Here is a 72,089-nt window from a genome sequence, read left to right as displayed (position 1 = left end):
TGTCAACATCGCTGATGATCTACCCTGGGCCCAACATATTCATGCAGTTACAAAGAAGACATGACAGCAGCTGTATTTCATTAGGAAATTGGTACCAGAAGTAAGTGGAGTGAGCAGTTTGTACAGGTTTCCCTTGTGGCCATCGTGGACAGAGCAGCAGCAACCAGGCCTGTGGCAATGTGGCTGGCTCTGAGGCTCAGCTGGGAAGGATGAAGTCAGGTAGCGTGACCGTGATAGGAGACTTGATAGCTAGGAGAAAGGACTGGAGATTCTGTGGCCCCAAAAAAGATGCCAAGATGGTGTGTTGCCTTCCAGGTTCAAGGTCAAGGATGGCTCAGAGCAGCTGCAAAATATTCTCAAGAGGAATGGTGATCAGCCAGAGGTCATGGTGTACATTGGCACCAATGACATCAGTAGAGAAAGCGAAGAGGTCCTGCACAGTGAGTATAGAAAGTTAAGGAAGAGGCTGAAGAGCTGGACCTCTGAGGTAATAATCTTTGGAGTACTCCCAGAGCTACATGCTAGTCAGGGCAGGGAAAGGATGATAGTACAGATGAATGAGTTGTGCAGGAGGCAGTGCTTCAGATGTGTGGATAATTGGGACTTCTTCTGGGAAAGTATGACCTGTATAAAAAGGACAGGTTACATTTTAATTTGAGGGGGATCAATATCCTTCTGGGCAGGTTTGCTAGAGCTGTTGGTACAATTCAAACTCATTTCACAGGAGATGGGAACCAGGGTGATAGGGCTGAGGATGGGGAAGCTGATATACAAGTTGATGCATGGTGTAAGAGACTGTGAGGAAGGATCAGCTGATAATAAGGCAAAATTGCAGTCAGTGGGATGAGTTAAAGTGTAACATGGGGACAATATCGAAAAGAGTGCTGAATACAACACAACAGATGCTATATATGAATGCTCGCAGTGTATGGAATAAGGTAGATGATCTTGTGGTAGAGTTAGAGATTGGCAGGTATGAGTCTGTGGGGATCATTGAGCCATGGCTGAAAGAAGATGACCAACGATCAGTCTGCACATCGGAAGTTTGAGAGGATATGATTTCACACAGGATCACTACCCAATCAGAAAAGCCAACAATGGGAACTGTGGCAAAAAAGAGCTTTGAGTAGCGACCAATCTGACATAGGAAATTTGAGGGGAGTGGATTTCACTCAGGTCCACTGCCCAAGTAGTTCATTGAGGCTTCAGCGAAGAGAGGCTTCACACAAAGAAAACAAAAGAAAAGAAATACTCCAAGTTAAGTTTTTATTTCTTTCCTTTCTTTATATCTGCTCAGCTAGGACAGTAGAGATGTCAGGCAGGATAATGCAATGCTTCTGTTATGGGATGTGGGAATGCAGAAAGACCTCCAGCATCCTTGGTCACCATAACTGTGAGAAGTGCATCCAGCTGCAGTGTCAAACAATCTCCATCAAGGAGCTGGAACCAGAACTGGATGAACTCCGAGTCATTGGAATGGCTGAGGCAAAGATTGACCTGTAGAAAGGTAGTTACATCCAAAGTGCAGGACACAGGAGACTGAGTGACAGTCAGGAAGGGGGAAAAGGTTAAGGAGCCAGTGGAGAATACTCCTGTGGCCCCCTCAACAACAGATATATCACTTTTCACTGCAGAGAGTGGGGGTTGACCTAAGAGAGCTAACTCACAGTGGTCAGGCCTCTGGCACTGTCTGGCTCTGTTACTCAGAAGGAAAAGGGGGAGAAGAGGCATGTTGTGGTGATAGGGGATTCATTAGTCAGGAGGTTCTGTGGACGAGAACGAGATTCCTGGATGGTATGTTGCTTCCCGGATGCCTGGATATCTCAGATCGAGACCTCAGCATTCTTAAGTGTGAGGGTGAACAGCCAGTAGTCGTGCTCCATATAGGAGCAAGTACATGGGTAGGACAAGTAATGAAGTTCTGCAAAGGGAGTTAAGTGCTAAATTAAAGGTCAGGACCTCCAGGGCTATAACCTCTGGATTACCACTCATTCCATGAGCTAGTGAACCCAGAACTAGGAAGATTATGCAGCTTAATACGTGGCTAAGGAGTTAGCATAGGAGGGAGGGCATAAGAATTTTGAATCATTGGATTGGGCTGTCTACCAGAGAAGGTGGGACCTGTACAGATGGAATGGTTTGCAGCTGAACTGGAAGGAGACTAATATCCTAGCAGGAAGGTTTGTTAATGCTGCAAAGTGATGTTTAAACTAGATTCGCAGGGGAATGGGAATCAGAGTGCCAGAACAATTAGTAGAGTGCTTGGTAAGACCTCAGACAATGTCAGGAATCTAAAGGCTGATGCACCATCAATAACTCACTCTGAGACGTCTAGGCGAGATATCAGCTGGAAGAAGGAACAAGCAGTGAGTGACCACCATACTACATCCTGGAGACTGAGAGGCCGGGCTCAGACCTCAGTCGCCTTTATACAGGGGTCTGTGGGAGGAGCCACAGGAGCAGTCAGCACGGTGTCCAGACAGGTATATGTAGTTCACCACATTGGCTGAGCTTGGTTTGACTAGTGTCTAGAGCTGCATATTTTTTAATGCAATAAGTATTTTAGGAAAGGCAGATGATAGTGCTGACTATGAGGCAGCTGATTTATAAACAGAGGCAATGTGTAGTGAGCGGAGGCTGTTAATAGGGCAAAGTTGCAGTCAACAGGATGAGTTGCAATGTAAAAGGTGGACAAAATCGAAAAAGGTGAATACAGGACTGAAGGTGTTATGCTTGAATGTGCACAGTCAACGAGATAAAGGAGATGGACTTGCATCATAGTTGCAGTTTGGCTTGCATGATGTTGTAGACATCGCTGAATCATAGTTGAAAGATGATTATAGCTGGGAGCTTAATGTCCAAGGATACACATTATATGAAAAGGACAGGTAGAAAGGAAGAGGGGCAGTGTTGCTATGTTAGTAAAATATGAAATCAAATCATTAGAAAGAGGTGACATAAGGATGGAAGATGTTGAATCATTGTGGGTAAAGCAAAGGAACTGCAAGGGTAAAAAGACCCAAATGGGAGTTATATACAGACCCCAAATAGTAGTAAGGATGTGGCCTAGAAATTACAATGTGAAACAGAAAATGTATGCCAAAAGGGCAATGTTACAATAGTCATGGGGGATTTCAATACACAGGTAGATTTGGAAAATTAGGACGGTGCACGATTCCAAAGGTGGGAATTTCTAGAATGCCTATGAGATGGCTTTTTAGAGCAGCTTGTGGTTGAGCCCAATAGGGTATCAGCTCTTTTGGATTGGGTGTTGTGCAATTAACCAGAATTCATTAGAGAACCTCAGGCAAAAGAACCTTTAGGGACAAGTGATCATAATATAATCGAATTCACCATGAAATATGAGAAGGAGAAGCTAAAGTCAGGGGTATCAGTATTACAGTGAAGTGAGGGGTACTACAGAGGCATGAGAGAGGAGGTGGTCAGAAAACTGGCAGAGATGACAGCAGAACAGCAAAGGCTGGAATTTCTGGAAGCAATTTGGAAGGCTCAGGATATAAACATTCCAAAGAGGAAGAAGTATTCAAAAGGAAAAATGACACAGGGTGGCTAACAAGAGAAGTCAAAGCCAATATACAAGCCATAGAGAGGGCATATAATAGAGCAAAAAATATTGGGAAGTTGGAGGATTGGGAAGCTTTTAAAAACCAACAGAAGTAACTAAAAAAGTCATTAAGAAGGTAAAGATGTAATACAAAAGTAAGCTAGCCAATAATATTAAAGAGGATACAAAACATGTCTTCAGATATATAAAGTGTAAAAGAGCTGTGAGAGTGGCTATCGGAAGAAACAATGCTGGAGCCATAGTACTGGGGACAGGGAAATAGTGGATGAATGGAATAAGTATTTTACATTGGTCCTCAGTGTGAATAACACTAGCAATATGGTGCTAGTTCCAGATGTCAGAGATCATGAGGCCTCTTCTTGCTAGGAGTCTCACTACACATTATCTCTCTGTGTAAACTAACTACCTCATCCTCGGCATTATCAGGCTGTTTCTGATTCCCCTGCCAAATTAGTTTAAACTTCTCCTGAACATCTCTAGCTAAATTGCCTGCAATGATATTGGACCCCCTCGGATTCAGGTGTAAACCTTCCCTCCTGTACAGGTCATACCATCCCCAGAAGAGATCCCAATGATCAATAATTCTGAATTTATGCCCCCTGCTTCAGTTCCTCAGCCACATATTCATCATTCTTTTCTTGCCCTCACTGGCATGTGACACAGACAGCAATCCAGAGATTACCACCCTGGAGTTCCTGCTTTTCAGCTTTCTATCAAACTCCCTAAATTCTCTCTAATTTCCTACCAATGTCATTGGTGTCAATACATACCAAGAATTCTGTGGACCTGATATGAGACATATCTGACCCTGGCACCTGGGAGACAACATACCATCCAGGTATCCCTCTTGTGCCCACAGAATCTCATCTCTGTTCCTCCAACTATGGAATCTCCAATCAACACTGCAGTCCTCTTCACCTCTCTGCTCTTATGATCACTCCTGTTTTTAGTCACAACATTTTTTCTTTTCACACGAACCTCATCCACCTTCTTCATTGGTGGGGTGGGGGGGGGAATTACTTCCAACAGTATAAAGTGTGCCAGGAATGTCAGTCAGAATCAGCTGCTCTTCCTCTACAATACCAGAAAATCGCAATGTAGGATCAGAAGTTCATAACTGCCCTTGTGGCAAAAGACAACCTCAAGATCTAACCCCCTTGTATGGAAAATGTATAGCAGCAACTATCTTGCTCTCTTGGCTACACTTATACACATGACTTCATGTAGAAGATTTTTAAAAACTCCTTTAGATTCATCATCCTTACTTACAAATCCCATCTGCTTGCCCTCGTCCAATTTTAGGGTAGTATAACAAAGGAGGATCCATTTGCGGAGCTTATGTTGTTTTCTCTCCAAGCTTCAAGTAAGACTGATGTATAAATCAAAGCCACAAGTTCTACAATATCTGATTAGGTCACATGTACATTGTATTTATGACATCCTGTCACTGAGGTAATGCTTTTTTCCTATCTTTCCGGATTTCGTAGTTGAGTGAACCATAATAAAGTGTTGGAGTCATGAAGATGTTGAAACAAGGGCAAAGTTTATAGCTCTGTCCTCTATAATAAAGGAAAACCCATCCACTCATTGACTACTAATTTGGCACGGTGTACCAACATGGGCAATTCTCCTTGCAAAATAAAGGAACTTCCACAAATAATAAAACACGTGGTCTGAAAAATATGATTGTCATACTGAACACATGCAGAAGTCAGTGTTGTAAATTTTCTTTTCCTCATTTAAAGTATTTGTGCTAGATGTTCTTTGTGGCCATGTACATCTGCACCATCCATATAGTTGTTAACAGTCTAGCTTGGAGGCAAGTGTTTGGGCCTTTTGCTGAGCCAATACAATGCAAATGCAAATTGACTGCTGACACAAATGTGATAATCTCATGATTAATTGTTGCACATTACAGGAAAAGGGGACACATTTTTCCACAGATAACACATACTCTAAAAGAACTATGTAACACCAGTATAATCTATGGAAATTGACTTGAAATATCAACTGAAGACAAAAAAAAATCCTATATAGAGAAAAATAAGATTTTTAGATTTTTTTTCAACATGCTGGCTTAAATTGGATTTTGCTGCCTGCTAGGCAATTGAAATAACTTTTCCAAAATGGAGCATACTCCACAAGTCACCATTCTGCCAACTCTCAGTCCCCAACCTGCCGCACAACCAGTGTTGAATCTACTAGAAGCAGATTATGATCTTCTTTTATTTGTCTAAGAACCACTCCATCACCAATGTAAAACCAACAATAGTTACCCTTTAAACAGTTGCCCAGTTTATTAGTGTCTTGATATCCAGCAGATTCAAGCTGGTTTAACATTGCATCTCTGTTTTGTATTAATGGAAAAGGAACAATTTCTCTTAGTGAGAGCAGTCTGAAGAAGAAAGAAGGCTTTCTTTTGGGTACAAAAAATATTATATTTTATATGTACTATGAATCAAATTTTTCTTGAGGAGAATACTTTTGCACAAAATATGGAAAATATTTCACACTAGACTGCCTTTACGAAAAAGACAAGAGTGGCATAAAGATGAAGATGACATTGTCGAGAAGATTCATGCCAAACATTCATTATTATGTGCAACACGTACCTTGACCTGCAATTTCAAATTCAAAATTGCAGGCTTTAGGATCAAATAAGCTTGAAAATAAAGAAGAAATGCCACATGTTTCTTCTATTTTTGAATATTTTAGTGCCGGCTACCCATACTTTTCAGGACACTAAAGAAATAACAATTGATCAAAACCACCCAAACTAACATAGAGCCTGGAAGCAAAAGGCTAGACAACATTTTTCCAAACTCTGATTAATTATTGTCCACCTGACCTAATGACATATTTACTGATCTCTCAATTTTGGTTCTATAAGTGACCGACAGCTTTATCAAACAATAAGACTGAGCATCCCTTTTGTTTCTGTACTATTCACGCAGTGGTTCTACAATAAGTTGAGAGTATCAATAATGCAGCATCGAGAGCAACACCTTCAGAATAGCTTCATGAGGCACATGGTGCTTTGGTTGAAAAAGGGAGTTGCAGATTTTACTCAAAATTTTGTTTCACAAAATTTATTCACATAAACAAAAGTTATAATAATGATTTTCACTTCAGACTGCCATATCTCTCTCAGTGATCAGAAAAGACACAGATGACCCATTTTTACAAAAATATATCTTACAATTCACCAACATAGACACCAATCTTTGCCTGCGGAGACAAATACGGAAAATGTCTCTTCAGGCAGATCTACTTCCCACTGAAAACAAAATTATTATTCATTTGCTCTAAAGAATCATCATTGACCCCAGCCTCTGTGTCATAAACAGTTGCGTAATCAACATTCTGGCAAATTTCTTTGCTTACTATCCCAAGGTTTAATTGAGACGTTTGGAGTCTTTAAGAACACTATCATGTATTTTTTCTGGAAGAATGTTTTTCACAATCACTCAATAACAGAGAACATAGTTTGACAAAGCATGGAACAAATAGTACATGTAGCCATTCAATGAACAAGTAAAGAAAATAGACCTTTTTAATTCTTTGTCATTTCATGTTATCAAGGTAGTGTAATGTTGCTCAGAAGAAGCAAATATACAATTAAATAAAATAATAGGAAAAGCATGAAGTAATTCCGTGAGTCTACAAAATTCCAGTAAAGATAAGAAGAACTACTTTACTTCTTAGTGTGAATCTGATTGTGATCACTATGATACAAGCACAGTTCTAGCTGAATTATTTACTAATGTATCACTGGATTCCTATGTGAGTCACATACAAATGGGCATGTTGTAAATAGTATACAGCTCTGATGTGCAACTCAGATATTAGTTTCGGAAAAAAGGATTTTAATTCATGGGGCCCCCAGGAAAGTGGGTGTCATTCATCAGAGGTAGCTTCCTGTTTTTTTTATGAGTATTTGTGATTTTTTTTTATTGAAGTTCATCATCAAACAAACATTTCCATAAGATGTATTTCAGACATTGTACATATATATCATATAATCATATATATCACAAATCTCCACAAAGTATTTATCTGAGGTATACACTTATAGAAAAGATAAGAAAGAAAAAACAAGCAAAAGGAAAGAACTATATACAAGTAGGGAGTGATCTTTTTTTTACAACATACTAGGTCTAGTCAGTATTATTCAATTATACAATTAAAGTGATGGATAAAGTTTTAAACTAAGTACAGGGTAGAGATTGTGCTCAGGCAAAATTTAGAAAGTTAAAATAAAAAGACAAAGTCATAGTGTGAGGTATCGAAATGAGAAATGGTGGCCATAGTCTGTCAGTTGGGAACAGTTTTCAAAACTATCCCCGCAACTGGACTACAGGACCTATTTCCATGCTCTTTGGCTACTTATAAAAATGATATACACCAGTTTGAGTCAGAGCTGTAAGAAAAAAAAGGCACAATATTAAACCCCAAAACTCTTTTTCGGATTGCATGTTGCATTTATAATAAGATAAAGGAATTAATGGCTATAAGGAAATAATGGATGCAGTCTAAAAGCCAATATTTGTAGCTGCAAAGTTGTTAAGTCTGAAATCTAAATATTCCAGAAAAGTTAACTTAGGAAAGAGATAAGTAAAAGTAGTGTAGCCTAGATAATAAAGAATCAGTAAAAGCAATCAGATATTGGTTCAAAAATCCATTAGTATTCTCAATAAGTAGAGCTAGGAGAAGGCAAGGGGAAGCAAACATTGGGATGAATATTGCATGTAAGACATGGTATGCATTAGATGACCAAATGAGTAGCAAAATTGTGGAGGATGATTATGTGCTAGAGCCAGGCTCTTGTTCTTGCTGAGCTCCTCCAGCAGCTTGTATGTTGTTCCAGATTCCAGCTTCTGTGGTCTGTTGTATCTCCATTCTGGTTCAGTGTGCTGAACAATCAAAGAGGAAGAGGATATTTGAAATTGGATATTTCTAATGAGAGAAAGTTAATTGGCAATCTGGTAATTCAGTGAGATTTAGGAAACATAAAATATTATCACCCTAATGTGATAATATTTTACATAAAAACATAAAGTGATTTTGTTCAACCCGAATTTAGCCGGTAAAATCTGAATGAAATAAATTATGTTGGCATGGACCTGATTTAGCTTTGATTGTTCAGGAAACTACATTAAAATGATTAACATTGAGCATGCAATGGTGATCACTTGAATGTTTTATATATGAACTTTACAAATAATAAATATCTCATTAAAGCAAAACAAAATAACAGGAAAAGTAGTCTATCTGTGTCTTTGAAGGTCAGTTAAAGGCAGAATTAGACCCGAGGTATAAGCTTATAACATTGCTGAAAGTATCAGTAAGAGTTCATACAATTTCAGAATTCAACCCAGGAGGATTATGGCATTCATAAAAAGGGGAAATTGGAATACAAGAACAGGTCTGTGAGGAATATCAAAAGAGGTTCTGCAGATGCACAAAAATGAAAAGATTATCCAAAGTTATAATGGGTCCTTTTCAAGATGAGTAAGCAAAACGTAGAGTAAGAAAACGGCACAGAAATTAAAGTAACATTTTGTATTTCGAGTGATGTAAATGACACAACATTTCAGAAAAGGTAGAAGGCTGAAGGTCTAGAGTAAATGAGGATCTTTAAGAAATTGTTTTGTGCCGGACACTCCCTGTGGCCTTGTACATCTGTCCCATCTGTATAGTGGTTGGCAGTCTAGCTTAGAGCTAAGTGTTTGGTTCTTTTGTTAAGCAATTTAACACCATACAATGCAAACAGACTGCTGACACAAATGTGATGTTTTGAATGTTTCCTAATGTTTAGAAGGGAGTGACTACTGAAAACAGTAAATGCTGTCGTTCTTAATAGATTCACATGGATTTGAAAATGGGTTCCTAAAATCTAGGGAAAGAGAGAGAGGGGGAGAGTGATAGGGAAAGGAAGAGGTGGAGAAGGAACAGGAGAGGGAGGGAGAGAGAGAGAAAGAAAGAGAGAGAGAGGGAGAGATAGAGAGAGAAGGAGAGGGAGAGATTGAATTTTCATAATCAGAATAGGTACGAACCATCAAGTCAATAGTCAAAGTGGTGTAATTGGAATTTCAGATGCCCTTTAATAAAGAACCATAGAATGGACTATTAATCAAAGTTAGAGTCTATGGTATTAATGTAATGGCCTACCATGAATTGAGTATTTATTTATGAACTGAAGATAGAGTAGGAATAAATAGGTCATTTCTGGATGGAGAGGCTGCAACTAATGGGTTGTCATAGGGATTTGGTACTCACTTCTTCGTCTTTTCTTTGAGCTTTTACGGCAGTTGGCACCCACACTGTTGCATTACTGCCAATTTGGTACTCACATTCACACTATTCATATCCTACAAGGACAGTAAATTTAAAAATATTCAAGTTTGCCAAGCTACAGTTTGGGTTGTGAACTGAATGCAGAAAGGCTGCAGAGACTATGCATAAATTAAATAAATAGGCAAGGGCATGGCAGGTGAAATATAACATGGAGAAACATGAGTTCATCCACTTTGATATAGGAATATAGGATATACTGTTTTTTTTAACATCATGAGAGATTGTAAAGTTGAATAAATACACAGAACACCAACAGCTAACATCTGGATCAGTAATCAGTTAGCGGTGAAAATAGTATGTGGTCTTTCTGGCAAGTGGATTTAGGGTAAAACTAAAGAGATCTCTTGCTTCAACTACTGTAAATAGGATCTTGGTGAAACCACATGTGGAACATTGTGTATGTGTCTGATCTCCCTATCTAGAAATACACTTATTATAGAATGGCAGTTTGTTGTTTTGGATAAAGATTAAATACTTGGCCTATTTACTCTTCAGCTTAACAAAAGGAGAACGATTTTCATTGGAATAAACATATTTCTTAAGGAGGATTTCAGGGTAAAAATGACTTTGCACTCTTCCTGCCTGGTTCAGGGTCACAATCTCAAAATAAGCAGAATATATTGTGAATAAATTTCTTCAGGTTTTGTTCTTTACTTTGATATCATTTTACTTTCAGTAAATACATTTGATTTCTATTTTTATGACTTAATATTGGAATATCAAATATTATTATAAATGTAAATCTACTCAAAAACTACTTAGCACATCTATTACTTAATGAGTCAATTGATAGCTTAACAGAGCAGTGAATATTCTATTGCCACTGATGTAGTATATATTTGATTTATGCTGTGCAATATTTTCCATCAAGTGAAAAATATTGAAGCCTGATTAGCCATGTGATTACGATAGTTTGACACTTTACTACAACTGCACTTAATACAATTCACAATAATTGTTGTCTTTAATACTACGTATCTATTTGAGCACTTACAAAATACTTGTCAATGTATTAATATGTAACAGGAATAAGGTCCTCAATGTTGTTTAAGTTGTTCATTTATTTATTTGATAAGATGTGTGCACCATTGGGAAAACCAGCATGAATCATCCATTCATGATTATTCTTGGCAAAGTGATGATGAGCTACCTGCGTAAGCTGCGTTAAGTGCACCGTTTTGCAATGAATTCCAACATTCATGCTCAGCAACAACGAGGGAATGATGAATTATTTCCAAGTGAGGATAGTGGGCAATTTGAATGGGACCCCATAGGTGGCTCCATTGCTTATCTTTTTCAGTCACAGAGTTCAAGAGTTTGGGACTCTTGGCACTTCAGCATGGAACGGGTGAATAAACTCAGTGCATCTTGTAGGTGCTGCCCACTGCAGCTACAACGTGCTGGTTGCAGGGATGTGAACATTTATAGTGCTATTGATTTAGGCACATATGTAGGCTGATGAGTTTTGGATACAGTGCAGCTTTTTTAGTCTTGTTGTAGCAGTTCTCACCCAGACAATTGGAGGGCAATTCATTACAGTCCTGATATCCTTTTTAGACAATGGAGAAGCTTTGGACTGTCAAGATGTGAGTCATTCACTGCAGGGTAGTCAGCCTCTGATCTGATCTGCTTTAGTAAAGTTATAATATTTACAAGTGGCCCTGGGTTATAGCAGTTCAGGTAATAAAAGTCAACCTCTTATGGAATTCACATATTGATATCAAAATATCTAAAATACAGTTTAAATAATTACCCTCAGAGAATTTATGCATAACTTTTTTTTTATCTTCAGCATGGGAATTTTTGTCACATGTGCAATTACCCGCATTTACATGACTGGCCAGCGTTGATCTGTGGATGTGAAGCATTTGATGATGGTGATGTCAATGAATGTCAAAGCTATGTGGTCACACTCTCGTTTGTTGATAATGATTATTATCTGATAATTTTAATATGAAGTTACTTGAAACTTCTTAGCATATGTCTAAGTGTTAAAGCTGGGATCGAAGATTGTTATCTGAGTTTTGTAGCAAGGAAGCATGGGCAGTTGCACCATTCTACATGTTACATCTCTTTTGGAGTTCCTTCAATAACAGAAGTTATCACAGCAGGTACTGAATTGATCTCAGGCTAGGCCCTGTTCAAATTAATATCTCCTCAGTAAAAATAGCTGCTCTGGATTTTTATTGCCAGCATTGGGAGAGGGAAAGAAATTGGAATGGCTACTAAGCTCTTTGTCTTTCAAAATAATGGTGAAGAAAATCAATGTCCTGCCTCTCTAGTGCAGAAATATCTTCACTGTACGTGCATGAAGATGTGCAAGGTCATCAGATCATAGGCATTCTTGGTGATACCCATATTGATGAATCTACTTACTGATAGGCTTCAAGTATAGTGATATTTCGAATAATCACATGGGTTATATGGATGTGATCAAGAGTCATTGGAACAGAAAATGCTATTAATCTAGCATTTTATCTCATATCTCTCTGAAGTTTACAAAAACATAGGTAGTCAATATTTCTAGCTGCTAAGAGATTATAAAAGTTTGCATGTTATCCTTGCTGACTTAGTCTCCTGATTTTTTATTCAAGTATTGAGTATATCAAAATCTTAGGGGACTCTGAATGTTTTCCAGCTGTACCATATATTTTTATCTGTAACTGGATACAAAAGGATTAGTATCTGTATAGAGCAATTCATAATCTTTTTGTAGATTTTTGTCAAGATTAACATAAATGCTATTCTCTTATAACATGGGAAATATTGTTAGAAGAATACACATTGATTCCAACTTTCTCCTCTGCTACTCAGATTATCATATTTCTTATTGTGTTGTTTCAAGTATTTATTACAGAGAAAAAGACCATTCTCTACTATCTGCAAAGCAGAAGAAAATAACATTGAACATATATCAAAGTCTTGGTTCCTTCAACATTGGTATTTACTCCCCAGTCAGCACTGACATTGATATACTATAGGTTTTCTTTACTGCCCTCTTTTATTTGTTATAGGTTCAATTTAAAACTGCAAAAAAAAATCTGCATTATATTCAATGAATATATATAAATTGAATTTTATACTGTTATTGGGATTCAAAATTATGATCCAGCTTTATCATCTGGTCCTTAAAGCCAAGCAGGTCATAACAATGACATTCCTAAATACTAGTATGGTGTCCTTCAGAGCACTTCATCTCCTTGGTAACTTGATTCCTACAAACCAGTCCTAAACCTTTACCTTCATGATGTTCATTGATAAAATCAGCATATTGTTAAGATTATTCAACTTATACAAACATTCTATGTTATAGGAAATAGGTTAAGAGAACAGAGGCAGAATGAAGGAAGAAGTTGAGAAACAATTCATTGTAAAATCCATTTCCAACATTTCCTGTATGTTTCTGTATAAAATACATCAATGAAGTGCCAAGGGAGTAAAAGACAAAAAAGACAACAACCCCCAGTTCAAAACCATTATGAAAAATTCATTCATAAGGTTTTCAGGCTAAATAATGCATAAATAGAAGAAAATGATGACATTAGAATTAGGGAGATCATAAACATGAGAAACTCTGCAGATGCTGGAAATCCAAAGCAACACATGCAAAATGCTGGAGGAACTCAGCAGGTCAGGTCAGGCAATGGAAAAGAGTAAACAGTCAACGTTTCCGGCCAAGACCCTTCTTCACGACTGAGAAGGAAAGAGAAAGATGCCAGAGTAAAAAGGTGGGGGAGGGAGAATGGGAAAGAGGCTAGTTGGAAGGTGATAAGTGAAGCCAGGTGGGTGGGAATGATCAGGGACTTGAGAAGAAGGAATCTGATTGGACAGGAGTCTAGATATAGGAGAACAGGAAGGAGGAGGGGACCCAAGGGGAAATAAAAGGCAGGTGAGAAGTGAAAGTTCAGAGTGGGGAATAGAGGAAGTGGGGGGAGGACATTGGCTTACTGAAAAGAGATAAAAGAGCCAGGGGAATGTTGGAGGTGACTCATGAAATCAGAATAGATTCACACATTCAAATATTCATTATTTTTTTGTACTTTAAACTGTTTCATTGTAAAGATTTCCATTCAATTTGAAAACTCCATGCTTTAATAAAATTATACTTATCAACAATATGGGCATGAAAAGATATCGCTGGTCCATTCAGCTTACTCTATATCTAAGTGTCACTGTACGAGTCTTCTCATAATCAACCCTGAATCAGATGGCCGTGTTGGAGAGAAGAGCCAAGTTAAATATGAGACCATTTTTTAAAAAAAAATCTAGCAGAAAGTAGTTGCAGGACATAGAACATAAAATATTACATCCCAGTACAGGTTCTTCAGCCTGCAATGTTGTAACTTACACTTACATCAAATTTACACTTCCCTCCTACATAGCCTTCCATTCTTCCATCATCCATGTACCTATCTAGGATTTTCTTAAATGTTGCTAATGTGCAGTTTATGCCTGTATCACTACCCATGGCAGGGAGTTCCATTAACCCACCTCTCTCTGTGTGAAAAACCTACTACTTCTGACAGCTCTCCTATACTTTCCACTAATCACTTTAAAATTATGCCCTCTTTTATTAACCATTTATTAACCATGGGAAAAAGTTTCTGGCTGTCCACTTGATCTATACCTCTTATTATCACGTATACCTCTACCAAGTCACCTCTCATCCTCTTTAACTCCAAAGCTAAAAGCCCTAACTGGCTCAACCTGTCCTCATGAGACATGCCCTCTAATCCAGACAGCATCCTGGTAAATCTCCCCTGGAATCTTTCTAAAGCTTCTATATTCTTCCTATAATTTGATGACCAAAAATTAACACAGTTTTCCAATTATGGTCGAACTAGGGTTTTTATAGAGCTGCAACATGTGCAATAAATAAAAACAAAGATTCTGCATCTTAAGGGAGCTCAGAGATGAGTTGACTGTAGCTTGGAGGTGGGAGCTAAAATGTGGACTTGTATTATGGTGTTTAGATCCAAAAAGCTCAAATGTCAGTAACATAGAAAATCAGTTCAGTCAAAAGATGCAAATCAGTTCAATGAAGGAATTCGGCATTGATTTGCAATTTTATCAGGCGTAGCTTAATATACTTTGTTGTGATGTCCATGAAATCACACATTTGTGCACTTCAGATCTGAACTTGTTTCTGCAAGTATTTAATTGATCTGCAAAAATGTTATTGCTATCAGGCTTCAAGCAAATTGAATCTTTACACTTCTACACTATCAGTATAGAATTAAAGGATTCCCCTGGAACATAAGAAGTTTGATGCACATTGTTGTATCAAAGTGGCTAAGGTAGACCTAAAATGTACCACTTTTACTTAACATTTATGAACTATGTACAAATCAGTACTACATATGTAATGTACTGTAATGTTTCATTGCTAAGGCTAATGAAATGGCTTCTCTTTAATGTTCACTGCCGAAGTAACGGTTTCTCTGTAGCAGCAATGTTTGGGCTATGGCTGGAGATAACAGGACTGTGGATGCATGTTAGCCAGTGAGGATTTTGTTGCCCTGTCTTGTGAATCTGGAAGCAGTTGATTTTGCGGGCTTTTGCCAGAGAGGGAGAGTGATGATGCAACTGAAGACATTTGGTAGAGTGCCGGACGGGATGGACTTGCAGTGAGGCTCCAAAGGGCAGCGACAATCGGAGGAGGTTGATGGTGAACGATCGGCCTCTGAGTGAGCTCCAACTTTGTGCACAGACTGTTTAATAAGACTGGTCCCTTTTTTTTCTCTTATTTCATTTCTCTACTAACCATATAGTCAAAGTAAGAGTTATAAAGTTTAATTGTTTAGTGACATATTGTATACTGTTTGTTATTTCAGGATACTGATTTTAACAAGTGATACATCATGCAGCATCCACCCAAGTGAGCTTTCTTCAGTTTGGCCGAGCCAGGGTTTATCACCCCCTCTATCAAGCCACTAGGCAAAGCGAGAGTTACAATTGTGGGGGATTGATTCCATTGGATGCTGTGTGATTACCCTGAGCAATGAACCAGTGGGGCAGATATTTGTACTCCAGATGACTTGTTAATACCACTGGTAAAGTTATGATTGTGAGCAGAGATTTGATAAAAAGTCAGGCGCAGCTCTGGTTTTAATGCAGACCAGTGCTGAGTTAGCTGGGGCCAGAGATTTCAAAGACAGGGTTCTATCATTTCTGAGGAGTGAGTGGCAGAATTTGGATTGTCTAATTAGTCCATGTCCCCCAGTGAAGAATGAGAATTCTGAGGTAGTATCCTCACTTCTCTGGCAAATAAGTGGAAAAATCAGATTCAAAGTCCCAGATATGGCAGGCTGTGCCTATTCTCTGGAGTAACGCCCACCCCTAAAGGGGAGGAGGAGTATGAGACGTGGGCGGAGCGGACCTTTCAGTTGTTAGATGAGTGGCAGTGCTTGGATGATGAAAAACGACAGAGATTAGTTGAAAGTTTGAATGGGCAGGCCGTTGACGTTGTGAGAGCCGTCAGGTTAAAGTATCCCATAGCAACTGCTGTCAATTACATGCAAGCACTGGACAATGCTTTTGGTCTGTCTGGAAGCCCAATGGAGCTCATGGTAGGGTTTCAAAACATGCATCGGAAGGGGAGAAGCTTTCTGCTTTTATTTTTCTGCTGGAGATACAGTTAAATTGCTTGCAGCGCAAAGGGGTCATTCAGGTGGCTAAGGTGGATCAGTTAAGAGTGGACCAGATAGCCAGGGGCACCCAGTCCCATGACCTGATCGCTTGGGGTCTCCGACAGTCTCATAAGACATGCCCCCTTCCATCTTTTGTTAAGCTGATCAGAGAGGTACGGGAAGAGGAGAACGCGGGAGGACTTGGTCAGCAGGGTACAGTCCTTGGCAGTAGTCCCCTGTGGTGAAGTGACCACAGATAGCCTACCCCAGAGAGCGGTAGAGGAGATCGTGGCAGAGATGAGAACGGAGATACGTCGGCTGTTATCAGCGGGTGTGACCTCCCCTCCCCATATGCTGAAGCTGATGGGGGGGCGTATTCCACAAGGGGATGAACAACCCGGAGGGCTGCTGGCAGCAGGTGTCACACCAGAAGGAGAGTGAGCCCCCGTGTATCTCAGCAGGGAGAGTCGTTGGGAAAACCCTGTGAGGGAACTGCCTAGTGTCTTTGGGGGAACACGTTCACAGCAATGTACCAAAGTACTCCTAAAAGCAAAAGACTCTATTCCTGAAGGCTTAGTGGGACCACACTCCAGTGTATTGCTACGGATAGAGGGGATTTACGCTAAAGCCATACTCGACACCGGGTTGCAGGTCTCGTTACTGTACCACTCATTTTACAACCAGTATCTGAAGCATTTACTCTTGACACCATTCAGTGCTCTGGAGGTTTGGGGTCTCAGTGCCAGTGATTATCCACAAGTTGGTTATTTATCAGCTGTGCGAAGTGAGAGTTACACATATACAGTGCATTTCAGTTAATTGGGGTACATTGGGACCAATATATTTTTCTCCAATTAGCCAAGGTCATGGAAATATGTTAAAAAGTTTTTAAAAAGATGAACTGAGTACCAAGTTATTTATTTAAATGAATACAGAACAAATTAGAACATGACTAAAGCTACATAGGTACTATAAAACTGTGTATTAGTACCTAACAATTATCAGCAGAGAAATTAATCCCCTGTACACTGCAATGTTATTTTGATTGACTGTAAATGAACAGAATTAATACAGACACAGTGCAGATAGTGGATTGCCTTCAAACAATATTTTTGATGATTGAGTCCTTTAAATTTTCATTTCCATTGTAACATATAAGATTATTGTTGAAGCCTTCAAGTCCTTCATAAGTTCTAACCTGTCAAAGTAGTGAAATCGTTTCATTTTCACACAGCCATTTCCAGCATCTCCAAGTCTGAATGCTTGAAACCGCAGTGAGATAAAGAGTTCTGAATTGTCTTACTACTTATTTCTCATCAAATATCACTTATTTTTCACCAACTATCATTTATTTCTCACCAAAAATTACTGCTGTTTGAACACAAACACACACAAGTGATGTTATTTTCAAACTGTTCTCACTAAGCATTGGATAGTCTAATGGCCATACAACGTGCATGTGACTGATGCTAGTTAAAAACTGTTCAGCAACAGTTCCCTTCACAAGTAAACAGCACAGTGTCTCAAATAAACAGAAGGAATCCCAGCTATTTTCTTGATTTGTTTTTGTTCTTTAATAGATGTCCTAAATAAGCGGCTGCCCTGACTGATCGATGGTGCAATTAACTGGAATCCACTGAATTTAATAAATTGAAGTCCCAAGTTTAACTTAAACTTCTTTTTACCCACAAGTGGATGATACTTGAGTACTTGTGGTTTTGATATATATCAAGTGTTAGTTTATTGTGACCAAATATATTCACAGGGATGGTCACCTCATAGAAATCTGATAAATAATAATCTATTAATAATATATATTTTGCCAGCATTGCAGTTCTGAGCAGCATGTAGTATTCACAGAACTTTACTTTTGGGTTACTGAACAGTAGCTCCAATGAAAGGTCTAAGAACTAAATAACTGGGTCAATGTGAATAGAAATATTAAATAAGCATACAATGTCAGGTGCAGCTGAGTTTCTGAATTTCCAGGCGTCACACACAGTGATCCAGATTTCATTTTCAAAAGCCAGGAAAGACTTCCATCGAGTTGTTTTTAGCTAATCGCAAAAAAGCATGGAATAGTCACAATATAATAACAACCATAAAAATATTAATTTACATTTCTGTGAAATTATATTTTAACTAATTTGCATTCGCAATGTGAATGGAAAAAGTATTATCTGAAGTATTTATTTCTCCCTTCTCTCTACAGATGCTTTCTGACCAGCTGAGTATCTCCAGTATTTTCAGTTTTACTTTAGATGGTTATCTTTGTTATCCTGTAGTGACCATATGATGGGCTAACATGCCAGAGCTATTCTCAGAGAATTTAACAGTATTGAAGATAATATCCATTGTTACAATGTTAATTAAATACCTAAATAACATGCTGAATTCCACAAATGAACCAAAGAGTTCAGATTACAAATCATTGTAGACCTGATCTCCTATAATCAGCAGGATGGCATTGAAAGTAAGCCAAGGGTCAGGACTTCCACATCTCCAGAGAAGGATAGTTTTAGAGATCAGGGGCAGGTGCATCTTGCTTTCCTTCTAACATATGTTCTCATTGGTGAATGTTTTAAATCAAAGAACTACTCTGAGGGAATAATCATTTTTATTTTAACTTTTCAGAGCCCTCTATAAATTTTGAGGGTCTCCATTGAAACTCTTTGGCATGTTTGGAATGCTTGGCATGAATCCCCAAATCCTAAGGACTTTCTACAGGGGCACAATTGAGAGCATCTTGACTGGCTGCATCACTGCCTGGTATGGGAACTATAAGTACCTCAGTCACAGGACTCTGCAGAGAGTGATGCAGACAGCACAGCGCATCTATGGGTATAAACTTCACACTATTCAGGACATTTATAGAGACAGGTGTATAAAAAGGACCCAAAGAATCATTGGGAACCCAAGTCACCCCAACCACAAACTGTTTCAGCTGCTACCATCCGGAAAGTGGTACCGCAACATAAAGGCCAGGACCAGCAGGCTCCAGGCCAGCTTCTTCCACCAGGCCATCAGACTGATTAATTCACACTGATACAGTTGTATTCCTGTGCTACATTGACTGTCCTGTTATACATACTATTTCAGAATCAGAATCAGACTTTAATCGCCAAGTACCTGTGCACATACAAGGAATTTACTTCCGGCAGATGTTGTCTCTCTGCTCTTAACAATAATAATGATAAATATAAATGAAAATATAGATTATAAATACAAGTAGTGCAATCCAAGTAATAGTTAGCCGACAGTTAACTGGCAGTTAACTGTTCAGCAAAGTGACCGCGGTAGGGAAAAAACTTCTCCAGTGCCTATTAGTCTTAGTCTGGAGGGATCTGAAGCGCCTACCAGACGGAAGCAGTTCAAACAGTCCGTGCGCAGGATGGAAGGAGTCCTTTATGATGTTCCCCGCCCTCTTCTTCAACCTGGAGGAGTACAGGTCCACAATAGAGGGCAGGGAGGCTCCAATGATGCACTCAGCAGTCCTCACTGTGCGCTGTAGTCTGGCTCTATCCTGCTTGGTGGCGGCTCCAAACCACACAGTGATGGAGGTGCGCAGTACAGACTCAATGACTGCAGTATAGAACTGCAGCAGCAATTCCTGAGGCAAACCATATTTCCTCAAGAGCCACAGGAAGTACATCCGCTGCTGGGCCTTCTTCAGGATGGAGCTGATGTTCTGCTCCCACTTCAGATCCTGAGAGATGGTGGTTCCCAGGAACCTGAAGTTCTCCACGGTGGACACAGGGCTGCCGAGGACTGTGAGGGGGGACATAACGGGGGGATGTCTCCTGAAATCCACTATCATCTCCTTTGTCTTGAGCATATTCAATTATTTATTATAAACTATTATAAATTGTGCATTGCTCATTTAGACAGAGGCATATTTTTATTTCTCAAGTATGTAAGAAATGAAGTCAATTCAATTCCTCTTAATTTTCATTATTCAAGTGAGATAAATCCTATTGGTGTTTGAAGAATACAACTGCATTAACATGAGTGGCTGCCTGTGCCTCTGTAACAATATCATTTTAGTTCTGTTGAAGGACCTAGGCCTGGAATGTTGACTGTTCACTCTTTTCCATAAAAGCTGCCTAGCCGGCTGAGTTCCTCCAGTATTTTGTATGTACCGCTCTGGATTTCCAGCATTTGCATATTTTCTTGTGTTTGTCATTTCAAATACATTTATTCTTACACTCACATCCTCATGCAGTCCAAAATGGGAGGTCAATTTCCCCTACAAAATAAAATTTGCCCTTATGTAACTCCAAACATATGAATAAAATCTGTGTCAGGTTTAACAGCTCCTCATGACTGACTGTGGAAGCATCTAAAACAGCGGTTCATAGACCCCTTGGTTAATGGTAAGGCTCTACGGCATTAAAAAGGTTGGGAACCCCTGATCTAAAATATTTTGCAATTGCAAGATCAGTTAAGCAGCTGGAAGTATTTTTTGCTGTGCAAGAAATATCAAAAGTTTTGCTTTGTTCAGAGAATGAAAAAGGAATCACATCAGGCCAGTTGACACAATGGTGATGCTCTGTCGAGCTGAGATGGTGAATGCCTCCAAGACCTAGTCAAAACCCAGCCTAGTCCCTGCAAAACACAAGGCATGGTTCATTGCAGCCAAGCTCGCCACTGCACTACAAAGATGTTTTCTTTAACATTACAGTGTTCATAATATGCAAACTTTCACAATGCTCTGCTCAGCTATAATGATCAAGTAGCAGATGGAGAAAGTTGGAGCAGGCATCCTACACCCTGATCATACTTTGATCAAGTCACTGAGAAAGATCCAAATATTCACACAATGAGGACATCTGATATCTCCTGCTTGCCGAGCACTTTTGTACCATCTGCCATGGGCACCTGGTGGTCGCATGGGTTTAAAAATCTTGGACCCCAATTCTCTCCAGCTCCCTGCACAAGCTTGAAGAGCTCATAACACACCGTTCTAGCTTTCGGTCCAGGTGAAGGATCAACCTTATCCATGATGCCTGATCTGCTGAGTTTCTCCAGTACTTAGTACTTTTCTCTAGATTCCATCACATGCATCACTATGTTTCCATCTGATCATCCCCTTAGCACCAAGATCACATTGATAAAATTTGTAATGTGTTGTTGGAGCAGCTCATGTATTCTTTTCTTCCTCAGCTGCACAAAATACTACTGTTCCTTTAAAGAAAATATAACTTCTTGACAATTCATTACTTTTGGCTGGTCACAAGTATTGTTCGACTTATTTTCTGAGGGAAATCCCCACAGGAACATCTTCAGCTTTGAAAGTTAATTAATTTCATATTCTTACATATGGCAGATGTAGATGTGGAGTAGCAATTATAACTTGCCTTTTAGTTGATGAACCAGACAATTGTGATAGCATTTTCATATGAGTTGATCAAACAAAGAATTATTGTTAACCGAAGACACAAGAAATTGTAGATGTTGGAACCTCGAGATACACAGGAGATGTTGGAGGACGTCTTGATTCAGGCAGTAGCTATTGAGGAAAATGGGCCTTCAAAGTTTTGGGTCCATACAGTATACTTCAATGGACTGCAAGACTTGATACATTGACTGCTTATTTTTTTTCCATTGTTTCTGCCTGACTTCATGATTTCTTTTTACAGCTCCTGTGTTGGACTACTTCCAGCATCAGTAGTCTCTTCTGTCTCCAGTTTGCTATTCCACTGTGAATACTTTTCAAAGTATGCTGACTTTGAAGAATTTGTTGTCTTCTCTTCTGTGGGAGTTTTGTGAGACTATCTCTCATTGCTCCCCCTCTGTGATCACTGATGCTCACCAGCTTTTCACCTATGTGCTCATCCAGGCTCACTATCACAACCACATGTTTTGTCTCCACTGCCATCTTGTTTCAAATCGCTTCCAGCTCCATTTCCAGCTCTCCAATTTTGAGCCCAGTCAGGATCCCAGGTAGTAATGCTTCAAAACAATTATTGCTTGTTTCGTCACAAAAATGGATAGATTTTTGTGTTTTTTTCATCCTTCCATTAAATACTTGCATCTAATACAAACATTATTGCTTGTGACAGTATAACTTGGAGCTGCCAGTGAGCATGCTGAGAATCAGAGCCAGTGTCAATCAGCACTGAAACAACAGAAGAAGATTGAATGGAACACCTGTTCCCATTCATCACATTTTTAAATGCATATTAGGAAAGGTGTAGGAAAGTGGATGTGGAGGTAAAGAGAGTTATAACTGGGGTCAATTTCTGGGGATAAATCCACCTAGGACAAGTGCAACAGTTACACAGGAGCATTATTCCTACAGCTTCCTCTCCCTTACTTGAAAGCCAAGCATCGTCCCTCTACCTCTATTGGTGCAATATCCTGGAGGTCCCTAGTTAAATGTTTGAGAATCCCTCACTTGAAGGAGAGCAATAGTTCAAGGAGATGGTACACCATTGGTTTTTCAAGGGTAATTACGAATGAAGATTGCATGCTGACCTAGCCAGCACTGCTTGTATACTGTAAACAACATTTTAAAAGACATTTTTCAAATTTCTAATTAAATCTTCTTCACAAAGAAGCAGTGCATGGCTTTCTTTAAACTCAGTCTTTTCCCCACTGCACTAAGCATGCACTGGGGATATTATTTGGTCCATAGAGGAAGAATCTGACAGTAAGGGTCACTCTCACTGCCAGCAACGTGAGGTCTTGGTACTTGTTGGTGAGTTCTAGCATTGAGGCACTCTATCAGATGTCTTGGATAGTTTGTTCAGGAAGCTACCCCATAGTATCCGTAGCGTTTCTGCAGAATGTTCCGTGATGACCATTGCCTGTTGGATTTGTGGTCAAAGCTGTTTGCTTGGAAGAACTTTTCCACAAAGGATAGGTAGTGAGGTAACTACCTGGATGATTGGGACATGGCACAGCACATTCTATTTCTCTAGTCTCACAACTGTTGGTCTCACTTTAAGGACTGTTTATCTTGTTATTTCATCATGGTTTTATGAGGAGGAGGTTGTCATTGTTGATAATTTCATTGCATATTTACAATGATATTCAGAACACCAATCATCTGAGCTGTTGCTGAATAAAAGAAATACATTTAATCATCCACTGATATTGTTGGAGGTTAATCTAAATCATAGGGGATAAATTACTGGCCAGTTTACTTCCCATCCATGCATTATTCATATTGCAAAACCGTTTTGCAACTGGTCTGAACTAATTAACTATATAGCCTTAGCAACACATTGTGAAGCATTTCTAGTCTTAACAGGCCAAATCAGTTTGAGGATCTTCTGCAGATTGGCAGCTACTCGGGTTTTCACCTGGACCTTCTTTCCGGGTCCCAAATGTCCCCAGTTTAATTGAGTGCAGATTCTCTAAATGTCATTTTTGATATAAATTCTGAGTACATTAGAAAAGCCACCACACAGCAGATGGCTATTGTTATGTTTTCAATTGTTGCTTTGGATTCAGAACAGCAGAGAAAGCAATTTAATTTCTGAATCAACAGAAAAGTGACCCGAGACATGCTGTTTGATTTCATATTTCCACCTGGAATTGCATCCTTTGTAACCTCACACATATTGGGTAATGAAGATAAGCCCTGTGTTTATCACCATTGGCTGGGCCACTAGGCCAAGTTATTGAGGTCTAATAATCCAAATAACTCATCTATTTGATCACTGTCGAAACAAATAAATCCTGAAAATTTGCCTTCTGTCTTCAGCTATTTGTTGATTACATTCGGAGATAAACATGAATTGCCACTGAGATTCTTCTGTAAAATATGTGGAAAATATGATACAAGCATCAAATAAGGGCAATTCCCTAATTAAACCCAAGAATACAAGGCATGTTGTAACATGTTGGGTTCATTTAATGTCAACAAATGTGCTTCCATTTCATATTGCATGCAAATTGTAATGACACTAAATAAATGTGGTTCATGATGCAAAGTAATGAAGAAAAAACAGCTTACTTTTAAAAAAAAAATGCATGTAAGCTAAACATAAAATATTAGTTGGTGCTATGCCTGCCCAGCGAACAAGCAGGGATGACATAAATATTTCAGCAGAGGAAGATCTCACAGTTGGTTTCCTCAGGCTGATTTTCTTCAGTAACCACCGTGTCTTCTTCAGTCATGTTGATTTCTGTCTCCAAGGCATATGAAGTGCTCCATATTTACCACACTAGCCATACTGTGTCTGTCAACGTAACTTACAAAACATAAGGAATAGCTGAGCAGTAACGTTCTTTTTATCTGTCATCACTTTGCAGACTGTAAAAGCTATTACAATTATAATGTGTGAGTCATCTATAGCTCAGAGGACAGCTGATTCCTTGACGAAGATCTCACCTCGACAGTCAATGATGGCTTAGAAAGTCATTAAATTAGCTAAAAAGAGCACCAGGAAGAGTGAGTTGGATTTCTGCTGCAATATCCTTCCACAAGGAAGGAGTGCATACCATGACTTCAGTACTACACTGTTTTCTACACCAGTTTACATCCCTAAGCCAGTGAAGGTCATGATGCTTTTGGAAACTTACTTTATGTCATTGTTTTGATCTTTGGCAATCAACATTTCAGCTGCTCTCTGTTGTGGCTGTGTTAACAGACATGTGGTCTCAGCAGGTTTGAAGAAAATAAATAAGCTTCTTAAAAGATGAAATTCAGCCTATTTTTATATGCAAAAAAATACTAGTTCCTGTTAGGCAGGCCCAAGGAGATGCTTTTTATTTCTAAGACATGTTATAGGAAGTGAGAGCTAAGATTAACAATCATCTGATTTAGAATAAAAAAATGATGTTAAGGAAACTGGCATAACTTGGAGAGCAACGATTGACTTTCAAACCCAGAAATTGCAGGATGACTGCAAATATTTGTGTCATTTCTCTACAACAAAAATAATGATAACGAAAATAAAATAAATGGCTAGTGTGAGGGAGTCCTTACAAATGATGAGAAATCATTTCAACCTAAAGTTAAATAGGATTGTGCATAGGTTTAATGTAAGTATATCTAATAAAACAGGGGCTAAATATATAGCAGATCCAAGGGAAATATCACAAGAGTACCATTATAATGCCCTCTTGCAGGCCCTAAGGAATCCACAAGAAACTGATTCAGAGGCAGTGGTAATCAGAAGGAAATTTGACCTTTGAGAATGCACTATAAATTGGTGAGGTGGGGGAATTAGTAAGTAAAACATGAAGTTCTTGAAAGTGGAACTAGGTATTTCATGTAGTAGCACACATGGTGGACAAGAAGCAAAACATATTGTTCCAAAACTAGCCAAACAGAGACTGTTACCATTGTGCAGGGTAATATATGTCAAACAAATGTTATTTTGTTAAATATCAGAAATTGCAGAACCTGGGCCTCTGTATCTTGCTCTGCAATTGGAAGTCCGTAATTTGTATAAGACTGATGATAATACTGACGATCAACACTGGCCCACTGCTCTACTCTCTATATACACATGACTGTGTAGCTAGGCATAGCTCAAACACCATCTATAAATTTACTGACGATACCGCCATTGTTGGTAGAATCTCAGGTGGTGACAAGAGGGTGTACAGGAGGGAGATATGCCGACTAATGGAATGGTGCTGCAGCAACAATCTGGCACTCAACGTCAGTAAGATGAAAGAACTGATTGTGGACTTCAGGAAGGGTAAGACAAAGGAACACATACCAATCCTCATAGAGGGATCAGAAGTGGAGAGAGTGAGCAGTTTCAAGTTCCTGGGTGTCAAGATCTCTGAGGATCTAACCTGGTCCCAACAGATCAATGTAGTTATAAAGAAGGCAAGATAGCGGCTATACTTTATTAGGAGTTTGAGGAGATTTACCATGTCTACAAATACACTCAAAAACTTCTATAGATGCACCATGGAAAGCATTTTGACAGCTGCATCACTGTCTAGTATGTGAGGGGCTACTGCTTAGGACTGAAAGAAGCTGCAGAGGGAATGAGTCCAGTCAGCTCCATCTTGGATAATGACCTACAAATTACCCAGGACATCTTCAGGGAGCGGTATCTCAGAAAGGCAGCATCCATTATTAAGGACCTTCAGCACCCAGGGCATGCCCTTTTCTCACTGTTACCATCAGGTAGGAGGTACAGAAGCCTGAAGGCACACTCTCAGTGATTCAGGAACAGCTTCTTCAACTCTGACATCTGATTTCTAAATGGACATTGAACCCTTGGGCACTACCTCATTTTTTTAAATATACAGTATTTCAGTTTTTTTGCTTGTTTTTTAATCTATTCAATGCATGTATACTGTAATTGATTTCCTTATTTATTATCATTATTATTCTATTTACTATTTTTTCTCTTCTACATTATGTATTGCATTGAACTGCTGCTGCTAAGTTAGGAAATTTCATGTCACATGCCGGTGATAATAAATCTGATTTTGATTCTGGTTCTGAGTTCAGGTGTGAAAACTATCACAAACAAAGTTTTAAAGGCTACGTTGGTGCTGTTTGTAAGCACATGTATAGAAGAAATAGAATTAATGTAATAAGTTAAAAGAAGGCTTCAAACTTTCTTAAGTTTCTAATATTTTCACCTCGCAAAAGAAGCAAACGAAGACTGCAATAATGAGGAACACTTCACAATGATTAATTAAGCAAGGCCTGATTTACCAGAATATCATTGATTGCTACTGTGAAGTTGAATGACGGAGGCATGACATTTGAGTTTGGCATGGTGTACATCATTACATTGAGGAAGCAGATTGAATGTGTAGCTGGTGGCCAAAAACACTGCAGCTAAATTTACAAAAGCACAGCTAAATCTGAAGACCTACAATTGAAGTTGTTGAAGCTGCTTTAGTGGCAATGAAGTAGCAAGGACAAATTCAGATGTTATCATTAGTAATTTTTGCAGGTTTTAGACCAAATCTATTGGAAAGAAGCTGGCTGAAAGGTATTCCCTGGATTATGGAAACATTCCTTATGTTTATGATTGGTGAAGGTGGCTGCAAAACATTTCCCTCAATTGTGAAAACATTCCTTATGTTATAACAAGTAAAGATGGCTATAAGACATTCCCTAGATTGTGGAAACATTCCCGATATTATGATGGAGAAGCTGGGTTAAGAAGAAATTAAAACATTTTTGAAGATTGAGTTGGACATGTTTAAGGATACCAAAGCCAAAATTTTAAATGGTCAATGGTTCATCAAACCATCAAACCAAGATTACACAAAGGAACCAAAACTGGAAGCAGAACTTGACATGGGAAAAAAATGAAGCTGCTAAATGCTATTTTTGAGCAGCAAGCATTCTGCCAGTGATGGAATTGCTAGAATTTGTGATTACACAATGATAATTAATCAATCTTCACCTTTGGTACAATATCTTAATACTGGAATAGAAGATTGGTTTTCAGTTTTGACTGAAGGATAGTAGTTTATCAAGATGTATGTGAATTGTACACGTTAATAGGCAGTGTTAGAGGAGTAGTCTAAGAAAGTCTTGAGAGTCAGCATACTTTAGATATAAAAATTACCACTAGTTTTGTCTGTTCGGGCTATCTTTTATAGAGCAATGCAAAGGTTCTTGCAGAGCATTGCTAGGCTCTCTGCACAGTTGGATGTTATCGTGGTTGTGGGAGCCTTGAGACATGAACACTTAGAAAATCAAGACAACCAGTAAAAAACAGTCCAATATTTAAAGAGAAATAAGTGTAACTTCTTGTGGATGGTGATTAGTGCTTGGGATACCATATGGAAATTGGAGAACTGCAACATGATAAGCTATTATTACTACAGATAAAGTCATATCTAATATTGTTGTTTTACAGTGAATTCCTGCCAAATCTAACAACACTCTTAGTCTACTGAATCAATTGCTGTGAAATTATGTAAATTGGAGGTGGACAGAATCTCAAGAAAAGGCTGTTGTGCATTCCAGAAAATTGTGCCAGTCTGTTGATCTGCCTGTCCAATATTCAAGAAGGAGAGAGTTAATATTATTTTGTGACTCATCACCATATGGTGCTAGCATCCTATCTAATGAAAGATGCTCCTAAAGAGCCAATAAGGCTTAAGTCCAAAATACTGACTACAGTTGAGGAAATGTGCTCTGAACTGGATAACACCGCATTAGCCGATGTGTTTGGAATGTAGCAGCTCAGTAAGTACATTTATGGACATATTTCACAATTTACACTGTTCAAAACCCCTTATTTTCCTGTTCAATGAAATGAAGTCAATGCCTCGCTCTACAGGTTTCAAGATGCGCTTTGACCTTGAGAATACATTCAAATGCTACAGATTTCAAAGCCAAGCAAAATCATTGAAATGCATATGATCACAGTCATCTTTCATTGCCAGAGAAAACCGCTGAAGAGGGGATACATGGCCAAGAGCTGATGACATATTATCCAGATAATTTTGTGAAATAATGTTGAATTAGCTTTAGGAGGGGTTGGAAGGAAATTTAATAATGTACTTAAGTTATATATAGAATAAATTGTGAAAAAGTTTATAGTTGTTCCCCTCAAAGCCAGAAAAGTCATGGTGTTTTTGAGGGGTTTTAGCAGACATCATTTTAGTTGATATTTCTAAAGGCTGAGTCTGTGGACATGCTCTTTCACAAGCCTTGATGATACAAAAGAACAAAAGAATAAAACTCACTCACAACCTGTTCTATACGTTAAGATATAAAATGTGGCAGCACTGATTTACTTTCAACCTTGCACTTTCTACTCTACTGCTCGATATGCAAGCATAAAGCCTGCTGGGATTCCTCTTTCCAGCTCAGAATGTGAGGGGAATTTCATTTCCCTTCAATAATGATAGAGTTAAAGTATAATTTTGTAAGAATTTGGTTCAACTTGTCCCTGCTGTGTTTAAGTTCAACACATTCCTTCTGTTTGACTTTATTTAACACAGTCTACTAAACTTTCTATTTCTTCTTCCACATATGAAATGCTGCAATAATCAGACACTACTGTCTCTCTTTTAGTGGGTCAGCATAAAGAACTAGAGACTTAATTTAATAATTATTATCACATATAAACTAGTATTAAGGAAGTAACTTTTTATTTTAGAAAAGAAATGTTATATCAATGAAGTTTTAATTCTTGTATCCTTATAAATAAGAATTTTCTTTTCATATATTTCAGTCCAATCTATGGGTGGCATGCTCCAGTTAACCCATGGAGTTTATATTCTTCTTAAGACTGTATAGGATTCTGCCAGGTGATAACACTTCCTTGCAAATCTCAAAGATGTGCTGATGGGCTAACTGGCTACTGTTAACTACCCTTTTAAAAACAATGGCAAAAGACTATGATGAGCATATGAGAGAATAGATGGCTGGTCTGTTGGAAGAATGAGGACGATGGTAATGGGAACTGATTGAATTGTTTTGCTCTCAGGTTGAACAGTTCTTTTTGTGTTATTAGTAAACAAGCCTGATAGCACATATTACCCAGACTAAAGGACAGCTACTCTCCTGCTTTTCTTGAATGGATCTCTTGTACAATAAGTTGAACTCTTGAATTCAGAAGCTACCTAATCAAGGCCTTGTGCCTTATTACCTGCCTGAACTGCACTATCACTTTAACCACAGCAGATTTTCTGGATTCTGTTGTTGCTTTCCCTAGTACTATCTCAATATTCTGATGTGGTGAAATGATCTGTATGGATCGCAAAGTTTATCACTATATCTTAGTATATTTGTCAATAATAACCCATCTTCTGTCATTTTACATGCTATATTTCATATCTGACTATGTTCACACTTCTGATTGTGTGTTCAAGCAAAAACCTTAATCCTCTGCAGAATGGTATTTATACATTTTGGGCGAGCATGGTAGCTTTTCACACAGGAACAGTTACTACTTCTCAACCATCATGTTCTTGAACCAAAAAGGATAACTTCAATCAACTTCACTTGCCCCAACATTCAAATGTTCCCACAACCTATGGACTCGCTTTCAAGGACTGTTCATCTCAGGTTCTTGATATTTATTGTTTATTAATTCGTTTGTTTGTTTGTTTATTTATTTTTATTATTTCTTGTTTTTGTATTTGCCCAGTTGTTGCATTTTGTACATCAATTGAATAAAAGGCAAATGGTCTTTCATTGATTCTATTATGGTTATTATTATGGCTGTTCTCCCTCTACACCAATGATTGCACCTCCTCCAACCCCTATGTGAAGCTTTTGAAGTTTGCAGATGACACCACCATCATCGGACTCATCCAGAACAGTGATGAGTCTGCATATCGACAGCAGGTGGACCAACTGGTGCTCTGGTGCAGTCGGAACAATCTGGAGCTGAACACGCTCAAGACAAAGGAGATGATAGTGCATTTCAGGAGACATCCCCCCGTTATGTCCCCCCTCACAGTCCTCGGCAGCCCTGTGTCCACCGTGGAGAACTTCAGGTTCCTGGGAACCACCATCTCTCAGGATCTGAAGTGGGAGCAGAACATCAGCTCCATCCTGAAGAAGGCCCAGCAGTGGATGTACTTCCTGCGGCTCTTGAGGAAATATGGTCTGCCTCAGGAATTGCTGCTGCAGTTCTATACTGCAGTCATTGAGTCTGTTCTGTGCACCTCCATCACTGTGTGGTTTGGAGCCGCCACCAAGCAGGATAGAACCAGACTACAACGCACAGTGAGGACTGCCGAGCGCATCATTGGAGCCTCCCTGCCTTCTATTGTGGACCTGTACTCCTCCAGGTTGAAGAAGAGGGCGGGGAACATCATAAAGGACTCCCTCCATCCTGCGCACGGACTGTTTGAACTGCTTCCGTCTGGTAGGCGCTTCAGATCCCTCCAGACTAGGACTAATAGGCACTGGAGAAGTTTTTTCCCTACTGCGGTCACTTTGCTGAATGGTTAACTGCCGGTTAACTGTCGGCTAACTATTACTTGGATTGCACTACTTGTATGTATAATCTATATTTTCATTTATATTTATCATTATTATTGTTATGAGCAGTGAGACAACATCTGCCGGAAGTAAATTCCTTGTATGTGCACAGGTACTTGGTGATTAAAGTCTGATTCTGATTCTGATTCTGATTTTGATATGGAGTTATTGAGTATCACTGCAAGAAAATGAATCTCAGGGTTCTATTTGTGACATACGTGTACTTTGTTAATAAATGAACTTTGAAATTTGAACTTTGAATAAGTTGAAAGAAATTGGATAAACAATTCAGCTCTCTTTCACATTTCGTATTAGACCACCTGACCTTTGACTGGAGACAGTCTTGGGGAATTTTGTACTTTTTGGTTTATTAATCACTTAGTCAAAGGAATTTTCAAGGAACTTACGGATTTTGCTGAAGGTAAAGTTAAAAGTAAAATCTTATAAAATCATTAGCAACAAGCAAAAGCTGAACCTAATTTTGTCCCAATGGTAACATAGTAGAATTAAATGAAGTAATATTTTCACATGGACATTTGTGTTTTATTAAATTCTAAATATGTCTTCACATTTGCAGCTTCGTTTGCCAATGCACTTTTACTTTTACTCGAGTTTCCAATTGCTTTCACAAATAGAAGTAACATGGGGCCACTCAATAAAAAGAGAATACTTCAATCTAATATTTACTCTTCATACAAGATCATGAGATTATGAGAAGAAAAGAATCAGAGCATCATAGTTTTACAGAATCAGGCATACAGACCATTCAGTCTATTATGTCCATATCATCTTTCTGCCAAGACTACTCATTAGTTACACCCACTAGTCCAGAATTTTTTCTCCAGCATACTGTATATTAACTACAATTTTCTCTTGAAGGCCATGCCTGAATCTATCTGCTCTATATACCAAAATATCTACCACCAGCATCTTACCTGTGGACCCAGAGGAGCCAACACGCTTGACCACTGTCATACCACCATCAAGAACACTTACCTTGCCAACATACGCCCACATGTTGTAAAGTCCAATCATCTGCCTGTACTTCTACCCTCAGTGTATAGGCAGAGACTAAGAACTGCAGCACCAGTGATGAGGACCCTCTCCCACCCCCCCCCCCCCCCCCGGAGAAGGTATGGTCAAGGGATGTGGAAGAGTGCTTAAAGGACCGCTTTGAGTCAGTGGACTGGTCAATATTTAGGGATTCATCTGGAAATCTGAATGAATATGACAGATTTGTCACCAACTTCATCAAGGTCTGTGTTCGTTCAACCCAAACCAGTTACACTCAAACCAAAAGATGTGGATGAACCAGGAGATTCACAGTCTGCTGGAGGCTAGATCTGTGGCATTCAAGATATCTGATCCAGAACTGTAAAGTCCCAGTATGACATATGGAAGGCTACTTTAAGAGCAAGAGTACAACTACAATTGATGCTGGAGATGAAATTGGATGCATGTCAGCTCTGGCAGGATTTGCAGGCCATTACTTCCTGCAAAGTGAAACCTATCATCATGAATGGCAGTGATGCTTCACTCCCAGTTGAGCTCAGCACCTTTTATGCATGCTTTGAAATGAAGATTAAAAAAACACTTGTGTGAATCCCTACAACATCTGGTGACCCTGTGATCACTTGTCTCAGAGGCCAACGTCAGAACATCTTTCAAGAGGGTGAACCTTTACAAGGCTTCAGGCCTTGAATGTGTAATTGATAAGGCACTGAAAACATAAGACAATCTCTCACTGTTGCAGTTGAAGGTTCCCACCTGATAACATCCAGTTGCAGTCTCATCTACTGTGATGCAATGCTTTGAGAGGTTTCTCATGGCCGTATCCAGTCCCACCTAAGCAAGGACCTGGACCCACTGCAACTTGCCACAATAGATCTACAGCATTGAAATCTCACTGGCTCTGCTCTTGGCCTTGGATAACCTGAACAACGGGAACCTACGTCTGACAGCTGGTTGTTGATTGCAGCTCATCATTCAATCCAATCATGCCAGTTCTAATCAACAAGCTTGAAAACCTGGGCCTCTGTACCTCTCTCTGCAACTGGATCCTTGACTTCCTCTCCAAGAGACCACAGTCAGCGTGACTCAGAAATAACATGTCCTTGCTGACAGTTAACACTGGCATACCTCAGGGATATGTGCTCAGCCTTCCGCTGTACTCTCTTTACACCTGCACCTATGTGGCTCGGCACAGTTCAAACGCCATCTACCTATTTGCCCATGACACAACCATTGTTAGCAGAATCTCAGATGGTGATGAAGAGAAGTACAAAAGTGAGATTGATGAGTTGGTTGAGTGGTGTCGCAACAAAAATCTTGCACTCAACATCAGTAAGAGTGTTAGAAACCTGGGTTATGACCAAAGAAAAAATGGTTGGAGTTGCTTAGCGTTTTAGTGCAAGGGTGTTTATCAGCTGTGTCAAAGCTCCAACTTACAAAAATTAGTGAAATTTAGTGAAAAGAAAAATGCCAATATTGACAAAAAAAATATCTACAAGAAAACACAATAGCAGCTCCACACTCATTTTTGTGTAGTGTGAACTCCTGGTAGCCCCCATCTCTCTCTCTCTCTTACTGAGGGTGATGAGCTCCTTATATAGACATTAGGACATACCACCTTTAATTACCAACACAGTTAACTTAAGACTACACATGAATTGGAATATGATGCACCTACAGTCTAGTAACAATCATATGATAAAATAAACAGAAGTATCTACCTTAAATACAGAACACAAACAACATATACATGTTTACATATTCCCATTACTAAAGAAAAGGAATATTCCACTGTATATGGTGGGAAAGGCAACATAAAGCCAATCTGAGCTCATCAACCCATGCCCCCTCCACATTGGAACCAAGTTTATTCCAACATCAGTCATTAAGGTTCAATATGTAAAGAATGCTGATAGATACTCGATTCAGAGACCAAGCTTTAGGCGATTCATCTACTGAAATGCCCTGGAAGATGAGTTACTAGATGAAAGGTATGATTAATGGGACGCTATTACAGCTTGGGTATTCTGGAGTTTGAAGTTCAATTGCAGCATCATTCCACAAGGAGTCTCTGTACGTCTTTGTCGCGAAATGTTTCCTCCCACAGTCTAAAGACCGTACTGTATAGGTTAACTGGTCATTGTAAATTGTCCCATGATGTAGGTTAAGGTTATTTGTATTTTTCGGTGGTGGGAGGTTCGTTACTTGGGTGGCATGGCTCAAAAGGTGGGAATGACCTACTCTGCTCTGTATCACTGAATTAAATAATTAAAATAAATTTCACTTAACATCCACAAGGCAAAAGTTTTCTACAAAGCTGCCTCTGCTTCAAACGTTGTCCCGTGAAAACAGAGATCAAGATGCCACTTCCTGTATAATAAGACAAGCAGATCCTATGAAATTCACCTTCGCTATTGACTTCCTGCAGAAAATAAATACCAAGACTTCAAACCTAGCACAACTCTCGTGGTCTACAAGACAGCAGTGATCCCTGTCTCCAGTGTGCTTCTGCGACATGGATTATCCTCAGTTTTAGAAGAAGAAGAGAAGCAGCATAATTTATGTCTTCACAAATTCCTTCAAATCCACTGGCAAAATAAGCAAACCAAAATCATTGTCCTCTCACAGGCAGTCATCTCCAGCACTGCACTTACTATTACTTTCAGCTGGCTGTGAGATACAGGTCGCCTTGTTTGTATGCTCTGAATTTGATTCCTGAGACACATTGTCCACTCTATCACAGCAAGAGATTATGTGGAAAAAGAGAATGCCTCAAAGATGGTCTCAAAATCTCCTTAAAAATGCAACATCTTCGATTTCTATCAACAATTCATTGGTTATGTTATGAATGCAGCATGATCTGAGATAACGCCTCCAGTTCTGTTTTCTAACAATTTGTCCTATCTGTGTCCCTGTAGGCAGTTGGATTCTTTTGTTAATTTATGTCACATTCTAGTTATCATTATCTTTTTCATGATCATCACTGCCTTATCCTTTAACATTCCAAATTTCTTTTTAACTTAACCAGTTTATGGAATATAAAACCCTGTTGACAGATTTAATGTAACTGATAGAAGTGTTCAAAGGAAGATAAAGATGATAGAGATCTACAACACACAACCTGAAAAGGTTTTACAAGCACAGATTCTCATTGCATTTAAACAATTTTTGGACATGATCTTGAAATACAGTAACCTGCTGTTCTAAGGATCTAATCCTAGAATTAATATAGGTAGGAGGACAGCCCAACACAGACAATATGGGTTAAATGGCTTCATTCATAAATGAGATTTTTCTAAGATCCTTTGACCTAGCCTAGATACTGGATTCACAGGGACACCAGTTTCAACCTAATCCAAGTGAAGCCTGTTACTAAGGTTCCTTCTTTCCCCAGTACATGAGCCACTGCCCTGTGAAGCAAAAATCATACCAATTCTACTTTCATATTTATATTCATTGTGGGTTTTTTTTATTGTGTTCTTTATGGTTATTGTGTATTTTTTATGCTGCTTTGGATCTGTAGTAACAATCATTTTATCATCCTGTTCTCCTTTACACTTGTGTACTGATAAGTGGCAATGAGCAATCTCGAACCATTCAGCCATGCATTTAGTGTTCTGATTTTGATAAATCAATGCCAAATTAAATGTGCTTCACATGGGAAACATATTACCTTTGTGAATCTACTTTTTTTAGAATCCAACTACTCTTACACACTCAGCAGAATATTATTCATAGATCTACCTCTGTCCATCTTTGAGAAAATGTACTATTCCTTGATGTCAGGCTGGAACATAACCTTCAAGACACATACTTACCACTGCAGGAAGCTCTATCCACTTCTCTTTCTGTTTCTTCTCTCAATGACATTCCTTTCCATACCACCCAAAATGTATGAGGCCCCCAGTGCTTGAACACTGTGGCCAGTTTGATCATCCTTGCAGTTTTCTCTTTCCATCAGTCTGGAAGAACCTGCATCTGTTATATAAATGCAAGGGTTGAGATATCTCCATCACTATCTTCTGAATCCTCATATCTGCCTTATGTGTAATCACACCCATCCATCTCTGTTCAACCACAAAATCAACAAATTGACCTGAGGAATGTGACTACATCCTTGAATAGAGGGTCCAACTAACTTTCAGCATTCCTGATCAATGTAGTGTCTGACGCTCAAACTTCGTGGTCAAATCTGAAATGGGATTTCTCAAATTGCAGACACTTCCTGAGGATGTGGTTGCTGTGAATCACAGTAGTCTCCTCAAGCTCTCGCATGTACATTGCTTGGCCTGCCAGTCTCTCATTATTTGCTTTCATGAATTAATACTCAAAGTTTTCCTACTGATAGTTTGTAGTCTTTAGTTATAATTGAGTCCACATTATTCTGCTTTTAAGATATAGATTTTAGTTGCATTTGTGTTGCAGTGAAAAGTAATTTACTTTATATTCCTTTAAGATTACCTGTGTAGCAACTGGCCTGTGTTATTCTCCTAGTAAAAGTCACACCTCACACTCATGGTATTGAAAGTTATTTGCCAATTACTCAGCCATTCTTGGTTTATTTGTGATCTTTTATACTTTCTTACATTTGTTTCAGCTCTTGAAATTGTGCATCCAATGCCTAAGTTTAAACATTTGGTCTAATAACTGTGGCTTCCACTGTAATCCATGTGTTATATCACTTCCTACCTCGTGCCATTCTGAGTCATATACTTTATCCACACTCTTGGTTTGTAATATTCAGCTCATTATCTCACACTTTACTACTTATTCCCAAGAGCACTTCCTCTAGCATGAGTCTACAGTGGGATATCATGCTGGAGATCTGTTGAAAATCAAAATATATTACATAATCCAGTCTGCAATCTGTTACTTCTTCAAAGAATTCAGTGAGGTTGGTGATGTATGACCTTTCCATTTTAAATCCACGCTCTCTGCACTTTATGATATTTTCAATTTCTATAAGATTTTCTATTATATCTGAATAAAGGCTCCATTAGTTTCCTGCAACCTGCTCAACAAACTGTTCTGAAGTTCCCTGGATGTGCTCTGTCCTCCATTTTAAATAGAAAATTCACTAGCTGTCTCTTAGTACTCTGGTATCATTCCCTTGGCTAATATTTATTTTATATTGTTGTGTTAATGTTCTTGCTATTTTTGTTAACTTCTTTTAATATACATAGATGTCATCCAAATCAACCACAATTCTTATCTCATACTTTTGATTATGTATCACTTACTTATGTATCCTTTCTTTCTCAATTTTCTGATCCATTATCTCTCTCTTAATCTCCTTGGTAAATACTGAGGCAACATAATTATTCAATAGTTTTATAATTTGGCTATAATTACAGATGAGTTTATTATGCATCCTATTGTGCCTTTGTCAATATTTTGATTTTTACATTGTTATTTATGATACTGTGTGATAATTTATAGCTACATTTTCAATCAGTGGCACACGTTATTAGGTACACCCGCTCATTAATGCAAATATCTAATCAGCCAATCATGAGCCTTAATGTATAAAAACATGCAGGCATACAGACTAGTGACTTTGACCATAGAATAATCATTGGTGCCAGATGGGGTAATTTGAGTATCTCAGAAACTGCTGATTTCCTGGGATTTTTACTCATAACAATCTCTTGACTTTACAGAGAATGGTGTAAAAACAACAAACATTCAGTGAGCTGCAGTCCTTGGGTGATAAATGCCTTATTAACGAGAGAGGTCAATGGAGAATGGCCACACTGATTCAAGCTGACAGGAAGGTGACAGTAACTCACACCTTACAAGAGTGGTATGCAGAAACACACGACACATTGAAACTTGAAGTGGATGTACTAGAACAGCAGGAGACCACTGAATGTATAATATAACTTGTTTTCTGTTAGCTGGTTTGGTAATCACATGATTGACCTCTTTCTTAACTTATTTTTATTCTGTTTAAGCAGCTTTTCCTGTATTATCTTCTGTTCTTTTTCTCAATATCAGTTTTACCTTTATCCCTTTATTCATTGGTAGTATTTCATTACTGACTAGATTATCCATGGACTAGAGAGGTGCTGCAAAAGTATTGACGCTGTGTAACTGTAAACACTGCAGTTATTGAGATCGCCTAGGTTGACGGATTGGGTACCTAAGCAAGCTACTTTTATTAGAGGGTATCAAGCCCTTGATTGTTGCTGTAACTGCTCTCATCAAGCAAGTGGAGACCATTTCATCAAGGAAATTATCATGTCTTGAGAATAACTTGAAGACTTTTGGCAATCAGGAAGGAAACTGCTTGCCAAGGTCAGACCTTCTCTTGTAAACATCGTAAATCTGTTACCTGATCAGTCGACTTTTGGTGATTAGTGATCCACAAAAAGCTAAGTTATTTGATAATAGTAATTATCAAATTGAATAACAAATTTGGAGAGTGTGGACTGCGCAGAAAATGGAGGCTGAACTGCAATATCTGAAATTCTTGATTGCAATGAGAGAGAATCAGAACATGCAGTACATAGGATCTGCTCATCACTTGAGGACAAGTCATAAGTCATGCATGCATGGCTGAATATATGCCAAGGTAGACTGCATTGTGGGCAGACACAAGTAGAAGATGGTACATGTTTATCTAAAGATGATTGCAAAGGGCATCCACATCTCCTGCCTTCAGATTCATTATAATAAATTATTGGGGATTCCAATGATTTTCCTACAATTGGAAAAGTAGTGATGAAAAGAAATTGCCACGACAACATTCATTCAATGAAGAATCATAACTCAGACATCAGTTAAAAGAAATGTAATTTTCCTTCCACAAGGATTTTTAAAACAGGATTAAATTGGTTGTAATTAAATAGGCTAGTCTTCCTTGTGCATTTTAACAGTACATTGCTATTATAAATTGAAGTGGAAAATTTCAAAGCAATTAATCTCAGGGTTCATATGAAAGTTTCATTGGAGGAAGCAGAACTTCCTTTGTGAATACTTATTCATTAAACTAATTAACACTTTCCTTGATTTTGTCTTTCGTAATTTAAACTCAGTTCATGGATATTGCTTAGTTTATTTTTATTGAGGAATATTTCTAGGCTTCATAAGAATATCTTTCAAAATAGAAAGTTTCTGAAGCATATCAAATCATGCATTCCAGTCATCTGTAATACTCTTTCTCCTATGTCATACCAACTCATCCTTGTAGCAGTATTCAAGGTAGCATTTACAGAGAGCGATGGCAAGAAAATGCAATGGTTATATATAAAGGTGTATTTGATGAAACATGCTGAAATTCTCTCATCTAGATTCAACTCATGGTCAAAAATCTTTTGAGGGTTACTGACAGAGTTTATGGTACAATTATTCAATATAATTTTAAGTCTTTTTTTCTGCCTCCTAAGTAACCAATATTCTATATTTCTTGTTTACAAAATGCTCACCTTCCACTCTATTACTCCAGTTTATTTTAACTGTATTGTCCCTGAAAAATATTCTTCATCAATAATTTATATAATTTGCTAGAATTTGGTTCAAGCATTTTATACTGCAATTCTCATCAGCTTATATCAACAGGGAAGCTGTTCTTAAGCACCCATTACATCCCGTTTCTGACAATTGAAACATTTTCTATCTTCACTGTTCTCTTTGTCTATACAAGTCTGCATTGCATGCTTGTCTGACTCCTTATGATTGATTGTATAGTTGAAATTGGGTTTGAACACCAGGATTTCAAAACAGGTTCCATGTGTAATTAGGATACATGCTGTGCTCTTAGATATTAGATCCTGCAGACTAGCTGAGATAGAATCAAAGTGAATAAAAATGTATGAGTAATATTAATTTGAATTCCTTGATTCATTTACTGAAAGATGAAAGTAGCATTTTTGAGCCAAAGATCAAATAGGCTTGTGTTTTTGATTTAATTTGTAATTATTTATATTTTGAGTGAAAGTTTGTTCCATATTAGCATATTTGGTTCAGTAATGTGTATACATCTTTCAACATATTCAATGCATTTAATTTTTTAAAATATTTTAGTAGAAGTATTGTTTTAACTCTTTGTCTCTGCTGCATGGAAGTATGATCTCTAATGACCAGGGTAATGAATGACATTGAAATAATCTTAAACATTTTTTTAGAATTAACAGCCTTTCCTTCATTATTATCAGCTTGCATGGTTTGGGATCAATTGGCTACTGGGTGGAATGTACATGGGTGAGATTGCAGCCGAGTTCTTGCTTCAGCCGTGGAAAAGTGTGGATTGTGATTATAATCAAGCAAGGATCCAATAACAGGCTTGCAGCAAGAAAAAGGAAAATTAAAGGGGCATAAGTGTAGATTGTTCCATTTATGGAATTCCACAGCTATAGTCCTAATCAGGTAAGATTCCTGCAGCTTAAACAAGCCTCACATATGTAATTAAAACTTAAATATTTTAGAGTAAACTAAGTTACCTAAGAATGCGTGTTCAAACATATTTTAAGCAAGACATCCGTATTTGTGTACAACGTGCCACTGAATGTCATCATGCATAACCGGGCAGCTCCATGGGAACTCAAAAGAAGAAATGGTGATGTCTGTGAAATACAAAGGACCGATGTGCATTTAGCAACCAGATCTCTGGTCAAATTCTTTAATGCAGTTTGTAAAATCACCATATGACATGGAAGCATTGCCAAGCACTGGGTGAAAACAGTGCAGTGCCTGAAGTTGCATATGCAGAAAGCTATAAAGTAGGAGGAATTCAGAACGCTTTGTGCAGCACATGGTTATTTTGAACTTTGGCTCACTAAACTCCTTAGATTGTAAGAAATAGGAGCAGAATAGGGCACAGCCTAAGGATAGAGGGGCATTCATTCAAATCAGAGATGCAGAGAAATTTCTTTAGCCAGAGGGTGGTGAATTTGTTGAATTTGTTGTCACGTGCAGCTGTGGAGGCCAGGTTGTTTGTTTCATTCAAAGCGGAGATTGATAGGTTCTTGATTGGACATGACATCAAAGGTTACAGGGAGAAGGCCTGAAAATGGGGTTGAGGAGGAGAGAAAAAAGAATCAGATATGATTGAATGGCAGACCAGACTTGATGGGCCAAATGGCTAATTCTGCTCCTAAGTCTTGTGGTCTTAGGGTCTAACTAGGCCATTCGGCCCATTGAGTCTGCTCTACCATTTCAACATGACTGATCCTAGATCCCACTCAACCCCATACACCTGTCTTCTTGCCATTTCCTTTGATGCCCTGACCAATCAGAAAACTATCAATTCTGCTTTAAATATGCACACAGACTTGGCCACCACAGTCTGCGGCAGACCATTCCACAGATTCACTACTCTCTGGCTAAAAAAATTTGCCCTTACTTCTGTTCTAAAAGGTCAGCGCTCAATTTTGAGGCTGTGCCCTCCAGTTACCACCATAGTAAATGCCCTCTCCACATCCACCTTATCTAGTCCTTTCAACATTTGGTAGGTTCAATGAGATCCTCTTGCATTCTTCTAAATTCCAGTGAGTACAGGCCCAAAGCTGCCAAATGCTTCACATCTGTTTACTCCTTCATTCCCAAAATGATCCTCGTGAACATTCTCCAATAGCAACACATCCTTTCTGAGATATGGGCTTCAAAACTGGTGACAATACTCCAAGAGCAGCCTTTCTAGTGTCTTATAAAGTCTCAGCATTATCTCCTTGCTCTTATATTCTATTCCCCTTGAAATAAATGCCAACATTGCATTTGCTTTCTTTACCACAGACTCCACTGTAAATTAACCTTCTGGAAGTTTTGCACGAGGACTCCCAAGTCCCCCTTCACCTCTGTTTGAATTTTCTCTCCATTTAGATAATAGTCAGCACTATTATTCCTTTTACCAAAATGTATTATCATATGTTTCCCAATATTGTCTTCCATCTGCCACTTGTTGGCCTATTCTTCCAACTTGTCAAAGACAAGCTGCAATCACTCTGCTTCCTTAGCACTACCTACCCATCCACCTATCTTCATACCATCCCCAAACTTTACCACAAAGCTATCAATTCCATTATTTAATTTCCTGGTCTAATATCGTCAATGATTTTTAAAAATACCACTAGAAAGCTGGTAGCTTCCTTTTGAACTGTTAACTTTCACTTCAGAATGGGACCATAGAACCATAGAACACTACAGCACAGTACAGGCCCTTCAGCCCTCCATGTTGTGCTGACCCATATAGTCCTTAAAAAAACTACTAAACTCACACTACCCCATAACTCTCCATTTTTCTTTCATCCATGTGCCTGTCAAGAGGCTCTTAAATACCCTGAATGTTTTAGCCTCCACCACCATCCCTGGCAAGTCATTCTAGGCACTCACAAACCTCTGTGTAAAAAACTTATCCCTGATATCTCCCCTAAACTTCCCTCCCTTAATTTTGTACATATGCCCTCTGGTGTTTGCTATTGGTGCCCTGGGAAACAGGTACTGAGTATCCACCCTATCTATGCCTCTCATAATCTTGAGAACCTCTATCAAGTCCCCTCTCATTCTTCTACGCTCCAAAGAGAAAAGTCGCTGCTCTGCTAACCTTGCTTCATGTGATTTGTTCTCCAAATCAGGCAACATCCTGGTAAATCTCCTCTGCACCCCTTCCATAGCTTCCACATCCTTCCTATAATGAGGTGACCAGAATTGAACACAATAATCTAAGTGCGGTCTCACCAGAGATTTGTAGAGTTGCAACATGACCGCTCTACTCTTGAACTCAATCCCCTGTTTATGAAGCCTAGCGTCCCATAGGCCTTCTTAACTACCCTATCAACCTGCACTGCGACCTTGAGGGATGTATGGATTTGAACCCCAAGGTCCCTTTGTTCATCCACACTCTTAAGCAACTGACCATTAATCCTGTACTCACTCTTCTGGTTTGTTATTCCAAAATGCATCACTTCACACTTGTCCGGATTGAACTCCATCTGCCATTTTTCTGCCCAACTCTGCATTCTGTCTATATACTCTTGTAACCTTCGACCACCTACAGCTCCATCCGCAACTCCTCCAATCTTCATGTCATCCACAAACTTATTCACCCATCCTTCTGCCTCTACATCCAGATCATTTATAAAAATCACAAATAGCAGGGGTCCCAGGACAGATCCCTGCGGTACTCCACTAGTCACCAACCTCCAGGCAGAATACTTTCCTTCCACAACTACCCTCTGCTTTCTTCCTTTAAGCCAATTTTTTATCCAAACAGCCAAGGTTCCACTTATCCCATGCCTCATGACTTTCTGGATGAGTCTCTCATGAGGGACCTTGTCAAATGTTTTGCTACAGACCATGTAGACCACATCCACTGCCCTACCATCATCAATTTCTTTTGTTACCTCTTCAAAAAACTCAATCAGGCTCGTGAGGCACAATCTTCCCTTCACAAAACCATGTTGACTATCCATGAGTAGACTGTACTTCTCCAAATGCTCATAGACACCTTATATATATCTGTTTGTCACAAACTCCTATAAATCAGACTGACATTGTCATCCTGACTGTGACACAGTGCTGGGCTCTTGTAGTAATTGAAATGAAAACCTCTGCAATTTTCCTCCAGTTATTCTGTGATACCCTTCTTTGTAATCCCGAACCAGGTTAAATGTTCTGCAAGTATGACTGTATTCATACTCATAGCGAAGAACAGCAGGAGAATGGGATGTAGTCCCATCAACAACTATTCCTTCTCTTCGATGCAAGCCAACTCTACATCCAAATTGCAAAGTTACTGTGGATACTATGAACACGACCTCACTTTCCTCATTATCTGTTTTTGCACTATTTTTAACTTAACTATTTTATTTTTATATATATTTACTGTAATTGATTTGCTTATTTATTTTTTTTCTTTCTATATTATCATGTATTGTATTGAACTGCTGCTGCAAAAGTTAACAAATTTCAAGACATAAGCCGTTGATAATAAACCTGATTCTGATTCTGGTTGTTAATCTATTGGATAAGCCTAACATGAGAGATCTTGTTAAATGCCTTACAAAAATCCATGTAGACAACAGGGACTGGGCCAAAACTATGCAATCCCCTTTGTGGGTCCCTTCAAATTTTTTTCTTTTGCTTTGCTACGAGTCCCTTTTGGGTCATAATTTAACAGTTGTCTAATGAAGGATTTTATACGCTATATTTTCATAATTTACAGATTAGTTTCAGTACTTTGTTGTAGTTACAGAAAAATAGGTTTCTTCTGTTTTTCACTGTGGAATTAATAACACAGTTTGCACGATTTGTTGGACTATAATTTCCTAACCAGCGTATTTAACTGGGTAAACTCTCAATGTGTTACTCTAAGTAATATTTTAGTGAAAGAATATGTCATGAATTGACGTGATGAGAAAACTATGAGTAACCTAATATGGATTTAAATAAAGTAACTATTGATGATATAAAATTCCTTTTACCAAATATGCAACTTGAGATGTTCGCTCAATAACCTTCTTATTAGGTACACCTGGGTGTTAATGCAAATATTTAATCAGCCAACTCAAAGTATTATAAAAGCATGTAGACCTGGCTGAAGGGGATTTCTTTTTACAAGAGAGTGGTGAATCCGTGGCATTTGTTGTGGAGATGGTTGTGGACGCCAAATCATTGGGAACATTTAAGGCAGACGTTGATAGATTCTTGATTAGTCAGGGCATGAAGGGATATGGGGAGAAGGCAGGAGATTGGGACTGAGAGGGAAATGGATCAGCCATGATGAAATGGTGGAGCAGGATCGATGGGCGAAATGCCCTAATTCTGCATCTATATCTTATTGTCAAGTGGTTTGCTTAGTTGATGTTCAGGCCAAATATCAGAATGGGGCAGAAATATGATCTAAGTTACTTTGTCAGTGATACATGGGGAGACTTGTGCATCTCAGAACTTCAGATTTCCTCGGATTTTCATGCACGGCAGTCTCTACAGTTTACAGAGAATGGTGTAAAAAAACAAAAACAAAAAATCCTGTGAGTGGCACTTACGTGGGCAAAAATACTTTGTTATTGCCATAGGTCAGACAATAGCCAGATTGGTCCAAGCTGACAGGAAGGCATCAGTAACTCAAATAGCCATGCATTGTAACAGTAGTGTGTAGAAGAGCATAATATTCTGAATGCACAACATATTGAACCCAGAAGTAGATGGGCCAGAGCAGCAGAAAACCACAAACATACACACATGGAGATAATCTTGGTGTTATTGACCAATAAGCTATTTGGGTAGGACTTGAGAGGATGAGTAGAGTAAATGGCAAGGACCTTAGCAGTGAAGATGGTTCTGGGGTGCAAGTTCAAAGCTCCTTGAAAATGGCAACAGAGGCAGATGAGAATTTCACAGGCTGATGCTTTGAGTAAAAGAACTGGAATGCATTATTGCAACTGTATAAACATTAGTCAAGCTGCACTTGGAGTATTATGTACAGTTCTGATTGCCAAATTACAGGTGGATGTGATAGAAACAGAAACTGTGCAGAAGAGATTCACAGGATGTTGCCTAGAATGGAGAGCATTATTTATAATGAGAGATTGGAAGGGCTTGGTTTATTTTCACTGGAACGTAGGTAGCTGAGGGTTGATCATAGTGAGGTTTATGAAATTATAAGGGTGTGCATAAGGTAAAAAAGAGTCCGAGTCTTTTTTTTCTAGGTTGGTTGAGTATAAAACTAAAGGGTATAGGTATGAGAAGAGAGGGGAGAACTTTAAAGGAGATCTGATGGGTATTTTTTTGAAAACAGAGCTTTGAGCTACCAGAGATGATAGTGGAAGCAGATAAAAGGCACTTGAATAGATGTTGGATAGGAAAGGAGTAGAAGAATAGGGCCTAACACAAGCAAATGGGATTTGTAATGTAGACAGGGTCAGCTGGATTGGAGGGCTGGTTTGTGTGCTGTGCAATTCCATGACTAATAGCAAGGGAAAATTTTACCTATACAGCTAGGTAGAATTCTAAACTGAGAAAATAGTGGATATACTTTCAACCCTATGTCAATATTCACAATAGGCTGACTTGATTAAAGACTGTTGGAATATAAAGAGAAAAACTCTTTGTAAGTAGATTAGTTATACCTTTCTCATGTTCCAAAATATTTAATGGCTAATGTGTCATTCTTTCATATTTAGTCATTGCCCTCATAGAGACAATATCACAGCTATTGGTAAGGTATGCTTTAATTTCTTTAGTGAAGCTTTGTTAATGTTAGCAATGAGGTATTTGTATACCAGTCTGAATCTGAACTGCCCTTGAGTTCAAATCGAAAATACTAGGCTGGTGAGATTCACAGAAGCACAATCATGTATGTAAAAAAAAGCTTGCTGTTTTATTGTATTTTATATCATATCCTTGAGCAAAGCCACTTTTGTTTTCTTTTCAATGCTACATCACATATATATGAAATGATTTTGCTGTTTTATGGCAAAAAATCCATTTGCAGCATTTATCCATTACAATGGCAGCATCTATAGATTTAAATCCATTATAAAAGCCAGGAAGAAGACAGTAGAGATTTGCCTTAGAAAGAGGAGTTATTGGTCCCAGTGCAAAATTCAGGTATTGATTTCAATAATTCCTCTGAAACCTAGCCTTACAGTGCTCACAGGCTGTCTCTTTTGAGAGATGCCTCACATTGATACTTACAGATACCTGGCTGAATACATTGTATTTTTTGGTAAATTTTGCTGTTACAACTCTCCAAGGTACTGATACTCACTGCACTCTCTATTTCTACCAACTCCTTTCTGTAATGAGGCAAAATCCTCTGATGAACATTTCATACAGTTGCAACATTACATCCCAACCCATATAATCCACTACATCTGCCCATGAAAGCCAGCATGCCGAATCCCGTCTTCACTACCCTCTCCACCCATGTTGCTATTTCAAGAAGCTATGAACTTGCACCCCTCGGTCCCTCTGTACATCAACACTTCTATGGACCCTTATAAGTATATGCCTGCTACAAGTGCCACCTCTTTTAAGATGCCTCTCCCCATTTTTACTTGTTTAGTTGTGAGGTTTTGACATTATTAAAATTTAGTCTTTGTGTGTAAGACAAGCAGCACTGTACCTCCAATCAATATAACAGAAATTTTCTTCCGGAAAGTAAAATGAGACATTACAATATATTGATGTAATTTGGGTGATGTGAGCATGTCATGGTTCCGGCTGGTTGTTCCCCTTTAATGTTTCTTTGTCCCTGATTATGCCCTAAGTTCAGACATTAGATCTCCATTTGCTGCTAGTTTACTCAATTACAGTACACCTGGTTTTCATCACAGACTGGGAAATAAAAACGATGGTGTCAGTATCACAGGTTGCCAGTTTGTTGGTCTATTCTCATGTGATAACTTTGTTTCTCGACTGCTTAGAACCGTTTGTTCTAAGTTCAACTCCAGTTTCAAGATATTCCATGAAAACCTTGTCTCTGTGTCAAGGCTCTATATCAGAGCTCCGTGTCAAGATTCCTCCGGTTTGCTGTTCAGCGTTCACATCTGCACACACATCCCCAACTAAATCCCATGTCCTGAACTTGGTTTCTGATCAGTCACTCCATGCAACAGTGTACTAGAGAAACAGTCCTTAGATACATGAATTTCTCTCATCTTCATCCTTATTAAAATGGATGATAGATGCACAAAATTAGTCTGAATGTGAAACTTGTTAATGCCAAGTTATCACAAATTTCTTCAGTGTGCTGAGTAGAAAAATTTCTAAGCCATGACTTCCAAGTTTGTTTTGAGAAGAGGAAGAAAGCTGTTCTACTGCTCCAGTTTCTTTCCATCAAGATAAAATTGTTACCTAGAATCTGGTTTGATTTACAACCTGTTAGGGTGTAGATTGCTGAAGCAGAGGTATACTAGATGCATGTTACTAGAGCAAGGGACAACTGCAGAGCTGTAGCAGTTTTGGTGCATATGCCAGAGATGATAAGTATTTAAGACAGAGCAAGATTAGAGAGAGTTTTGGAGAAATCACAGAAATGGATTATTGAGGGGGATTGTCTCCAAATATGGGAGGAAATGGATTAGTATTATTTTGTGAGCAGTCTAATCATTGGAGGAAACAGATTTGTTTATAGGCAGGAGTAAGTACTTCTACTACACAGCAGTTTTAACCTCTCCATGTATCTTCCAGGAACATCAAATGATCAGGATCAAACCTAAAATGTTCAAATCTAATGTCCAAAGGCTCACCATAGTAACTACTCAAGTGATTCAGGATCTGACGGGGTGGGGGGGGGGGTGGTTTGATAGATATTTTGTTCCTGTACATTAAAACAGGAATTGGAATGATTTGAGATTTTTCTGTCATCAAATCCACTAATTTGGATGTTTTTTTTGTTGCCATTTCTTCTTTCCACACTGAAATATAGAACTATTTAAATGTATTGCTACTTGGTTACACATTGCTCATTATTAAATGAATGTATTTTTAATCTTTTTAAGTCATTTAACTTTTGAATGCTTCACAACATTATATTCAAACCTCACTGCGTAGCATAGTATCTTATCTGTTTATCAAAGCCAGTAAGGCTTTTCATTCTATAATCAGATTGTAAATTGAAAGCTTCTGAATTTAAGACAATGTAATAAATGGCTATAAAATGCTAAACATTGAGAGTTATTGGGTAGTCACCAATTATTCACAATTTCAGCTGCATGTTCTGATTTTCCAGGATTTTTAATATATATTTATTTTTGGTACCCAGACATTATCAGTAAGGCTATCTCTCACTGTCCTTTAGAAAATGATTGTGAGTCACTTTCTTGATCTGCTACATACCTTCCGGTGAAGTGTTCCCACAATACATTTCAGCACTATATAGACCATAAGACAAAGGAGCAGAAGTTGGCCATTCAGCCCATCGAGTCTGCTCCACCATTTCATCATGAGCTGAATCCAATCTCCCCTTTAGTCCCATTCCCCCGCCTTCTCACCATAACCTTTGATGCCCTGCCTACTCAGATGCCTATCAATCTCTTCCTTAGAAACACCCAATGACTTGGCCTCCACTGCCGACCGTGACAACAAATTCCACAGATTCACCACCCTCTGCTAAAAAAATGTTTTTGCATCTCTGTTCTGAATGGGCGCCCTGTAATCCTCAAGTCATGTCCTCTAGTACTAGACTCCCCCACCATGGGCAACAACTTTGCCACATCCACTCTGTCCTTGCCTTTCAACATTCAAAATGTTTCTATGAGATCCCCCCTCATTCTTGTAAACTCCAAGGGGTACTGTCCAAGAGTGGTCAGACATTCCTCATATGTTAACCCTATTATTCCCGGCATCATTCTAATGAATCTTCTCTGAACCCTCTCCAATGTCAACACATCCTTTCTTAAATATGGAGCCCAAAACTACACGCAGTATTCCAAGTGTGGTCTTACCAGAGCCTTATAGAGCCTCAACATCACATCCCTGCTCCTATACTCTATTCCTCTAGAAATGAATGCCAACATTACATTCGCCTTCTTCACTACTGACTCAACCTGAAGGTTAACTTTAAGGGTATCCTGCACGAGGACTCCCAAGTCCTGTTGCATCTCAGAACTTTGAATTCTCTCCCCGTTTAAATAATAGTCTGCCGGTTTATTTCTTCTACCAAAGTGCATGACCGTACACTTTCCAACATTATAATTCATTTCCTACTTCTTTGCCCATTCCCCCATCTATCCAAGTCTCTCTGAAGTCTCTCTGTTTCCTCAGCACTACCGGCCCCTCCACCTATCTTTGTATCATCAGCAAACTTAGCCACAAAGCCATCTATTCCATAATCCAAATAATTGATATACAATGTAAAAAGAAGCGGCCCCAATACAGACCCCTGTGGAACACCACTGGTAACCGGCAGCCAACCAGAATGGGAACCCTTTATTCCCACTCTCCGTTTCCTGTCAATCAACCAAAGCTCTATCCACGTATGTAACTTTCCCGTAATTCCATAGACTCTTATCTTGTTTAGCAGCCTCATGTGCGGCACCTTGTCAAAGGCCTTCTGCAAATATAGACCCAGGGAAGATAAAGGACCAGTGATATATTCTGAATCTGAATGTGCATGATTGGAAGATTATGCAGGTTGTGCTCTTTCCCATGTGTCTGCAACATTGATCCTCCTGGGCAGTAGAATTTGCAAGTAACTTTGTGAGCAAAAACATTGTATTTTAGTAGATGATACACAGTGCAGTCTCTATGCACCTGTGGTGGAGGGAATAAATGTTTAAGGAGGTTGATTGCTACTAATCGAGTGCACAATTTGTCCTGAGTAATGTCAAGCTTCTTGAAAGCTGTTGGTGTTATACCCATTGAGGCAAATGGATAGCATTCCATTAGGCTCCTGACTTTCTCACTGGATGGTAGAATGGGTTTGGGCTATCATTAGTGAGCCTGAAAAAATGAATGGTGAGGGAGTTGACAATGAAAATGCCATTCAATATTCCTCCAGCAATTTATTTACTGCTTTGGACTGATTTTTGTAATGTACTCTGGGCCCATGGAGAAAACTGGCAGATGATAGATCAGGTATCATTCTATGACAATGACTATGAAATGCTGTTGCTTGTCTAGTTTCTAAGACAATTTTTCCAAATTTGTAAACTAGATAATTGGGATGAGGACTTTGAAGATCCACAAGGAAAAAGGGGTCTTTGTTTTGCCCAGATTTGGTGCATAAGTTAATGCTAGATGGTCTATCTTCTTGTATTTTATTTCTGTTTAAACATAAAACATAACAGTAATAGTACAATTGGGATGCATCCTACATCACCTAATAAGATATTTAGGAGACAACTGCACAGAACAGGTCTGGACTTGTACTTAGGCTTGATTAGGCAAGGTGGGCAGATTTCTTCCTCTGATGAATTTTGTGAACAGGTTAGATTTTTATAACAAGCAAACTACAAGCAACTCTAGCCATTGTCTGGAGCAAGCTTACCTCCGACTACCTCTGCAGACATTGTTAATTCTTAAACATGATAAAAGAAGCACACCTCTCATTATTCACTACAATAGCTAGTTTTAGTAGTTTCAAAAAACTATTCATTTTATGTTGTTCATCGTACCTGATATTAAATGTTAATATTAAATAGGCAAAAATACATTTTTGAGGTTGCAATAACTCCTGCCTACAAGTACACGGCTATCCCAACTCAACCCATCAGTTATACTGTCAAAGGAGGTTTTTCAGGACTCATAAGAGAAATGAAGTTATTTTCCCCAATCTCCTTTATTACCTGTATGTAAGTTACCATACACTAGGTCAACATCATGGAAATATGCATTTTGGCAGATCTTATAACTCTAAAACATTTCCTCTGCATATACACAAAAATATTCTGTAAAGTCTAAAGATATGTTTAATGATAATGATATCATGAAGATAGTGGAAAACCATTAAGTCATCTTCAGATCAACCAAAACAAAGAGCTTCCTAATACATCAGGCAAGTATTATTAAACTGTAGCCTATGTTGTAATACCCGCCAAAGATTCTGATTTATTACAATGCTAAAATGTTGACCAAGGCATCAAGAGTATTTCCTTGATTTTCATTAACTATGAGACTGGGACCTTGGTCTAATGCATAGCTCGTCCAATTTAAAGTACTTGCCGGTCTCAGGATAGATAATGTGATCAAGTTTCTGGAGTAAAGCTTGGACATCAGACTTGGAGGCATTAATGCTATGACTGAAAGATGTTTGACTATTATTGTTTATACCTGTGCTGACTTCCTTACAACCTTTCCACATCAGATCACTGGTACCTCCTCATTCCTCTAGGAATCAGGATTTAATTTAATTCCAAATTATTTTCATATATGGAGATTAGCCAGAGAACCTGAAAATCATGGCTACTCTTTCACTAACTCTGTTTCTCATGGCTCAATGGAATGTTTAAGAGGAAATTATTTTACAATCCAACAATGTTTAAAAAAAACATTGTGAACTCTGGACATAATGGAAAAAATGAACAATATTTCCAGTCACCCTAAATAACAGGATAAGTGCTGATTTAGTTTGCTAATGCCTGCAGATAATATTCTTCCATTTTTAACTAATGCAAATCTAATCTTTAAAAAAGCTGAAAAATAATTATGTTCCCTTATATCTTTTCTATAGAAAATGATCAATAACTGTTGAAATGTGCTATTGTGATGGAAAAAGTGTGTCTATGAATGGAAGAGCGGAGGAACAAAATGTTCTGTGAAGAGAAGAATGTGATGCCTTTTGAATACAGAATAGGGCAGGAAAAGAATACTTGTACCAGGAGACAGATTTGAAGTATTTCATTAAGCGAACTTATAACAATTATACATAGAAAGAAGCAAGTTATTTTTGATTTTATGTGCATTTGAAAACATTAAACTAATTAAAAAAGAGGCATGTTAGCTGAGAGATGCGAGTACATGAGTTTTGTTTTACTTTTAGCAAGGCGTGCTCATATGTATGGTAGTGACATGACATATGCAATTCACATATTCTTACATATAATCCGTAATGAGCTATTCAAACAAATAATGTTTAATTAAACAATATTACTAAAATATTAAATGCACAACACTCCTGCTTAGCTATAAACTCCAAATGTATAGAGAATGCATCTCAACTATATTTAGAATATACTATATGATACAACTACTATAGACAGACATCCACAGCATAATAAATTTTAACTTGTCCTCTTCTGGCCTAAAGGTTTAATTGCTGTGGAGGATTTCTTACTCATGTATCTTTTAGATGAGGGAGGTCACCCTGCTTCATAGGTGAGACTAATGGCTGTGAAAACAATCTCACGTTTTGGGGCCTCCTTTGTGATGGTTGTAGGAGTTGATGTTGAGACTGTAGGAAGTGGTACTGACAGCTCTGAACACCTTTCTTCATCCTTCTAGTTTATGCATCTTGACCTTGAAGGTCCACTTAGTTCATTGGAGTATTCTTTTATGTATTCTTCTATTGCACTCCTTACCATCTGATCTCTCCTCTTGGTTTCCTCATCTACAATGTCATCTGATGAATCCTCTTTTTTCGTATCTCCATTGACTGCTTTCTTTTTGGCCTTCCATTCATCCAGCAGGGCTTGGGTCTTACATCTACTTTGACAAGTAGCTTTTTATCCCCCACTTGAAGATCATGCAATAACGATAATACACATACAGCTGATGTTGGTTCTTTATACTCATAAAAGCTGAATGCCTGCAAGTTTCCTGAAGCCCCTTGAACTCTCTTCCAGCTTAAAATCAAGCTATATTTCACAACTAACTGTCTGATTAACATATCAGAAGCTTTCTCAAATATGTCACCTACAAAAACTGTTGTACTTGGACAACAGCTTTCGTCACTTTCACAATTCCTCTGAGCAGCATTGTTCATCTTGTACCAATATATTTTCCAACCAGAAGCACAAACACCTGTTTGCCCTCTGTTTGACAACGGTTCAGGATGTATAGCATGGAGGCAGTTTCAGCATCATTCAGTACCTTTCATAATTCACTTTCAGTTGACTCTGTTTCAGGGGATATGGTATGCAAATTATGGATGGACCTTCAATCAAGTTGCTGTTGTCTTAGCCAATCATACCCCCACAATGCTGGTCCTCCTATTTTTTTTTTAAATTACATACAAGCTCAGTGCAGTTGTATTTCACTGCCTGAATGTCATTCCCACAGACTAAGTTCTTAGTTGGATAGCTGCAGGCTTCAGTTCAGTATATTTGACATACTGCTCAAACTCATCTTCTAGAATGACTGAAACAGTTGAGCCAATACCATTTTAAGCCATATTACTTGTCTACTATTAGCTTTCACATTGTAAATATCAAAGCTGCTCAATCTTGTGTCACTCTCATCATTATCGAATTTTTCATCAACACCATGCAATTTAGTGGTTTATAAAATTGCAACTTTACATTTTATCTTTTTCTTATCCTGTGCAGTCTGTTTATTTTTGTCTGCCTGACATGCTCCTTCTATATTTCCTACTTTGCTGCATTTTTTGCAAGTTTCCTCTTTAAATCTTTGTATGTCTGGTGGATGTGAGCCTCTGCCAAAACAGTAACATGGTTTGTTGGCCTTTGTCTGGGCACTGCAATTTTGTGGATGCTCACTTTCAAACCTTACTGCAACTCAGTTGTGTCTCTGCCTGCTGTTTCCATTGATTCAGCTATTTCAATTGCCCTTTTAAATGTAAATTGTGCTTCAGTCAGGAGCCATTTCTGAATGCTTTCTTGTAAGATTCCAAAGACCAATTAATAGCTCAGTGCATCATTACGCCTATTATCAAATTGATAATGCTCAAATAATCTCTTCCATTTAGCCACAAATGCTGAAAAGCACTCCCCTTCTTTTTGATTCCACTCATGGAACCTAAAGCATTTTACAATTGTTACGTCCGTAGCCCCCTCCTTTGTGAGAATCACAGGATCACCGTTGGCTTGGGTCAAGGGTCCCAGGAAATGAGAGTGTGACATGCAAAATGCCTCGTTTCCCCGACGATGTAAAGCTATGTAAAGACATGGCCATTGTCTCCAGAAGACCAAGTTGTGTATTGAGTACTGTACTATTCATTGAAGCCCTCAGGGGATGACCAGAGTGGGCTGGTTGAGGGATTGCATCATCCCAACCTGATTGACATCTGAGACCCCGTGAGGAAGTATAAAGGAGGGTCTGGGGAACAACCCCTTCAGACGCACCAAGAAGAAATGTTAAGCGACCACGTAACAGCAGGAAGTCATCTGAAGGAGGCCACGTGCGTTCAATTCCATGGCTGGAACCACGGAAAACGGCATTTAGCTAACAACGGGGAAGCCCACTTCCCTGACTCAATGGATTGGCATCATAAAAGACCCAGGGCAAGTTTAAACTGCATCACTTTTAAACCCAACGACGCTGCAACTTGAGCGAACTGATAGTGACTGTTATCTTTCCATCGGACAATACATTATCCCCAGACAACAATAGAGCTATTTCTTATTGGTTATTATTATACCCGCGCTTTAGATTTAGTATTGACGACGTATATTATCTGTATGTTTACATTAATCTTATTTTTGTGCCCTTTATCAATAAATACTTTTAAAAATAGTACCACCAGACTTCAACGGACCTCTCTATCTTTGCTGGTAAGTGATCCAGTTACGGGATTTCGTAACACAATTAACATGGCTTTGATGCTAAATGTTCCTGCATTACTTTCATGATATCAGCAACGTTCATTTCATTCAGTTTGTTTGGAGCAGTTAAACTTTGAAGCTAACAGTATGCCTTTAAATCCAATACACTCAGCAAAATTGGCACTTGCTTCCAATGAATTATGTCATTTACTTTAAAATACTGCTCAATCTGCTCTGTATGCAAAATCTAGTTATCTGTTGTGCAATGGAACATGTCTATCTTCCCGATGTAGCTAGCTATTTCTGCTTTTTATGATTATTATCACCATATACTCAGTATTTATGAACGTGAGAATTCTTCTGTTTCTTGTCTTATATTTAAACTCAATCATGTCTCCCCTTATGAAGAACATGAGCTGGGCTGCTTCTTTTTAGCTGGAACATCTCCCTGCACTTCAACAGATGAGTAGTCATCTCAGATTCATTTTAAAATGATCTTGTCGCCACTGTTAAGGTTAATGCAATCAGAAACTTTAAGCTAATTCCAAGAAAGAGACAGGAGCTGAGAGATGTGAGTATGGTAGTTTCATTTTACATTTGGCAAAGCATAGACGTTTCACACGGTATCATCTTGAGTATGCAATTCACGTAGTCTTACATATAACCCATAACGAACTATTCAAATAAACAATGCTTAATCAAACAATAGTTACAGTACTACTCAAATATTATTTAAATATTAACTATACAGAAAGAGCATCCTAATACTAAAATGCTGACAATGTATAATAACATATAGTAATATCTACACAAGAAAAATGTTATATTTGTACAGTTTATTATAATATCCCTTTTAAGGTTATCTATTTAGATTGTACACATACACTCAGTGGACACTTTATTAGGTACACCTGTATACCTGCTCATTAATACAAATATCTAATCAAGCAAAAATGTGGCAGCAACTAAATACAAAATAGCATGCAGGCATGGTCAAGAAGTTCATTTGTTGTTCAGAATAAACATCAGAATGGGGAAGAAAAGTGACCTTAGTGACATTGACCATGGAATAATTATTGGTGTCAGACAGGGTGGATTGAGGATCTCAGAAACTGATCTGAAATTTTCATGTTTGACAATTTCTGGAGTTTAAAGACAATGGTGCAAAAAAAAAACAAAACAGAAGATCCAGTGAGTGGCAGTTCTGTGGGTGAAAATGCCTTGTTATTGAGAAAAGTCAGAGGAGAATGATCAGATTTGTTCTAGTGACAGTAACTGAAATAGCCACATGTTACAACACTGGTGTGCAGAAGAGCATTTCTGAAAACACAACACATCAAACTTTGAAGTGGATGGGCTACAGAAGCAAACGACCATTAACATACATCCAGTGGCCACCTTTTTAGGTACTGGAGGAACATCCACCTCACTTTTAGTTCTATTATCTGAACAGGAACAGAAATTTTTGAGAAATAAGTGGCAATTGTAACTTGCAAGGTTTTATTTTTGAAAAGATGAATAATGAATTTTCTACACAGATAGGATAAAAATACTAGTTAAAGCAAATAAGAAAGTTAGTAAACAATTATGCCTCATTTTCCATCTAGCCATTAGAATTCTATTTTCCTTTTTCCACTGTACTTTGTATCGAGTAATAAATTAAGCTTTTAAACGAAAATATGCAACAGAAGTAGCGTTACTTAAACTGGTTTCAAACCTCTCCAGTTACACCGCAGCTATGAAGGTGCTATAACAACAGAGTTACACTGTGGCACAAGTGGGAGAGCTGTTCCTGCACATCCACAGCAATCCAGTACCAACCCACACTTCCGGTGTGGTATGTGTGGGGTTTGTATATTATCTATGTGATCTTGTGTGCTTTCTTTGAATGTTCTATTTTGCTTCCCATATCTTCCAGGTTGATTGACAGTTGTAAATTCCCTGTATTGTATGGATGAGTGTTGGAATTTGGGTGGGGGAGGGGGAAGAGTTCATGGAATGTGGAAAAGAATGAAATTAGGTCTTTGATAAATTTCAGCTGCTGGAAATCCAGAGCAACACATACAAAATGCTGGAGGAACTCCGCAAGTCAAGCAGCATCTATGGAAATGAATAAAGAGTCAACATTTTGGTATAGCTCATACAGCCTTGGTAATCTGAAGGGCCAGCTTTTGTGCTTTTAAGATTCTGCTAATACTCTGCAAAATAAGTGTTTAATTGAAGGCAACGGAAGAGAAATCCTGAAGGAGCGGGTCAGCAATCAAATTTAAATTTCTACTATTTGGCAGCATTCTACATCAGGCATTTCTGCTTTAGCTTTGAAGGTAGTATCAATGCTTCATTCTCCATATATTTTATCTGTATCTCTGGACCATTGATCTTTATAATATTAGCCTGGAAAACAAAAAATATTAAGAGATTTCCTGAAATGTCAATCAGGAAAGTTTAGTAGATACACTGATTAATATTAACAGCAGAGTGATAACTCAATCCATTATAACTGAGGTCTTCAAATATGAATTATGCCCCCTTGGGAGCATTATGCAGGAATATTTGTAGTGCTGTCATGGACATGGCGTTTTTCCATTGAAAATACCTATCAGCTACTGGATTTCAAACATCACTGCATCCACTGGCTGCACCCAGCACCTCCCTCTTCTTTACCGCTCTCTTAGTAGTCCATGTTTACTGGTATGGAATAAGACAGCGCAGACTAACACTGCCAGTGAATTTAACTGAGGAGATGCAATGTTAAAAATTGTGAAGATTAGAAGTGACTAGAAGTGATTGATAGATCTCAGCAAAAGGGGCTGAATTCTGATGATTGATTGCATAGGATTGGTTTGCATTCTCTAGAGTTTAAAAGTTGCGAGGCGATTTCATGGAATGATAAAGGTAGATGCAAATAAACAATTTCCTTTGATGGAGAAAAAGAAGAATAAGATATTGATGTTTTAAAATTAGAGCAAAGCCATTTAGCTGTGAAATTAAGACGCATTCTGCATATAGTGAATGTCTATGACTTATTTGCCCTGCACACCTGTGGATATTAACTTCAATTTAAATTCCTAGGACTTGGCTGTGTTTATTATTGAAGAACATCAAAGGATATAGAGCAAAGGCATGTAAATGGAACTGAGGTGCAAATCAACCATTATCTAACTGAATATCAGAAAAGCCATGAAGAACTGAATGGCCTATTCCAAAAATTATGCTTCAGAGTCGTGGGAGTTGGTAGTTAGCTCTTTGGAAACCTTTAATGCCAATTTGTTATCTTTTTGACATATCCTATCCTTTTGAAGCTGAATATCAAACATTAGCTTTAAATCAAAGAATATGATTGTTCTAATTAGGGGAGCAACTTCTAATGATGTCGAAATATGCTTCAGTCTGTTTTATAATTAGATTTGTAAAAGAAGGCAAAGTGAAAGTGGTAGCAGTAAATGAATCGCCTCAACTCACATGAGATTGGCAGGTATGTAGTACAACACCATCCATTGAAGTTGAGACAGCTGGAAGATGCAGATGCCGCCAAAGAGGCAACGAATGAAAGATTAATGGAAAAAAAATGTTCCTTGTAACCCAAAGGCAAATAAAATAACATGAATTTTACTTTAGAAATTGTAGAAAAGAGTATCAGAGGTCATTAAAACCTGCAGACTGATTATCCTGTAATTCTGAAGTCACAGTGAGGCTGCACACAATCCCACTAATTAAGCCAGTTTTCGATGAGTTCGGGCAGTGTGGAGCAACCAGTCAGTAATACTTAGTGCTGTGCGTCACTATTGAGGATATGAAAGCAACAGAACACAGTAGACTGTGTACTACTCATGTCTTGCAAGTGGATCTTTGAGTTCTTTCATAACACCTACATGTTTCCTCTCTAGAATTGTGACAAAGGATTAATCTAGAATATTGTACAGATGAATAAAAAGAAAAGACATTGTTATTCATGCAAATATTCATTCCACCCCATTATGCTTTGGGTTGAATAAAGCATAATGAATCTTGAAACATTATTGAGAAATTGTAAGTAGAAAATATAGCAATATGTTTACAAACATGGGCAGCAAAATTATTATGCAAGTAACATTTGATAGTAGTAGGAATCATCACTAGTATAGTATTGTTATTTTTTATTTGGTCCTTTTTTCTCATAACTCTCTTTAATTTCACATGGTGTGGTTTTATTTGAATATTCTCTTTGGACCAAAATAAACTAAATATTGTTCAAGGGAAACATTCTGCTCTGTATGAAGTTTGCTGTAATGCACCATTGACATTTTCTGTCTTCCATCATACAGAGAAGTGGCTATCCAGAGGAAAATCTGAGATCATTGCATTTGCATGATGTCTTTCAGTGGATAGTATGAACAACAACCACAGTATGCAAGTGATGGGGGGAATGAATGTTTAAGGTGCTTGATGGACTACCAATTAAACAGATTATTTTGTTATGTGCTGTGTTAAGACTCTTAACTATTGTCAGGGCTGCATTCATTTAAACAGGGGAGATGATTTCATTAATTTCTAATAGGTACTTACAGATAGTGGAAAAGTTTTAGGTGTCAGTTAAGTCAATATTTCAGGATACCTATTTATTGGAACTGATTTTATAGTCACATGATTAATGGGGCTGGTTCAAGTTTGACATCCAGGATATTTACAGATGGAAATATATTAATGGCAATTTTATTGAATATCAAGGGGAGGTGGCCATTTCCTGGCAATCATTGGTGATAATGTTGCTCACTTTATCTGTCCACATCTGAATGTTCTCTAAGCTTTGCTACACAAAGGCAGCATGTTTTTAGTTTCTGAGAATTTTAATATTGCATGATTATTAATGAACATCACTATTCCTGACAAAGTGAAGAGAAGATAACAATGAAAAAAGTGAGAACGGCATTAAGAACTCCTGCATTTATGTCCTGAAACTGAATTTCACTAGCTACAAACATTTTCATTTGTATTATAAATAACTCCTGCTATGTTGACATTTTTCTGCTTAAATCTCACTGACTTCAATTTTATCAAGGCTTTTTCTACCACACTCCATCAAGCCATGCACTGCCATGAAGAATCTGGCCACAAGTGTCCTATTCTGCAAGATTTCTTGTAGTAAACATTAGTCCTATGGTCAAACCTATGGAAATATTCTGATGGCCAAGATTCTCCAAGGAGGTTGTCCTTATGCTATCAGATAGAGCTCCAGCCACAGACCTCTGTCTGGATTACTCTGCCTATCACAGTGACATTGAGTGCCTTAACCTATGGAGCACTCTAGGTAGCAATGGCCAAGCTATGCCATATGTTGCAGTTTGCCATTCATCATAGCATCGGAGACTTCATGGAGACTTCTCCATTCAAATAGAGGCAAATTCATTCCCTTCCTTATGAGTAATGAGCAGCAGTTGTGCAAGCATGTAGGTTACCCCAGATAGCATTGGGGTTGACCATCAAGGGTATCTCTTGCAACTGGTGCTTTATAAATGATCTGGATACACACTTGAGGTGCAATTCATGGTAAACACTGCCACCATCATATTAAAGTCTCAGCAAGACAAGTCAGGTCTATTCTTTATCTCACATTACTTAATTAAATGGTTAAACTCTCCAAGTCCCTAATCCAGGGCTCCGCATTACTAGTATGGTAAATCAACAATCACCCAACTTAAGTGCAGCATGCACATATAAACAAACATTTGGGAATCCAGTGGGATGGATTTACCAGCTTCTGTGGGACAGCAGACATCTTCTAAAATGTAAGAATTTGGTTCACAGTAATATCATTGCATTTTGCATGTAAATCTGAATGGTTGATTTAAATTCACTGGTTTAACTACACATTATCCTTGGTTGGACCATGTCTAGCAACTGACTCATAATTGATAACAAGGACAGAAAATGAAGTGGCATTCACAGGATTTGTTTAAGGGGAAATTACTTCCAAAATAGGCTAATACTTGGGGGTTGTTCCAATGCACCTTAACATTTGTCAAATTTACTCTTTCAGAGAATGTAACTTTGAACTGAAAATCAAAAAAAAAACTGCAGATGCTGGAAATTTGGCAAAGGTCTTTTGAAGGGTTGATTCTTTTTGATGTTGCCTCTGACTTTTCTTTCACCAAAGCTGTTTTACCTGCAGGGTGCTTCCAGCATTCTTTGTTTTTTATTTCAAATTTTGTGGTGGTGTGTTATCAGTTCAGGAGAGTATTAGAGTCATACACAGAAACAGCCCCTTTGTTCTGCCTAGTCCATACCGAACTGTTATTCTGCCTAGAGCAATACACGTAATATGCTGGAGGAGCTCAGCAGGTCAGGCAGCATCTATGAATGGGTCTAAACAGTCAACTTTTTGGGCTGAAAACCTTCATCAGGGCTGAAAAAAAAAAGGGGGGGAGTAATTTCTGCCTAGTCTTATCAACCCACACTTGGACCATAGTCCTCCATACACCTCCTTATCATATACTTATCCAAGCTTCTCTTAAATGTTGCAATCAAAATTGCATCTAGCACTTCCACTGGTAATTGATACCACACTGACATCATCCTCAGGTTCCCCTTTAACATTTCACCTTTCACCCTTAATTTATGACCTCTAGTTTTGGTCTTTCCCCCAACTTCAGTGGAAAAACCCCCTCTATATCCCTTAAAATTTTATATACCTCCATCCAATCTTCCTTTATTCCCCTACAATTCAGGAAATAAAGTCCTATGCTATTCAACATTTCCATTTAACTCAAATCCTCAATATTTCAATGTTGGAGAAAGATTATCATGGTACTAAACAGAATCACTCTGCTTGAAGTTATGATGCAATACTGCTATGATCGTGCTATAGGTTGCCAACTGGTGGCAAGCAGGGGAGTTGTGGAGCTAATTGTATAAGGAGTGAAAAGAGAAGGAGATTCTGAAGTGTGTTCAGATGAACTATTATGATGAGTGCATTCCTGGATCAATGAAATGGGCACGTGATTAGACTCAGCTCTGGGAAATGAACCAGAATGAGTGGAGCAGGTATCTATCTGAATTGTAGCAGAAACAATGATCCACCAAATTATAAGCTTTAAAATAGTTATGAAAAATGATGTAGACAACCTCGCTGTAAGATGTCTGACTAAAGTCACTGAGAATCAAAGCTCAACAGGTGAACATGGAAGGCTTTTTGAGGTGGACATGCTTCAGTACCTAACGAGGGAGAAAGACAAAGAAATTAAATCCAGAGTTGCCTGGATTACCAAAAGAAAGTAAAATGGAGTAGGGATAAAATGCTCATAGTAAATGCTAACACAAGCAAGATCTGAATAGATTCCAATGAATTTGGAGAGCAAATGAAATAGGAATTAAATACATAAAAGAGAAAGAATGAGAAAAGACAAAAAATAAAGGTATCCAAATTTATTCTGTAGGCATGTGAACAAGAAAAAGCCTTCAGTAAGGTCTGCTGGACCCAATGTGTGGGAAAAAATGAAAACAACTCATGGAGACAGATGCCTTGGCTACTTCATATCAGTTTGCATCAAGGGAAAAGATGCTAGTGCAGTTTTGGCAAAGAAAGATGTAGTTGGGACTTGGGATTGGCCATTCCATCATGGCTGACTTATTAGCCCTCCCAATTCCATTCTACTCCCTTCTCCCTGTAACCTTTGACACCCTTACTAATTAAGAGCCTATCAACCTCCACTTTAAGTATATCCAATGACCTGGCCTGCGTGCTGTCTGTGGCAATAAATTCCATAGATTCACCACCATCCAGCTAAAGTCATAACATCATAGGGTATTATCCCAATTGAAGGAAAAAGACTAACTATAATAACACAGATAGAAAGTTGGCAACGAGTGTAAGAACATAAGGGAAAATTTCCGAGTGGTGTAAATGTACAGTGGGTGCCTACATGATTGGCATCAGGAACACTGCTCTCTCTAATACATATTAATGTCTTGGACTTGAGTATGCAAGGTGCAATTTCAATATTTGCAGATGACATAAAGCATGTTGATAACAGTAAATTTCACTTTGCGAGGAAGTAGAAACATGGCACAATTCTAAATACAGTACAAGAACAGAAGCAGCTGGAGATTTATATGCATAATTCTATGGAATGGGCAGGGGAATGAGAAATTTATTTAAAAAGGTGCCCAGGACCGTGAGATTGATAAGTGGCAATGTAGAAAATACAAACTACAAAATCATGATGAATTTTAATTGTTCAGCTGGAACCATATCCAGTTCCATATGTTACATTTTAGGCTTGATATGAATGGATGGAATAGAATGTATGAGAGAATTACCAATAAACAGGAATTTTTGCTGTGGACAGACTAAAGATACTGTAGCTGTTCTCTTTGAAATCATGAAAGATATTCAGAGAATAGATAGAATAAGGTAGATGGATGAGTGGTTCTCCTTTTGAGCTTCTCAATACCATGCTGTATTTTGGGAGTTCATTTATCATTACTGAAGACTCAATGGGAATGCTGTATGTCTTCAAGGGAGATTCACCAAAGAAACAAAGTGATATTAGCAAGACTCAGCAAATATCAAGCTCTCTTTTGAACAGTATAGTTGAATCTGCCAGCAATGGAATGCAGGCTCAGTTAAATTGTTCAAGCGATAGATATTTATCTGAAGGAAAGAATCGGAAGGCCTATAGACAGATATCAAGTCTAGTACTAGATAGCTTGCTATAACCCAGAGTTGGTAAAATATCAATGGCTTAAGTGACTTCCCGTGTGCAATCATTCTGTGTGTCTCTGGCCTCCCCTTTAAAATGGTTGGTGTTGATTCCACAATATACCAAAGCCTTTACTTTGGTTTACAGGAAAACTGGCATCCTATGTCAAACCAATGCTTGGTAATCAATTTTCCTTTCACAGATAGGAAAAATTGTTTCAATAGGACTACTGGAAAGCTTGGGGTTGTATTTAATGTTGTCCTTTCCTGGGGACTAACATTACAATTTTTGATGAATATTTATTATTGGACTCCGGTATTCATAATTTTAGATGAGACAAATCCCAAAACAGTAGATTATTCAAATAGAACTAAAGGTCCAATGAACAAAAAATGAACATAATTGGCAACTAACCAGAATCAAGATGAGTACTTTTCTGATATACTGAGTTGTGATCAAAAATGTTCAACTTAAATAAAAACAGCAACAACTTGTATTAACATTTTCAATAGAACCATAGAATATTACAGCACAGAAACAGGCCTTTTGGCCCTTCTTGACTGTGCTGAACCATTTTTCTGCCTAGTCCCACTGACCTGCAGCTGGACCATTTCCCTCCATACACCTCTCATCCATGTACCTGTCCAAGATTTTCTTAAATGTTAAAAGTGAGCCCACATTTACCACTTCATCTGGCAGCTCATTCCACACTCCCACCACTCTCTGTGTGAAGAAGCCCCCCTTAAAATTCCGTTTAAACTTTTCACCCTTAACCCATGTCCTCTGGTTTTTTTCTCCCTAGCCTCAGTGGAAAAAAGCCTGCTTGCATTCACTCTGTCTATGCCCATCATAATTTTATATGCCTCTATCAAATCACCCCTCATTCTTCTACGCTCCAGGGAATAAATTCCTAACCTATTCAACCTTTCTCTTTAACTCAGTTTCTCAAGTCCCGGCAACATCCTTGTAAACCTTCTCTGCACTCTTTCAACCTTATTAATATCCTTCCTGTGTTATGCCTGTGCACCCTCCCACCTTTTTGAGAATCGCAAGATCACTATTAAGTCAGGGCAGGAGACCCAGGAAATGAGAGAGAGACATTTGGAATGTCCTGGCCCTCAGCGATACAAAGCCATGGAACAGGTCATTGTCTCTTGGAGACGGAATTGTGTATTGAATACTGTACTCCATGGAAGCCCTCAGGCAACGTGGGCTGGTTGGGGGATGGCATCATTCCACCCTGATTGACATCTGAGACCCTGTGAGTCAGGATAAAAGAGGGTCTGGGGAACAGCCCTTGACACGCACCAGGAGAAACGCTAGAAATCCTGTAACAGCGTAATAGCAAAAGCCGGTGGAAAGCCACGTGCGTCCTTTTCCATTTGCCTCGGAATTGGTGGGTCTTGCCACAGAAGAATGGCTTTAGCTAACAACAAAGGAGAAATCCGCCCCAACGACTCTCGAAGGATCGACATCATAAAAGGAATGGGCAAGTTTTAGTCCATCTCTCTTTCCAACTAAAAGCTGCAGCTTGAATGAACTTGAGTGACTTTTATATTTCCATCGGACAATATATTATCCCCTAGACAACGATAGAGCTATTTCTTATTGATTATTATTATACCCGCGCTTTTAGATTCAGTATTGACGACGTATATTATCTGTATGTTTGCATTGATATTATTTTTGTGTATTTTTATCAATAAATACTGTGAAAAATAGTACCATCAGACTTCAACGGACCTCTCTATCTTTGCTGGTAAGTGACCCAGTTACGGGGTACGTAACACCTGTAATTTAGTGATCAAAACTGTACACAATACTCCAAATTCAGCCTCACCATTGCCTTATACAACCTCACCATAACATTCCAACCCTTATACTCAATACTCACTGTAGTAAAGCATTCCAAGGTGCTTCACAGGAGAACTTTGACGTAGAATTTCATGCAAAGTTTTGTCAGGAACTATTAGGGTAGACAGTGAAAATTTTGGGAAAAACATAAGTTTAAGGAATCTTTAAAGAAAAAAATTAAAGACATGGGTGGTGGTATGGGGAAATTCCAGAATTTGACTCCTTGGCGACTCAAGATATAGCTGTTCATTAGAGAATGACTGAAAATCAATGTTTAAGATGATTAATGGAGAATCACAAATCTTTGAGAGCATAATAATTTTTTTTAAATGAGACTTTGCTGAGCCACAAACCAATCTGGATCAACAAGATAAACTGGACTAGCGTGAACAGACATAGATTGAAGAGCTTGGATGTGTCATCCTCACCAAGGAAGCATCAATGTGTTGGAGTACTCAAAGCACATGAGAACAAGTGCACCATTACCAGATGAGTAATTCAGGGACCTGGATTTCTAATCCAGTGACCCGAGTTCAAATAAAAAAAAAAGATGTGGAATTCATGTTAAGATTAATCATCTGAAATTTGGAGGAGCAACAACTTGTTTTAGAAATGGCAGGAACAAACAATCCATAAGTCACAGTACTGTGATTTATACATGGGTGGGAGTAGCCCATGGATTCCTCAACATTGATTCTATAAGCCATGATACCCCCAAGGCACTAAGACAGATCAAAACTTCTTCCTGATTAAAACATACTATCCTCGTGCAGCAAAACAACAAATTTCAAGTTGAACAGTGTGTCAGTGATAATAAATCTGTACTCATTTGGAAAAAAACCATGCTTACATTTGTAAGTAGCAAGATACAGAATACATCCCTTAGAACATATTCTTTAGCTCAGATAGTGCTGGTGATAGCAAGTCATTTTGAGGATACACATCAAAGCCTTAACCCAGAGGTGTAATGTAGGTAGCAAGTAAACCAACAAGAGGGTTTATTAACTCTATGGTAGTTGCATTGTCCATGGGAGCATTAGTAGAAGAAGCTCTATTGGGAAGACCCCTCTATCATGCTATCATTCATTCATTTTGTGCCGTTTCATATGGTGTAGGCGATCATGGTCTTTCCATGATCATGATTGTTTGTGGCAAATATTTCTATAGAAGTGGTTTGCCATTGCGTTCTTCTGAGCACTGTCTCTACAAGACAGATGAACCCTGCCATTATCAACCTCCTTCAGAGATCGTCTGCCTGGCTTCAGTGGTCGCATAACCAGAACTTGTGATATACACTGGCTGCTGATATAATCATCCACCACCTGTTCCCATGGCTTCACGTGACCCTGATTGGGGTGGGGGGAGGGTTGGGTGAATAAAAAGGTTTATATCTTGCTCAAGGGTGACCTACAGGCTAGTGGACGGAAGGAGTGCCTTACACGTCCATTGGTAAAGTCATATCTCTATTCTGACACCCGGGCTACATGCTACAATTGTGCTAAATGAGAACTGATCTCACTGATTGTACCTGAGGCAACAGAATAAATGAATACAACACAATGTGTAACCTCTGGAATGGACAGGGCTATGCAATATCACCATAAACAGAGGAGAACATAGCTTCCTTGTCCTAGTCATGACCTGTTTGAGACAATTAAACATCTCATGGGAAAAGAAGTCTGCTATCATATTTCCACCTCAATACTGGTAGGGCCCAGCATGTTAATGATGAAGGTAAGGTGGAAGCACTAGAGCCAGGAATAGACAGAAGTGGCAAACTGATAACCTATTTTGGTTTATCCTATAATCTCTATCATCACAAAAGTCACTCTCCAACCGTTTGGTTCACACTGTGCGATTTCAAGAAATGATTGGGATCAGTGGATACAGCAAAGGCTTTAGGATCAGAAAACATTTGAGTTCATCGAGAAGATGACAATACTTTATCAAGATGGCTCAAACCCATCATCCTCAATAATTGATAAATAACAATTTCACCAGTGATGTCGGAAACTGAAGAATGAAGAAAAGAAAATGACCATTAGAGAACACTGGAGACAGTGGTTGAATAGCAGGACGAAAGGGACTACCGGTGATTGACTGGTTATAAATGGATAGATACAAATGGGACCAAGAAAAATCCCATACTCCTGAATGATTATGAAGAAATTGGGAGGAAGTTGCTACTATAAACTATGTCACAACCAGCAGTATAAATGGAGAAGAATAAGAAGGGATAGGTTATCTTTGCTACTTTCATATAAAGTGTAACTTACGATTTTAATAAGAGCTGTTTTGATGTTGTGTGTTGGCAGCAGATTCAATAATGACCCTCAAAAGGGAATTAAATAACTATTCAAAGGAGAAAAATGCAGGAAATTGAATGCCTTCTCTATGGGAATGAAACTGGTTATTCTTTCAAAGATTTGACATGGGGATAATGGTCCAAAAGTCCTCCCTCTGTACTTTATCTTTCCACAGTTTCATATTATGCAGGGCTAAAGTGTGCAGCTACACAAGAAACCACAAATCATGCCACTATGTGGGCAATACTTTGTATAAATGTGCCCATGGAGATAATTCCCGAACAATACCAGAACAAACTCGTGTGAATCTCCTGCACATTGTCCTTTCAGTGCACCTTTGAAATAAACTTAAATCTGCACTCCAAGGGCTTGCATCCATAATTTTCTGCTCCATCACAAAATCCCTCTTTGAATATAATTGAAATATATCAAGTATGCAATTGATTTGCCTAAAATAAAAAAATGTGATTCTGGTCTTATATCGTAGCATTTACTTGCTTTTTTAGATGGTTTGTCAAACAAAAATAAATTCAGCAATATTCACTCATGATATTCTGAGGTACCAGAGAATAAGAATAGTGTGATTGGTACATCCTTTCTTAAATGTGAGGTAATAGATTGCTGGAGTTAAGCCTCATTAATAAAATATTGTTATTTAACTCTTTTATTGGTCACGGCTACAGCTACCTTAATAGCTGAAAAGGGGCCAGAATTTCAATGAGATTAATCCTTAATAAGATGAATTATTTGGCACACACTATGTTTGCATTAATGAACTTCTCTTGCGTACATTTATTTGCCCAGTACTTTGCCCAGCATAATTTTCCTTACTTAGGCAGCCTTCTCGTTTCCACTTGATCATTTGATATTTTACCTGATAAACATATCTCTGCTAATTTATTGCATTCTAATACTCTGATAAATAGAAGTTATCACTTAACTATTTTGATACCACTGGCTTTCATTCTGTGTTAACGAAGCCAGCAATATTATATGCTCAAAGGAGATCCTACTGGGAAAGATTTTGAATACATTTTTCTTTTACTCTTTATTACCCAGCTATTCCTTACTATAATTGGTTATGCCATACTATTTCAAAATATCAAAGAGTTTTAAAGAACATTATCTTTATGGACAGAAATAATTATGCAGAGTCTGGGGTTTACCTTCAATACAAACTTTCCCTTTATTACAAACTGATGTCCTGGAAAGAATACTCGCTGATCCAAAGTTTTCGTTATTCCTATACTATTTCTAGCCTACACCCCCCCCCCCCCCACCAAATCTCTTTACTCTGCATGCACATTGTATACATTGAGCATGGGGGTGTAGTGGACAGTGAGGAAGGCTATCCAGGCTAGCAATGGACCATCTGGAAAAATGGCCTGCAAAATAGCAGATGGAATTTAATGCAGAAAAATGTGAGGAGTGGCGCTTTGGTAGGATCACCAGGGTAGGTCTCACACAGTGAACGGTCGGGCACTGAGGAATGCAGTAGAGCAAAGGGATCTGGGAATACAGGTCCATGATTAATTGAAAATGCAGTTGCAGGTAGATAGGTTCATAAAGAATGCATTTGGCACATTGGCTTTCATAAATCAAAGTATTGAGTACAGGTGATGGGATGTTATGTTGAAGTTGTATAAGACATTGGTGAGGCTTAATTTGGAGTTTTGTGTGCACTTTTGGTCACCTACCTACAGGAATAATGTAAATAAGATTGAACGAATACAGAGGAAATTTACAAGGATGTTGCTGGATCTGAAGGACCTGAGTTGTAAGGAAAGGATGAATAAGTTAGGTCTTTAGTCTTTGGAATGTTAAAGATTGAGAGGAGATTTGATAGAGGTATACAAAATTATGAGGGGTATAGATAAAGTAAATGCAAGCAAGCTTTTTCCATGTGTTCGGGTGGGATTATAACCACACATCATGGGTTATGGGTGAAAAATGAAAAGTTTATGAGGAATAGGAGGGGAAACTTCTTCATTCAAGAGGCCGTGAGAGTATGGAATGAGCTGCCAGCACAAGTAGTGCATATGAGCTCAATTTCAATGTTTAAGAGAAGTTCAGATAGGTATAGAGATGGTAGGGATATGGAGGGCTATGGTCTTGGTGCAGGTCAATGGGAGTAGGAAGTTTAAATGATTCAGCATGGACTAGATGGGCTGAAGGTCCTGTTTCTGTGCTGTACTTTTCCTATGACTCCATAGAGGTAAACTTTTCATAGTTTCAAGCTTAAGTACGTATATGCTATGTGACCTCTATGCAGTTCTACTTTTACTTTGCATGTACAATGACAAGTTTCCATCCTGGAATTTCATGAAGCTGTTGCTAGACTTGCAGTCAGGTATGAGTTTGCTATAGCTTAATTTTGCCTGCAGTCTGTCGCTCCGGCCAGATGAACATATTACAGAATATGGTACTAACACTCTACGGGTCCCTTTTATTTCTCTGCTACATGATCATCCATCTATCTCTCCCTCTGCTATGCTGCAGAGCCAAGAACTCACTGTTCCCCACTCTGAGTCTAATATTCCCCACTACAATTTTATATTCTATTCAAATTTTAATATGCTTTAAATCACAGTGGTCAAGAAACTATAATGGTAAGAATGAATTAGACAATACCATCAACACATTTTTTGAAAGTATACACCAATAAACTATTAGAAATTTGTTTCATGTTGTTTATCATTTTGTTGATAAAAATTCCATCTTAAATGAATAGAAGTAGTGATCAATGATGATGGTATCAGTCTATCTCGAAGGACAATGGAAATATAGTGTGCAGTATGGGTCAGTCCGTTGTTGAGCTCAATACATGCTATGGCTATACAGACCAATTTTGGAGCAGCAGGTCATGCTGCAGTTTCTTCAAGTGAAGGCCGATTGGTGAAGGTTTATCACCCATAACTGCTGACTCCCGTGTTGGTTCTGTTGCTGCGGACAGCAGCACTGGAGTGACCACTCCAGGGCACAAGCCTGGGTGGGAGCTATGGAGATGTTGGGATGCCCAGTCATCAAGATCCTCCTCTCAGCCTCACCAGTGTAGTCCAAAGGAAAGTGAAGCAGTGCATTTGGCACCAGCTTGGCTGCAGGAGTTGCCATAAGGATGTTCAGTGAGGTCCAGTGGCCTTAAGGACTCCACTCCAGATTTTCTGTCCCGGTTTACTTTTATAGCCTTTGTCTCTCCCGAGGCCGCCCATAAGGCAGTACGGCTATTTACTTAGAGCTGAGGATCTGGATCACAAGCACCAGTTATCAGAAAGCATTATATTAGCATGTCTAACTATAAAAACAAGATAATTGTTTCAGATATTTCATGTATAATCAAGGTTAAAAACTGTTTTGTGGAGGCAGAGGGAAAAGCATGTTCACTCATGGAAATGTTGTATTCCCTATGTATACTCTACATGGCCACTATATTAGATACAGCATTGGAACCCAGTGTTGTCCAATATTGCTATAGCCCACCCTCTTCAAGTTTCAATATGTTGTGCATTTACACTCTTCTAGGTACCATGGTTGTAGCGTGTGGCTGTTTTAGTTACTGTCGCCTTCCTGTCAGTTTGCACCAGTTTGACCACTCTTCACTGACCTCTCTAATTAACAAGGCATTTTCACCCACAGAACTGCCGCTGACTGGATACATGTATTTTTGTTTGTTTGTTTTCCG

The sequence above is a fragment of the Hypanus sabinus genome, chromosome 9 (genome assembly GCF_030144855.1).
Source record: "Hypanus sabinus isolate sHypSab1 chromosome 9, sHypSab1.hap1, whole genome shotgun sequence".
NCBI lineage: Eukaryota > Metazoa > Chordata > Chondrichthyes > Myliobatiformes > Dasyatidae > Hypanus > Hypanus sabinus.
Note: the sequence above shows the minus strand (reverse complement) of the source record.